This window comes from Octopus sinensis, unplaced genomic scaffold (assembly GCF_006345805.1).
Source record: "Octopus sinensis unplaced genomic scaffold, ASM634580v1 Contig10384, whole genome shotgun sequence".
Classification (NCBI taxonomy): Eukaryota; Metazoa; Mollusca; class Cephalopoda; order Octopoda; family Octopodidae; genus Octopus; species Octopus sinensis.
The window spans coordinates 47,097-119,185 of NW_021832124.1; the positions used below are offsets into that span (position 1 = coordinate 47,097).

The 72,089-nt window shown below is 35.6% G+C and overlaps 4 protein-coding genes and 1 pseudogene across 4 annotated transcripts in view; all 5 read left to right on the top strand.

Moving 5' to 3' along the window:
- Positions 1 to 715, top strand: part of LOC115228379 (hydrocephalus-inducing protein-like) — a 1,789-nt gene extending 1,074 nt beyond the window's left edge. Inside the window, exons 3-5 of the mRNA XM_029798976.2 lie at positions 1 to 18; positions 49 to 247; positions 279 to 715. The exon at positions 1 to 18 is cut by the window's left edge and continues 152 nt beyond it. Coding sequence (XP_029654836.2) covers positions 1 to 18; positions 49 to 247; positions 279 to 554 — 493 coding nt within the window. The 3' untranslated portion in view covers positions 555 to 715. The remainder of the gene's footprint in view (positions 19 to 48; positions 248 to 278) is intronic.
- A 7,388-nt stretch (positions 716 to 8,103) lies between these two features.
- Positions 8,104 to 8,753, top strand: LOC115228380 (ras-related protein Rab-5A-like). The gene is made up of 2 exons (XM_036498920.1): positions 8,104 to 8,571; positions 8,610 to 8,753. The coding sequence occupies exons 1-2, from the start codon at positions 8,128 to 8,130 to the stop codon at positions 8,751 to 8,753; spliced, it is 588 nt and encodes a 195-aa protein (XP_036354813.1). The 5' UTR covers positions 8,104 to 8,127.
- Positions 8,754 to 20,189: 11,436 nt separating this feature from the next.
- Positions 20,190 to 23,971, top strand: LOC115228381. Its single transcript, XM_029798978.2, has 4 exons — positions 20,190 to 20,336; positions 22,567 to 22,603; positions 23,027 to 23,853; positions 23,884 to 23,971. The coding sequence occupies exons 1-3, from the start codon at positions 20,190 to 20,192 to the stop codon at positions 23,665 to 23,667; spliced, it is 825 nt and encodes a 274-aa protein (XP_029654838.1). The 3' UTR covers positions 23,668 to 23,853; positions 23,884 to 23,971.
- A 20,091-nt stretch (positions 23,972 to 44,062) lies between these two features.
- On the top strand, positions 44,063 to 45,502 carry LOC115228399 (annotated as a pseudogene).
- A 12,198-nt stretch (positions 45,503 to 57,700) lies between these two features.
- LOC115228382 (glutaredoxin-3-like) lies at positions 57,701 to 64,187 on the top strand. The gene is made up of 5 exons (XM_029798979.1): positions 57,701 to 57,913; positions 61,884 to 62,111; positions 62,447 to 62,667; positions 62,706 to 62,838; positions 63,996 to 64,187. Exons 1-5 carry the CDS (start codon positions 57,701 to 57,703, stop codon positions 64,185 to 64,187), a joined length of 987 nt encoding a protein of 328 aa, XP_029654839.1.
- Positions 64,188 to 72,089: the final 7,902 nt, after the last annotated feature.

A 72,089-nucleotide genomic window follows, 5' to 3' on the forward strand; every position in this document is an offset into this window, starting at 1 on the left:
TGAAAAGACGAATATTAGGTTTTTTTATTAAAATATAATTTCTCACAGTGTCCGTGTGTTACCAACTCACGACTCCAGTTTTGATGTTCAATTTGAATCAGAATTGATTAATTCAGATCAGGAGGTCAAAGTACCTATTTACTTCCGTCCTAACAAATCTGGAAAATTCTCAGAATCTCTAATTTTCGAAATAAATGGCGTATATAAACGAACAATCGAATTAGTTGGCAAGGCTGTCGATTTAAAAGTCAGTTTATGCCATATAAAAAACTTAATAGATAGAAGCCTTAAACTTGTGTGACAAAACTCTAAAGTTTGGAGCCATACAAGTCGGTCAAGTCAAAAAGAAAAATGTAATGTTACTTAATAAAACGTGCAAACCCGTAAAAATGAAACTGAGTTTGATAACTTCGCGATCGACTGCGTTCCAGCGCGGAATTCTGGAGGTAAAACCATCGGAAGATATTGTAATGGATGCAAAGACAGGAAAAGTCAATGTATCTGTTCTCTTCTGTCCTAAAAACAGAGTTTCTGAGTTTGTTGACGAAGTATAAACATCTTTGCCCACAATTTAGGTGCTGGTGGAAGTAGAAAATATTGCTTTTGGAGTATTTTATGTGACAGGACGGGCTATTTCTTCGGAAGTTGTTCTCAATACTTACAATATTGCAATGGGTAAAATCACTCTTGGTAGTTTAATCGAAAAAAAATGTAAAATTATAAATAATGGAGATGTTGGTGTCAGGCATGTCTAAATAATGTAATATTAGATTTTTTTGGGAAAATAACAATTCTGAACTTGAATTATCTCCAATCAACGGATTTATAAAACCAGGAGACACATCCCCTATCGATGTGATTCTACGACCCGCCGCGGTCAACGCCGACATGAGATTTGAGGTAAAATTACAAAAGTAACAGTTAGAATATAAAATGTCTCTTGAGTGATATGACTAGCATGAATTTGGTTGTTACTGGTTCCTGTGAAGCAGCAATCCCATTTAAAGATATTGAACTATTTGTGACCCCTGTTCGACAAATAGACAGGCGTCAAATACCCTTAATTAACCGAACCAACCAGCTTTGGAAGATTGAACCAAAAATTGAAGGGAAATATTGGGTAGGAAGTGATCACATCATTGTCGAACCAAATCAGACAAAATTATATGATATTGTCTATCAACCACTGGCTATGACAACAGATTCGAATCGTCACTATGTTTAACATATAATAGCAATAAATCATAGGGTTCTATATTTTTCCCATTACCCGATGGAACCGCTCTTTATTACATTCTCCAGGGGATTTCAGAACAGCCAAAACCTTCAGGTAAACTCACATTCGAAGCACTTTCAAAACTCGAGCTAAAAGAAAGTCTGAAAGTAGAAAATTGGCTTAATATTCCTCAATGGTATGATAATTTGTTTTATATTTAAAGTTTAAAAATCGCAGTTGTGCACTTACGACCAGAAAAAGTGGATCAAACCTTAAAAATTGGAGGGTCATCGCATATTAATGTCGGAGCACTAGAAACCACAAATTACGATTTTACAGTGTTTTCATATAAAGAAGGGACGTTTAATTTTAAAGTTGTCTAATTTCAAGTATTTTAGATTACGTTTACAAATGAAACCACCGGAGAGTATCTTTTTTACGAAATTACCCTTAAATGTACCAAAACTCATAAATTCGGTCCTATCAACATAATTTCGACTGTACGGAAAAATATTTCTGTCGCAATTGATGTGGAAAACCCCCTTAATTCACCAATTGCTCTCCAAGTGAGTTGTAATGTTACAGAAATATTCCATCCCCCAATGCTTTCTATCGCAGCAAAATCAACGGTTTTTATTTTATTACTGATTTTAAAAGGCCTCTTTATCAATCGAGTATCAGCCTGTTAAAGTTACGGAAGGAAGCCCTGGAAAGTTGGAATTGTATAATTCTGAACTCGGGAATTTTATTTATGAACTTATTTTGACTGCGACTCCTCCAAATTTTGAAGAACCTATTCTTTTCTCTACGTATTTGGGAACCAGTAAAACACAAGTCGCAAAATTTTACAATCTGGCCAAACAAAAATGCGATTATACATTAAAAGTGTGATTTATAAGCCAATTTAGACTAATAATCCCGACTTTTTTGTCGAAAGAGTAGTCTCCACTGTACCAGGGGGAGCTGGTGGGAATTTAATTCCAATCGATGTAACTTTCGAACCTTCAAAAATCGGTTCTATCGAAGGAATACTGACAGTTTCCTCAAACATTGGAGGGGAATATGAATTTCCATTAAAAGGAATGTCTCTAGAACCCAAACCTCAAGGTCCACTGATAGCAAAGGCTGGAATGACAATATATGTCCCGTTCAAGAATCCCTTTCATACTATTGCCAGTTTAAGTGTACAAGTATATGATTACTTATAACAAACATAGGTTGACAATCATCAATTCTATGTAGCTAGACCAATAGAGACAGTTAAGCCTAGACGGGAAATTCGGATTGCTGTTGGATTTAGTGGAATTGATTTAACTGGAAAAGGAGGTGTTTCCGTAGGGAAACTTTCAATTATTTGCGCCAAGTCGCAAGCAGTTGACGAACGGATTCAGTGGGTTTATTATTTGAAGGGAATCGGAAACGATAAGTAGATTTAGTTAAGTAACAAAACTAACTTTAAGTTTCATTTGCTAACATTTTGGAATTATCGTGATCTTTAAATTGTTTACCAAAATTTTTATGTTAAAATCGAAAAATAAATTACTTTATATTCAAGAACGCGTTAAAGAATTTGTTAATAAATAATTATTTAATATTTTTTAAACTTAATTAAATATTAATAAAATTTTACCATGAAACAAATTTTTCTGTTAGCACGTGGTTTACCTATAATGAGTCAAAAACAATTATCAAATATTGATTATTCTACGACAAAACTATATGTTGTTCCCACTAGTATGCAAAATAGTAACATTGAATGGATAAAACTACGTTGTCCTCGTACAAGCGGTAATTTTAGAGAAATATAAATTAGAACAAATAAACTATGCTACCGACGGCAATACGTTTTTTCATCCAATAAGATTCTCAGAGAAAAACAGCAGCATTTTTGTAGACAATTTTATCCTCGAGGGTGACCATTTTACAACATGGCAGACCCGTCGATAGTATTCCTAACCCCAATCGATCCCCTCTTTGCCCTAATTCCATATTTGGAGGTATTTTTAAAATAATCAAGTTTTAAGTTAGGAATAAAAACCAAAGTGCCTCCAAATAGTTTAAATGATATTCACGTTTTTAAAAACATTCCTTCCTCCCAACTGAATCACTTGGGGGATGTGGCAGGTCACAAAGTCAGTTTTTTTAAGTTTAGTCGAAAATTCTGTTTTTTGTACTTTGGATGAGGAGAAGACTCTGATCTGGTTAGAGAAGAAGGTTAATCGATGTATGGGGACATTAGGAGAACATATGAAAGGTTTTTTTTGTTTTTTTATTATTTAAAGATTCCCCCGATTCGTTAAGGTCTGCAGTGGAGTTAATTTGTGAATATATTTCGGAGTATTTTGAAAATAAATTACGGAAAAGACTTGGAGTACCTGTTTTGATAACGAAAAAAGTCGAAAAAGAACTAAAAAAGTTTTTTTTATGTTTTTGAAATTATTAGAAGTGGGAAACGAAAGAAATCTGTAAATGATATAAAAATGAAACCTCTCACTGATTATTTTAAGAAAAAGTAGTCTAATTTTTGTATTGTCGGTAGTCAAATAATTAAAAAAGGTATTATTGAACCAGACCGTATGAAATGGCCTTTTTATTTTATTGAACCAGAGAATCACCGTCATAGCCAAAAAAATAACAAAATTAAGATGATCCCAGCCTCCCTCGCCGGTTCTTGCAACATTTTCCGATGTTCAGACGTAACTCTGTTGACATATTTGGTCTCAATGTATTGAGATTCCTCTAGCTCCATGATTTTTCTCAACATTTCCAAATACGACGAACCGCCATCGGAAATAGGCCCGACCCTCAGGGAGTGTTGTTGGATGCAATTTAAGATTGTATCTGACGCCAACTGAAACGGTAAACTACATGACGTGCGCTAATCTTAATAATCAAATGGTATAGTGTGTGTCCGCACCAATCTCAAATTAGCAAATACAGATAAATTGTCGAAATCCTTTCCCTTTATAATTCCCCAATAATGGGGAACAAGCCCAAAATGATGAGGTCCTCCAAAAAAACTAACATATCAAGAATATCCTTAATGATGAGATTCTTGAGACCTTCCCGACAAAAAAATCCTGTGGGAGAACTTGCATAAAAAACGGAAGCCTCCTTTCCGGTTGAAAAGCAGTTCAAAATGGAGTCCAAGGTCCCGCTTGATTTGAATTTTGACAAACTATAATTCGTTTCTTGATTTATAACTCAATTCTATAAATAAAATAAATTTATTTTACCGATTTATCGTCAGAAAAAAAACAATCCGATTTTTATAACTGAAGATTCCGTCCTGAAAATGTGAAAGAGTAGTTAGAAAAGAAGATTCGTTAATTTATACAAAAACACACAAACATGAAATATCAAATTACTTTAAACAAAAAATTCTTACATTTACGTCGATTTGTTGAAAAATAGAAGTTGATTTGTTAAAAAAATAGAACAAAAATATTTTAAAAAAATACTAAAAATTATTGAAGTGTTTATAAATCATTGTCAAATTTGAAATTGTGCAATTTTTTTGATTTGGTTCAGCTTTAACTAGTTGTACGTGAGGATCAGCTAACTCACGGAATTGAAAATCTTCACTGAAAAAATCCATTAAACCCGGTTCAGCGATTTTTTCACGATTCTAAATTAATTTTGATAATCAAAATATAAATTTTATTTACAATTGTTACTGAATTTGAGTTTTTGAAATTGAATTTATTTTGTTTTTCATTATCTAAAACTTCTAGAGAGGAGACTTCAATTTTAGTCAGGTTAGAGTAACGGGGACCTCTCAGGTTAAGACATGTGGATGCCTATTTTTAAAAAATAAAAATTACTTTCTGATCTATGAGCTGTTCAACTGATTTAGTAATTTCGATGTATTCTGAGTTGTTTTCGAGTTTATTAATCTCGTTTTTTATTAGAAGGGATATAGCATTGGACTGGGGATTGATCAAAAGATCTTCTGGAGGTAAATCTATTTCAGTTTTTGCAGTCGAATCAAAGCTTGTTGTAGAAAGAATAGTGGAATGGTCTTTTATCATTTCCAATTGTGGCTGTGGACTTGGTAAATGCTCAATGGGGATTTCTTCTGAAGAGAGAGCTGATGAAAGTTCAAGAAGAGTATCACTGCTTTCATTTTCAAACGATTCTTCAAAATATGGCGAATCTAGAAAGTGTGGAGTGGGAATAGATATATTTGGGAATGCGTCGTCATCAGACATTTATTCAATTACTGTAGAAACTAGAAATGTTTATAAAAAATAAAATTTTAAAAACTGATAGGAACATAAATTTATTGTTAATTAAAGAAAGGTATAAATGAGGATAGAAATATATTTACTATCAACGAAAATTTCCGAAAAATTGAAAATTAGGAACCTAAAAGTAAGTTTCATAAGGCTAAAAAATCTGCAGAATCTAAAATTACGTAATTCTTCTGCCTATTACAAATTTAAATACTCAAAACGGGCTTGATTAAAAATAAACATTTATTAAAGAATATGAATTTGCTAAAAAAATAACTATAACACAATATGCAAATTATTTGTTGAAAATCTATTTATTTGGCCTAAATAAAATAAATTTACTTAAATAATAAAATAATTTTGCGCGTCTTCCCTAGAAAATATCCTTCAAGGATTCTACCTCTAATCGAGGAACGGAACTCGTTGAAAGGTCGCTCGCATCTTACAAGAGATAATCGGCATCGGATTAGACTACTGAATAAAGTCATAGAACAATCTCCAAAAGACAAACGGTACGAAATGGCTGAAAAGTTCGCCAGAGGATTAAATGCGGATGTCCCACTAACAAAAGTATGGGCATCCCTAAGAAGATTCACAAACCCGGAGAGATTTAAATCGGGCGGCTCCCTTCACCAACAAACTGATAAAGTTCTACGCTGGGATCAGCAACATCCCCCACAGGAAATATGATGGACCATGCTTGAAGTCGTTGAAACTTCGAAGATGTCGAGACATGATTATCCTCACCCATGAGGAGGTGTCTCAGACTATCAGAAATTTAAAAAGCACTGGCTCTTGTGGACCTGACGGAATTCCTACTATTCTGGTGAAAAACCTAGGACAGGTGGCAATATCAGCTCTTTGTCTACAAATTATCTATAAACAACAACGCAATACCCACATTGTGGAAAATGGCACACATTCGTTCTATTCTGAAACCAGGGAGACCAAAAGACAACCCGGCGTCGTACAGGCCAATTTCTCTCCTCTGTGTCCTATCCAAAGTTCTGGAAAAGCTTATACTTAACCACATCAAACAATATCTCCTGGATTTGGATTTTCAACATGGATTTAAATGTGGTAAATCAACTACCTTGCATTTTGTCACTTCGGCGAACTTCATCTAGGCTGGACTATCTATCAAACCGTATAACCAAAAAACGGTTACGTGCTCAAAGGATATCCATAAGGCTTTTGACTCCGTTCCCAGGAAAATACTGACCAGGAAAATATACCTTAGTGAAATTACAAGATCAATGTCACGATATTTTCCAAACGGAGTCCCTCAAGGCTCACCATTTCGCCAGCTTTTTTTAACTTATTCTTATCGGACCTCCTGCTGCCAAACGACAAAGACTCAATCGTACTATCATACGCTGACGATATTGTGATTGCTACTCGGAGCCGTGAGGTTAACACGGCAAGTTCAAAACTGCAGAACTACCTCCACAATCTCGAAAGTTGGCTTTCGATAAATCGACTATCAACGAGTCCTGAAAAATCAGTCACTACGCTTCTGACTTGAGCAAGGAAGCTTGGGAAAATGATGGTGAAATTATATCTAAACAACATGGAAATCCCCTTTAAAAAATCTCAAAAAATCCTCGGCATAACTTACGATAGTCATATGTGTTTCTTTCAACAAGTTGAAAATATTACAACTAGCTGCATGAAGAAACTGAACATCTTAAAAGTGTTCCTCCGAAAATGCAAACAATGGATCAGCTTTCTCACACCCCAATCAATATACCGACAATACATCGAACCTTTCATTAGTTATGCTTGTAGGGCGTGGGGAGGGTTTTTCAGTGAAACGAACCGCGAAAAAATCGAAAAGACTCAAGAAAGATTTCGGAAAGCACTACAAGGACCGAATGAACATCTATCCATCGCCTCATTAAAAGAAATCTTGGGAAGGAACCATGCGCCTACAGGCCCTAAAACTCCACCACCGCGCCCTCATAGAAATTGTGTCGGGACTAGGGAGCAGTACCCGGGCAAAGATGAAAACCCTCCTCAGAGAAGCCGAACTACTAAAATAGTTAAAATTAAATTAGACTCAAAAGAATATGAGACCAAATTCAAAAAACTAATTCGACCAATTTTTACAAAATGATTACTAAATAAAATTAGAAGGAAACATTGTAGTTTTAATGTTTTGTTTAAATAGAATAACATTAAGAGAAGCGAAAAAATTTCTATCTTCAAAATTTTCAAATAGCAAAAAATAGAATGAATACAAATTTCATTTTTATTGATCCCAATATCGGAGATTGCGAAACGAATAAAAACTCGGCAAGACCCGAAGATTACAGGACTTATTTTTGATATTTTTGTTTGCTTATTGGTCTCAAAAAGTACAAATTTTCTATCATTTTTAAAATTCGAAAATGTGATATTCGAAACGAATTATAAAGATTTAGGTTTTATTTTTTTGATTTTTAATTATTATTAATAAATGTATAATATTAAAGAGTTAAATAGTGAATTAATTTTATAATAATATTCCAATTATTTTGGTGAGGATTGTAAATTAAAGGAAACAATTAATTAAGTCATTAAATAACCACTGAATTCTAATTTGCGGTACAATAATTGTTATTTTCTCGTTTTCGTTACGATTAGTATTTATCAGCGTTACATAACCTCACGTCGAACAAGTTCTTTGTCGCATAAATGTCAAAAAAAGATTCAAATACCAAAAAAATCGACTCATTTCGTCTCGTGTTGCTTGGAAACGCCGCTGTTGGAAAGTCCAGTATTGTCTTACGGTTCGTAAATGGAATTTTTCAGGAATTCAACGAACCTACAATTGGAGGTTTATTTATATTATCAAATCCAGCCGCATTTATTACTCAAAATGTAACATTTGACGATACAACTATTAAATATGAAATTTGGGACACTGCGGGACAGGAAAGATATCATTCTCTCACTCCGATGTATTACAGAGGGGCCCAGGCTGCCGTTGTCGTCTACGATCTTACAAACGAGGATTCATTTCACAAGGCTAAGAATTGGGTTTCGAATTTACGCTCGATGGCCGGAAGTAACATTATTATTGCATTGGTCGGAAATAAAGAAGATTTAGCGTTAGAAAAACGTTCAGTCGAGTATGAGGTGATTTTTTGGTTTTTATTTGATTTCAGATTGCGGAGGAATATTCAAGGGCGCAGGGTCTTTTATTTTTTGAATCTTCTGCAAAAACCTCAAAAAATATAAACGAGATTTTTATTCAGATTGGTTGTGTCTATATTTTAACTGATAGCCAAAAAACTGGTAAAGTCTCCCATTCTTTCTAACAAAGATGGAATAGATTTGAAAAATGAAAAACAGACTAAAAAATGTTGCTAAATGACTCACATTTTTCATATATATAACTATTTTTTGGTTTTAGATTTTTTAACAATTTATATTAAACATGTTCAGTTAGGCATGGATTTGTGAAATTAGAAATTTGTTGGACAATATAAAATATATAATAATTGATCGTCAAGTCGATATTTATTATTTAAACTAGAAACAGGTCAATGTGTGATCATATATTCGATGTTACTTCAAGTCGTTACACTGATTGCATGAATCAACAAAAAAGCATAATTTTTAGATTGAATATACAAGCGGAATACATTTTGTATTGGAATGAAACATTTAATAACGTTTTTTGACTTTAAATGTGTTAAATAATATATTTCTGGCATTATAAACCTTTCTCGATTTAAGAGTTGATTAGATTACATGAAGTCATCGATTGCCGTTGAAAGCAATTTAAAACATTATTGCTAATGCACATAAAATCAATGTTTAATATTTACATAATAACCTCCTTTTTATTGTAAATCAACCCAACCCAACTTGTACTTAAGGCTGTTCTGAATTATCTAATTCTAGGAAATTGATGACTAGTACAGTATAAGAAGGAGGATAATTGGTGATCGACCACAGGCATAAATTTAATATCAGCCACCATTTCAAAAAATATAAAACGGTAGTTTTCAGTGTTAAATTGTAAACCCGTGTAACTTTTGAAGTTATTTATTTAAATTAAGTGAATATCAAATTGTCTGTTTATTATTAATTTAATTATAAAATTGAATTTTTTTGAATTTCATAGCTTAATCTGCTGATAATTGTCAAAAATTTTTTACATGAGTGAAAAATCGATGCCCCGAAATAATCTTACTGACTATTATTTTAATATTGAGAGGAATTTAAAATTTGATGAGTCGGTGGAACAACAGGCCCCACGTGCAATAATCCACTCGCTTGCAAATGGTTAGAATTCAATTAATATTTAAATAGGTCTGGTTATTGAAGACAAGGAAATTCAAGGTCGATTTAAACTACTGCCTATTACTCTTTTACCCTCCCCTTTCCCCTCAGAACTATACCAGCAAGGACTACAGCTGGGAATGGACTATAACATTGTTTACTCGAGAGTTGCCAATAATCATCAATTTTTAAAAACCGCTCTATCAAAGTGAGGCTTGAATAATGATTTGTGTTTAGTCTTGTTGAAAAAGATTGTTTTTTTGCTCGTTTATGGAACATTTATGAGCAGACCCGACAGACTCAAAAACAAGTATGTATACATATAAATTATAATTAGACAATTCAACTAAATATAAACCGATCTGACTACATGATTTCCTGCATCGAATCTCCAAAACTCACTCAAATTGAAATAAATATGATTTCGGTTAGTTTTGGAGGATTAATGAAACAATGTGTGGATACTCACAAGTAATTTTAATAGTATATATACTTAGACTTGTTACCGACAAATTAGGCATTCCTCAGTCCTCAAAAAATATATCTCCCGGACTGAATATCGCAAAAGGCATCCTTGAGGCTCATAAAATGTACATTAAACAAAACAACTGCAAGTTTGTAAAATTTGCATAAAATACGAACTTAGGGCTGTTATACTGTTTGTTGTCACTGAAGTAAAGTGTAATCAGGTGGATCAGTACCTCGTAGAATTTGAACTTTCTCGTCTTTGTTCTCAACTCGAAGTAAAGCATGTCACTCTTAAGGAAATTTACTTTTCTGGATCACTGGGTTCATCGTTTGAACTATTAATGTTATGAATCGTGATTGTTTGATTTGATAGTGATGGAAATGAAGTTTCAGTTGCATATTTTCGTACAGGATATACGACAAGCGTAATGAACATGGAGGAGGTAGGTTGGAGGATTGAAATACGTTTTTTAGGAATGGGAGGGTCGACTTTTGATTGAAAAATCGAGATCAGTCAAATGTCCGTCTATAAACTACCAATTAGCTGGGACCAAGAGAATTCAACAATTTCTTTCTGATCGTTCAATTTTAGCCCAATTTACAAAAAATGAATCCATGACTGGTCGTCTTTTGGCATCAATGGCCTATCAATTCAGTTCTGATCATCCAGACTATCATCAATTGATACACAAAGTCGAGGAAAGTCCACAAAACTATGTCTTAAAGTCTCAGCTTGAAGGAGGTGGAAATAACATATTTGGACATGAAATTGTTAATAAACTAAAGTCCGGAGAGGATATTTCGACTTATACTTTTATGGAAAGAATAAACGGAGTTGCCAATCAGAATTTGATCTTGAGGGGTGCGGGGGAGTCTGTTAAGAGACAGGAAGTGTTGAGCGAATATTCATTTTTTGGTGTCATTATTACGGACGGCGACGTAGTTATGAGAAATGATTCGTTTGGTGATCTTGTTCGTTCGAAAGTGGCGACAGATAACGAGGGGGGTATTACTAGTGGAATGGGTTGTTTGTCTTCCATGTATCTACTTTAATAAATTATTTACTAAAACATTAACAAATTCTATTTTTGAGGTTTTTTGTGAATGATTTTGTATTAAATGCAATTAGTCTAAATACATCGGACAAATCCTTCATGGAGTAGAAGGATAAATATTGTGAACGACCGAGATTTATTTTCCAGGAAGTTTTGGAGAGGAATCTTAATTCTTTGGCAAAACCATACAAAACGGTGATGACCTGGATTCTCTACGGGCTCTTGTTTGTAACAGAGGAGGCTGGACTAGAATGATTCTGAAGATTGTCTGGCTTGTCAGACGTTTGGGATTATAACTTTGTTATGCTTCTATGAAATGTGTAACAAAAATCAATTAGTCTAAATACAAGTGAATAATGAAAGATTATTTTGCACTAAAAGTAGTGGATTCCGAGGTAAACTAAGAATCTCACTCCCAACTTGTTTAAAAGTAGATTACGCAAAAATAGGACCAAAATTGCTGTCGGTAAAGAATCTATACTATTTCCCATACTAAATGGGATTAACACCAAACTAAGTGGGATTAGCAGAAAACTAAGTGGGATCAATAAAGGATTACGTTAATTATAAATATTATATTTCGACACAGCAAATAAAAATGCCACGTAAATCATTGAAGAGAAAAATCAAATGCATAGAAATAAAATAATTTAATTTCAGCTGCAGAATCAGGTGGGGATTGAAAAAAACGGCAATTGAACTAAATATCTCGAAAGCAACATATCGTTGGATAAGGGATGAAGTTAAACCTGACACGAGAGGTGGAAATTATCGAAAAAAAATTGACAAAGAACATTTCGACTTTTTTAATATCATGCATTGAAGACGATATTACAATTACCCTTCATGGAATAAAACAAAAATTTGAATTAATTTTTCCGAAATTATCAATATCAAAATCAAGTATCGCTCGACATCTCGATTTTAGATTGTATACATTAAAGAAATTGAGATTCGAGCCTGAAAAAGCTAATTGTGAAATTAACAATATCAAGAGAAAGGAATTTGTTGAAAAATATTAATTCCATATTGTTTGGAATTAATCCTACTTAGTTTGATGTTAATCCCACTTAGTTTGACGCTGATCTCCTTTAGTTTTTTGCGAATCCCACTTAGTTTGGTATCGGAAATGGTATAGACGAGGTTCGAATGAGTGCCAGAAACAAGGAAGTGTGGGTGAAGATGGCAGGGAGAATGGCCAAAATCCATGTTTTGAGCGAAACCTTTTGTGGGCTACGCAAAAAAGCGGAAAATAATAATTCTAGTAATATCAAATTGTGAATCTTCAATATTTGTTTGTCGAGTGTGTGGACAACCTTTTCTATTAGAGCTATCCAAAGAGGACAGAATGGATTGCATGAGCGATTTGGAATTATCTTCCAGTGTTCTTGTCATCTGAATTGGTTTTTCTAATTCTAATTTTATTGCGTGTAAAACCCTCAGCTGTAATTTGCAAAAACAAAATCCACAATTGTGGTTATATTTGGTTTTCTTTTTTAATGACCTTTGAGATTTCTGACTTTTTAAAGCAGTGATTGGCGTTTGTTTAAGGTCTTCAAAAAACTTTGGGATTATTCCTTCATCTTTACTGTTTTTAGATTTGAGAATCCGACCAAGTTTATCCTTGGATAAATATAGCCTTTATTTGTCGGGTTTGCGGAAATATATTCGACTATCTGTTAAGATTTGGTGAGTCTTTTTGTCGATATATTTGAATATTTGTGACTCAGATATCAACAATTTTACAAGGATACAGCAAATTCGATGATTGCCTTAAACAGGTCCACTAATCTATACCATTTCCCATACTAAATGGGATTAGTACCAAACTAAGTGGGATTATCAAAAAACTAAATGGGATTAACATCAAACTAAATGGAATTATAGTCTTCTTATAGTTTCGTGGCTTATAGCTTTCTAATTCGATGTTTTTCCGAAAATTTTGCGATATATAATTAAAAAATAATTGAAATATATTTATTTCGTTTAATGTCATTTTATATATTTTAAGATGAAAGAATTAATTTGGTTATTGGCGGATATCCATTACCTACAATTATAGGAGATTCGCTCGCCCAGATACAGGTTCTTTATATATTAACGGATCCATTCAAAAAAATGAAGTATTATAATTAATGATATATATTTTAAAAAATTAATTAAGTGGTTTCCATATAAATTGGCCACCGATTAATTAATAAAAATATCATTGTTACGTGCAAACAAATCGAAACTAACATTTCATTAGAAATGAAATTTTTCCGGAAAAAGAAAAAGATTAAACCTTCATCAACCCCTTATATTTCCTCCAAGACCAATACCATACAAAGTTTCGAAAGGATCAGAACAAGGGAAGTCGACTCCTTAATAGACATTGTTTTCAACAGCAATGACCCCTGTACCGTGGATTATGGCTTAGATCCGACGCTGCTCTTTGTGGAATATCTTCCTCCACTTCCTGTCAGACAAATCACTTTGATAGAAGAAAACGGAGAGTACGGTTTCTTCCTTAAAAAGAAAGTTCTCCCAGAAATCACGAATTACAGCCGAAAACAGGTATTTTTAAAGATTTGAAGGCAGGCCATTTTTATCGACAGTTCTGACCAGTCTGCCATACTTGGAGACCGGTTAATCTCAGTGGAAAGGACTATCGTTGATGAAATGTCGTGTGAGGAGGTGGCGGCTCACATCATTATGTGTGGAAAGCGAGTGATGTGCCAAATACAGCAATTGAGGGAATTCTCTGAAATCTACAAATTCATTTTGGACTACGACCAAGTCAATTTATGGTCTAACTACACGGAAGACCGTAAAATCTCGGTAATTTACAAAAAAACCAAATTTAGACCCAACAAACCAACCATTGGCTTGTCCACCGCTACGGGTTTAGTGGTTGTGATACAAATCTGATCGAAGCTGAGGAAACAAGTGTTTTTGTCCCCCAATCAGAGATGAAGGCAATTACAGTCTCCACGGAAGCAGTTGAAAAGTCAAATCCACGTGATTTGGACTTTGTGGAGGATTGTTCGAATTTGTGGTACCTCAATGAGTGTGGACTAATCCACAACATCCGTTCTCGTTACCTCAATTCACTTTATAACACATTTATGGGGAGATCACTCATAATGGTCAATTCCTTCATGACTTCACTCAGTTTTTGTGATCGGGTAATGTCTTTGTGCTCAATAAGGATGTCGGAGATGTTCTATGGATTGATAAAGACAGACAGTCTTCCCCCACATTTGTTTTCTGTTGTCCAACGAGTTCACCATTCCATGCAATTCGAGAACAAGTCAGACCAAACTATTCTCTTTATGGGACACCGCGGATCCTCTAAATCAGAGGGATTCAAGAATTCTGTGATTCACCTTCTGAGGACTCCAAATAAACACCAACTTAACAAATTTACCAGTTTTTGTCATATTTTTTACATTTTAGTCGAAAAATGGAGTTGTCTATATAATTTGCTTCACTTACTGACCTCCCTTGTTTCCCAGGGGTCCCTCACTGGACTTGTTCTGAGGACTAGTCTCCACTATGACTCGATTGGGTCACTTTTAGGAGGGTCACTCCTTCTGGAATTGTTCGATCCATTTATTATTTTCAATTCGAGTCAATTTAATATTGTCCGCTCTATGGTGGCTGGAATTGATTCGATTGTTCGGTTTTTTTTAATTTTTCATAACATTTTTAGACGAAAATATTCGCTTCCTGAGGAGACTGGTATTCCAGTAAGTCCGTTCTGTCAGTTTTAGGAAAATAAACGATGGAATAAACTCACACAGGCGTTTTCCGAACTTGATTTTACTGAAAATGAACAAAACTCAATCACGGCAGTTCTCGCTGCAGTCTACCATTTGCACATTGCAATCAACAGCGACTTTTCTCTCGATTTTTTGAACAAGGTGGCTTCATGTTTTGAAACAAATACACAAGTCCTTATCGGCTTAGTCAGTCAGTTTGTTTTGTTGTTTTAACGTAGAAATAATAAACGGAATGTCCCAGAATCAGAGCTATGGAAGTCTCTACTGGCAGCTCTGTATCACAACCTTGTGGAGTCCGTGGTAAGTCTGATCAACAGGTGGGGTATCCGCGGTTATAAAAGGTCGATTTCACCTGTCGAGAATGTCTCCAGTTCTATCCACGTGCTCTACTCTCCTGGAATCAACACATTTGATGGGCCCGTCCAGAATCTTCATTCTTTATTCCTGGCTTATTTCCATGAGAAAATAAACCAAATTCACTACAATTTGGTCTTCAAGACACCTCTTGATGTATATGAAAAAGTATATACATATATATATATTTTTAGGAACAAATTGATGTGGACGGGTTCTATGTTCAGTCAACTGCTGAGGAGGCTGTGAGTACTTTCGAGAATAGAAGTAATTCAGAGGAAGGAGGTGGACAAAACGGGGAAAAGGGAATCCTTCAATTGTTAGATCAGAGTCTGAGAAATAAAAATTCGGGAGAAGATTTAGTAAAGGATATTCTAAATATTAATAAATGTAATGATATTTTGATTTTGTAGTCAATCCTGTCATAAGGAGCGGATCTGATTCTCAGTCCTTCATATTCCTCCATTCGAATGGGATGCTGCCAGTGGAGTATGACTGCTCCCAGTGGCCAAATCAAGTTGTAAGTCTTGCGTTATTCATCAAAGTCAAGACTCGTTTAATAAATTCAAATATGTGAGAATATTAATTGATTTTTTAGAGATTTATTTAATAAGAATTTATTCAAAAATTTGTCTCTTTTGATGAATACTCCCGGATATAGACTGGAGAGGACAGTCGTAAGGATATTCATATTATTGTGCAGAATAATACGATCGGGGGCATTCTGTTGACGGATGTCTCGTTTGTTTACACTGTGTGCCCTGTCATTGAATTGGATACCCCTTGGATTGCAGGACATAACCTGGCCGTATCCACATCCTCTGTGTCTTCGGGGACTAGTTTAAATGAGTTATTCGACGTTGCATTTGTCAGATTGCAGTTAAGAGCAATGTTAGTACTACAAGTGACACGATTATTCCGTTATGGTACGATTGGTATAATAATGGAAGGATATCCTGACTATGTGAGTGTAGGTGACTTTATTCAGTCATATTCCATCCTTTTGGGGATAGAGGGGACCAACATTGAGATCATCACTGGAATAATGGAGACAGGACATGTGGAGGCTCACGATTATGCAATCGGCATTGATCGGGTCTTTATGAAGGACGGTGTCCTTAGTCGACTAAATGAATTCCGTGATCGTCTAATAACGGATTATATGATATCATTTCAAAGCAAAGTTCGGTCATATATATCAAAAATGACATTTCGGAGAATGCAGGTGAAGTTGAGACAATTTTTAAGGACAGAATGTGTTTTCTTGTGTGCAGACAATCCAACACAACCTGAGGCTTTATCTGGGACTTAAACAGTGGCGGTGGTGGCAGCTGTATGTCGGACTGCTTCCTTTGGCTTCCGTTTCCGGCATTGACGCTCCAATTCGAGCACTTAAAGAAAAATTGGAACGAACTGAGCTGATTCTCTCAGAGAAGAATTTTGTTGTTGAACAAATGAAAGAAAAAGTTGTAAATGTGTCATATTCCCCAGATAGAAGCACTCACTAAGGAAATGATGGACGATAAAATAAATTTGAGCGAGGCGGGTGACGTAATTGAAAATGCAATTGAGGATAATGTGGCTCTAACAGAGAAACTGAGACTTTGTGAGGTTGTTTTTTGCAGGCATGTGCAGGAGAGGCTGGCGGCTGGGGGAGTGTTGGTAGAGGACGTTGACATGAGTGTGGAGATTGGGAGACTGCGGTCTCGGGTGGAAGAACTGGACAGAATGGTAGAACAGAAGAACGGGACAATCGAGTATTGGAAGAGGAAGACGAGTGCTCAGGGACTTGAAAAATTGGATTTAAAAAGACAGGCATCAATAAGGTCAGGTCCTTCAGAGTAAGGTCCCTTCTATTTATTTTGGAGTATTTCTGACCTTGTTTCTCTGAAGAATGAGCTACAAGAGTCCAAAACAGCGCGGGAAAGTCGGATTCGGGATTTAGAAGCACAATTGGAGGATTATTCTGAAATGAGTCAGAAAATGTTGGTTTTACAACAAGTAAGCGATAAAACTGATATAAAGCACTGCCATAACCTGGAGAGGGAGCTGTCTGAGTATAAAATGAGAGAAATGAGATTGAATGATGAAATGGAGGACAAATTGAGGGCCCTTAAGAAGGAAATGACACTCAAATGTGAGGACCTTGATTATAAGTTGGAATGCGAGCAGAAAAATAACCGAAAGTTGAGTCTATCTAACAGAGAATTAAAATCAGAGTTATCAAAAACAAATGTACATGCCAGTTCTTCCTCAAATGGTATGAAGTGCTCATAATGTGTCAAAGAGGTTGAAGAACTCAAAAGAAAGGTCTTTAAATTGCGAGTTTTGCTTAAAGAGGCACAAAAACAAAAGACGGTGACTGTCAGGGATGATTCTGCAGTTTACCGACTTGAACGTCAGGTGAAATGAAATGAGTAGATTGGCAGTTGGAGGATGTCGAGGTCACTTTGCGGGCCACTAATAGAGCAAAGGCAGATTTAGTTGGAGAACTGACAGAGTTGAGGATATTGGCGGACAACTACAAGAAAGGAAGGGAGGAGGTTGAAATGACAGAATGATGGTCTTAGATGGAAACAAGATTAAGACAATCACTTAGGACTGTCACAGAAAGTGAAATATTGGCTGAGGAAAGAGAAACTCAAATTGAAACTCTTCAACGTGCTGTTAAAAATGCTCAGTTTGAGGTAATGTGTTATTTTAGTATTAAAGGGGTCAATTTTGACAGAGACATTGGCTGTTCGAGAGACGGAGATATTGGACTGCAAAAAACAAGTCACAGAACTCAAAGAAAGGGTGACTAGAGGGGTCCCTTAGTCCACAGATCGCTCAAATGGAGACTGAGAATTCAAAGTTAGTGGAGACTCAAGTTGCTGATAATAAATCTGTGCTTCTCCAGGGAATGGAACTGAAATATGAGTTATGTGAGTCACAGAGAGCTCGTTTGCACGTTAGATGAATGTGTTATAATTCCAAGACACATTTAAAGACAGCACGTGAAGAATTGGCACGGATGAAGAAAGAATTTGAGGAGAATTCACTCGAGAATATTCAGTTTAGAGATGACCTTCATTCGACGAAACTTGTAGTCAAGGCTGGAGAGAAGGAGAGGGAAGCATTGCAGGATGAAGTGGAAATGTTGACCAGTAAAATGATAAGACTGGTTTTTAATTATTGGACTTATTTTTAGAAAAGAGAGAATGAGTCAATTGAGAGTATATGTAAGGATTTAAGGGAGGAGAATTATGTTTTGGGGACAAGGCTGGATGACTTGCAAAAGTCTATTATTAATGAGATTGAGGACGGTGAGTCTTATTCTGATAGTCACGTTTCCGACCAAGATATTGATGAATTATAATGTTTACTATTTATACTATTTCATTTTATATTTTACTGTTAATTTATACGAGAATCTTAAGTAGCGTTACTAGAGGTCTAACGATGGTAGAAGAGGTCAAGGACATGTAAATGGGTCAGAAAAAAGTTGATGTTAAAAAAGTTTTCAATACTGGTAGAGCAATTGCCGGTTACTTGAAGAATTTTTGACAGCCAGATTGCTTTTAGGAATCTCATTCTTAGACATATATTTTTATTTGCTGGAGCATGGCTATTGTGCTCTGACAAGTACACTGAGACAAACTCGGAAAATAAATATGCTACTAAAGTATAAGGCTCTTTTACTCACTACAATGAGGTAATACAGGAAAGTCGCCAGGTAAAAATGACCATCATTATTAATTAATAAAATTCATCATTCTTTTCAAAAATAGTTTAATAATCAAATTAATAAAGTAACCTGGATAACTTGGTTGTTATATCGAGTGATAATTTAAAAAACAGAAAATGAATGAAAAATTAAAAATCTGGCTCCGTCCCCAACTTTTTGAATTTGGAGTATTGAGGACTAGACCGAATTCTAGACTTTCAATAAACGTAATTTTGCACGTTTAAACTCACAGAACGTCAATAAAATAGCTAAATATTTACGAGATAAAGAGGAAGCATATCCCCTGATGAGGTACCCCTGTCACTTACAGACTAGTTACTCCACGTGGCGATATTTAGCTTGTAAAAAACTTTCGTTGGATCAGGATTATGCCTGGATGTGAATTTTGGGTAATCAATTTTAGGTTTTTTCGATTTTATCAACTATTTGGAGCTAAAAACCTAAAAAGAGTTCAACGCGAAGATCGACTATTCCAAAACAGTAAATTTTCAGTAAAATTTAGCCAGGAAATGAAAGTGGCAATTCGATCACAATAAACGGACTAAAATTCTGCATATTCTTATTCATTCAGAGCATCACTCTTCTCGAACACACACAAAGTATTACATTATACAATTTTTCAGATCTGAAGGTGCCGTTCAGAATGACTCAGTCAACGTCAAACGAGTTTTTTAAATGTTTTATTAAAAAAGAATTTGACAGAAGGGTCCCAGTTGAGGTTTATTTTGAATGAAATGGACGCTTTGTTAGATATCATCTCAAAAGGTATTTTTCTAAAAGACTATTCCAGGAACTGAAATAGATTGGGGAGGCATAGAGGCACTCTCATTTCTAATTGAAGGAGTGAATGGAAAGGAGTATATATTATATATATTTAATAGACATATAACTTTACTATCAAATATTCTGGAAAGGAATAGTGAATTCTCAGAAGAGGCCGGAAGGGAGTCAAATGGGAACTTTAATAAAAAAACATTCATCAAATTTTTGAAAAAATATTTAGTTAAATGTCCTTTTGGTTGGGGAAACTCATTTTTCAATGGTCTGGCTTCCCCCTTAAGTAAACTATACATTTCGGAAGGTTTGTTTTATTCAAAAATGACAGACACAGTCGGCGACAAAAAATATCCACGTATCGTGGAAAATGGAAATCTTTTACCTCCCGTTGACAAATTGTGTAATCGTGTGATTACTGATCATAAAGTGCTGGTTTTTTCATATTTGAAAGATGTGACCATTGCTGAGGTAAGTTTAGTTATTTAAAATGTAGGACACTGAGAATTATTTTAACATTAAAGTAATGAAATGTCAGAATTGTATCTTTTACTTATTGGGGCCTTTAAAGTATATTTTGTGTGTACTTTGAAGATCATTTCTTGTCGATTCTTGTCGAAATTGCACTTTTATAGTCGGACCAGTCGAACTTGTTGCGTCTTTATGGAAATGTGACAAGACAAGTCTATCTGGACTGTTCCGTCAACTTGTCGTGAGGTATTCCCTCAACTTATTCTCAGTCAGTGTAATAGGACTCATGTCTTTCTTGGAACACCTCAAAAACCTCTTCTCATTGACAGTCCTCAAACTACACTTGCTCCACTCAATATGTACTATCAAATGCTCCCAAAACAGACTAAACAAGTCCATCTTATAATTGACCATAATTTGTGGAACGTCCCACTTATTTATGGTCTTTAATCTTTTAATGAATATTAGATCCCTTTAATCGTACTCCTTCTCAAGAATTTGTGATTCTTCCTCCAACAGAATTTTACCAACATAAAATACCTTTTCTTGGATATAACACGACTAGTGTAATTGACTAGTTTGTGACTGTAGTTGCCACGAGAACTGATCCCTGAGGAATACCACCGAGAGTTGATTAGTCGGAAAAATCAAAATGAAAAGTTCAGAATGATGATAAGCGATTTTAACTTGACTACAGCACAGAACGAACGGTTCAATCAGCTCATGTCGTCTGAATTTGATGTTTTGTTATTAACGTCATGATTGGCAGGAATGGCTGGCTTTTTCATATAATGAACGACAGGTCACGCAATTAAAGCAAATCCCAGCAACTAATGTGTCTTAATAGTCCACATTAAGGCATTTGATTGCTTTTATTATGACTTTTTTAAAAATGTTAAAGTGCTAAATCAACAATGTATGAATGATCCATAGCCTGTGGTTTTATTGGCATTAATATATATACCAAGTCCTTTAAGATAATAGAGTGCTTTATGTCGACGTGAAACTATTTATCACCACACTTATCAATGTCAAGACCAAGTACGAATATACTATAAGACTATTCTTATCACTTACCTAGAACAATGCTTATAAATTAACCAGTCATTCTAAACAGTTCAGTTCCTAACAATATTAAGTACCTCTTAAGTACTTCTTTAATCAAAGTATTTATCGACAATATATTTTTAAACTACTTACACCGCGTTTATATGTTGAAACAAATCAAAAAATCATATTCCTAATGGACTCAAAAAGAATGTGATGGATCTGACTAATAGAGTGTCAGCTGGATTAATAATTGCCTCATTTTTCACAATTAAGAGTTGGCGCATGTGTTTATAATTTTACATAATTTTGAGAATTGGATAATATTTACTCAATAATTAAAATGAGTAAACAAATAGATCCTGTTGACATTGTTAGCGATAAATCGCGAAAGATAACGTTAATTAGATCAAGGGCCTGATAAATGCTCTAATTGCTTTAAATAAGCCCATTTATTGTAGACAGATGTAATTTTCAAGTTATGAAAATTATCATAATCTGAAGCAGTTGTAATAGCAGACATTTCGTGATAATCCGATTCAAATGAGAATTTTGTATCAAAGGAATTTTGCACTTTTATTATTCCATTACAATAAATGTACAGAATAATCTAATTAATTTAATTCGGCACACACTTCAAGGTTTCGAAATTTAGATTAATTATGGCAATTGAAAATTAAGCTTGCCAGATGGCTACTTTCAAGTTTTAATTGTTTGTACTAAAAATGTGTCCTTTGTGCTTATTTTCTATTTATTGAAAAGAGAAAAATTCCATACGACGTTATATTATTATTTCGTGGGAAAAATGTCAAGAATGTATGAGAAATGCGAATATTTAGTAACATTTAATTGAAGTAAATACAGTTAATTAGAAACGGACTAAAAATAGTTTTCATTGCTATTATTTGCTAATTAAAACTCTTGGATGTACAGTTAATTAAATTACGCTATTATATTGGTTTGTTAAGCCTCCCTAGTGAATGTAATGACCTCCGCAATGTCACAATTTTATAGGTTAATAATTTAATTATGGCATTCCGACACTCAGTCATAAGAATAAACAATAAATAAGCCGCCAAAGGCAAATTTTAGAGCAATACAAATTACGTGTTGCCGATCGCCCGCTGACACCTCTCAATATAATCATGATTTATATTGTCTGATCTAAATCTTGCATTAACAGGGCCTCATCAGCGAGAAAGAAACATATATAACATACTGTATTGCAGTTTTTAAATTCCATACAACAGCTGGTGCCTTGCTATGCTAGTGCTGCTGCAATTTGAATAGCATTCTTCAATTCACTTGACAATGCCGTCCATACGCGCTGTTTAATTTGCTTATTAACTCCTCCCCTCCGCAACGGAATGTTATTATTGTTGTAAGTGCTCTATCTTATCGCCTTTATCTACAATTTATATAAAGTATATGCCATTCTAATTTATATCCTATTCAATTTCAATGGCCAGACTTATTCATTCTGTGCTTTCCTGGTAGATAATTAAGTTCTCTTCACATAAGACGATAGTTAGTTAAAAATGAAAGTTGTGCGTGTGGTTGCTAAGTGCCAGCTGAGCATAAATGAATGGCATATTCTCTAGCGTATAATAATTGTATTATACTTTGGATTACATTTAATATAGGTTGTTTTATGTCCTGTCACACCACTTCTAATGACGACAAATTTGTCCCCCCTAATAGTCGTATAACTGTAACTCGGAGTCCAGAAAATAAATTCAAGTGCCAGAATATGTATGAACGGTATGACTATTCTCCAAATTCATACAATTACTATTATTGTGAACCTGGATTTGAAACCTTTTCAACCCATCCTGAGACACCTCACGTGACTCTTCCTCCCCTTACTTCATATCTACAACAAAAAAGCAACAAGGAGGTTGAAAATTGTTACAACAATCCCCTGAGCATAACTCAAGACTATGATTATGGAAACTATGTGTCATATCCAGATCTGAATCAGTTCAATAATGAAACATTTTTAAGTAGCTATCCTGCCACACAAGAGAATCATGTTTCTACATTTGTTCGTAGTCAACTTGGACTTAGCAAAGTTTGTAATGACGACTCAGGGTCACGGATAATCTCCCATGGTCCTCAAGGTCGTAGAGATCTAACAGTGAGGTCCCGATCTAAGCAATTTCCTTCTAATCGGAATATGGATAGTTCAAGTAGCCTGGACAAGTCATCTCCTTTGGACACTTTTGATAATTTAATAAACATGAAAATGAAGACTTTTAAGCATACAAGTAAGTTATGGCCATAATTTGTAGATAATAACTTTACTGGGGGACAATCAGCAGGTTCCCAGACCACTAAAGTCAGCTCAATACATTTAATCGAGCAATGGAAAAGAGAAAGAGAAATTTTACAAAAATTATTCCCTGAGAGCGATTCAAACATGTCCCTCAATCCAAATCTTGAAAATTTTGCACGAGAGATACGTGGAGATGTATTATATCATTATTACGTAATATAATAGGGCGGTGTAGATGTGAGTTCAAAGAAGCGGAGATTGGAATTTGACTATGACGATGCCAATTTATGATATTAATATTTGTAAACTTCTGCAATACTAATATTAATTCATTGTACTAAGTTTGCGTAATAAATTCATTATTTGCTTTATTTTTTGATTATTTTAAGTTTACTTGTTTTTGTTTTATCGTTCAATTCGTGTTCGGTTGTGCTGGAGTGACAGCTGTCAGTGAATAATTAATTGTATGTTGCGCACTAATAACAAAATTTTCGAGGTAATTGAATAAAAACTAATCCAAATGAAAGAACAGAAACTGAGTTTTGTATTTATGAAATTCATTAGAAGCAATTGGCATAATCCAATTAATTTTGTTTGTAATTAAATTTAAGGATTAATTAAATTCATAGATTAAAAGTTGTCAATAAGGTTTTTTAATATTCATTTTAAGATGGTTTAAAACATTATTATTTTAAATCTAAGGATTTTGAAAATTGTCTGAGTAATGACTTTGAACAAGATTAGACAAAAACAAAAATTTGTATTTTGAAGATTAGATTTGTTAATCCGATTTTTGTTTTCATACTTGTCTATGCTTATTATAAATTAGTCTACTCAAATTTGAATAATAATTTTTTTGTAACTGCAGGTTCCTTGGACTCGAAATATATTTTTTGATGCGTTGTTTGTTCTTAAAAATTTATTAATTCCTTTAATAAAATTATCATTTAAGGGCCCTAATGAGTAGTAAGTCAATGTTCTGGTTTGTACATTGAAAATATAATTATTATATGCTAATTATTTCTTAATTATTGTTTATTATTATTAAAACGAGTATTAACTAGCTTAACTATTATTAAAAGCACGTTCACCGAACCAAAGAATGTAAATTAACAAAGTTCCCTAAAAAAAACAAAGTTCCCTAATTAAAAAAATTAATTTAAATAAAAAAGCGGTATTAAGTAAAAAAAATTAATCAAAGCAAATAGAATAACTGAATATTAAGTACGAACATAAACTACAACACAACAAAGAATTTAAACGTATCTAAAAATTATTTAAAACAAAATTTAAAGATATCCTTTAATTCAGTTTTTTTCAATTCCAGAATTGACAATTCCGACATAATCTCAGTTTCAAATGAACTATCCATGACTCTCAAACGTTTAAAATCCTCCAAACAATCATCCACGTTACACAGCCGACAGTGAGCAGATCCCCGGTAAAACAGTGCAGTGGAGTCATCTCGATCAAAGCCCAATATTTCCGTACACCGTTTGACCACCAAGTGAAAATTTTGTTCTTCAAAACAGCAGCGAATCGAAATTTTCAGAAATTCAATTTTTTCTCTTTGTAGCTGACAATAATCGTAGGAATCCTTCATTTCTCTAAAATTAATAATCTTCGACACCTCAAAATTGCACTTTCAAGAGTATCGATTGAAAATTCACATTTTTCAGAAGCCTTCTTTAAATTGTTCGATAAAAGTAAATTTTTGACTTCTTTTTTGATTTCTGGAAGCAATTTAAGTCTTTCTTCAATAGAAGACAACAAAGACAGTTCAGCGAACCCGTCTTTATCATTCGGAATTATCAGATCAACGAAATCTACCCTTAAAATCACAATTTTTACCGAAAACAAAGATCAAAGATTGCGGTTCATCACGAATTCGATCAAGGTCGTCGAACCCCGTTGACTTGTGGAGAATACCAGAACAACATGTTTTTGATAAAATAGAATTTGAACTGATTTGTCGAATATTTACAGAAAAAAACGCATATTCGACAGAAATCTTTAAAAATTAGCATTTTTTGTGCATTACGGGAGAAGGGAATGTAAATTCTGCAATTTCACCAATTTTCATTGATTTGATGCACGTTTCCCAATGTTCAAAATTAAACTTGCGGTCAATTAAAAGTTCGAATGGTTGGTCGCTCATCTTTCTAAAGTCATCCACGACTTCTCTGTCCTCTGTAAGAGTCCTGAAATAAAATTTGGCCTGTGTAGACAGGATTTTGGGGTACTTTGCTATTTTTTGTAAAAGTTGGATGATCACCCCTACCAGGATGTATTATTCGTTTGATTATGTTATTTTTGGCCAATCTGATAATGTGTTCCATCCTCTGGCATTGATTTGTAATTAGTTTTTATATTGAAATTTAGTCGATTAATTAATTCATTCACTTGAGCGTAACGACCACAATTATTCTGAGAAAAATTTTTTCTTTAAGCATTTGATTGTATTTTATATTTTTGGTCGAGAATTTGTGTTATTTTTCCTTAAATATCAAGTAAATAATTTTCAAAAAGTCACAAATTAGCGACTTTCGAGAAATTTAACTTAATAAAACATTTTTATTTGATTTTTCTAAACTGGTGTACTGTCTCTTATATTATATATTCTAAATAAAATTTTGTCGAATTTAATACAAATCGATCATACGTATCGTCTTCAAATCAATAAGTACAATTCTTAGTTCATATATTAGCTTATACTTTAGTATTTCAATTAAATCGATTTTGATCAATTTTTACTGTCGAAAAAAGTAGTGCATTTCCATATTTAACAGTAAATATAAGAAAGATATTATTTTTCTTATTTTGTGTGTACTTTATCTAATTTATCAATCTGTGACAACGAAATATAATAAACTAAATATATCTGTATAGACAATCGTGGCAATCTATCCATATTTTTTTATTATATAATTTTTACTTGTGTTCAGGAATACGATAAAAATTTAAACAAAATTTTGGAATTTCTAAGAGCATAAATCTCACAAGATGTTGTATATAATGAATATATGAATCGACATTCTTTACTTTGTAAACTTATTTTTGAAAGTACATTAAATTTTTTTAATAGATTTTTTTTAATTTACTTAACTTTTGGGAAATGATAGGAAATCTGCAATGATTATTGAAATTGAGAATCATTAAATACATGAATAAATTTGATCTTATTTGTTAATATCATAATTAGTGAAAAATAATAATAAATTTTGTAACTTAATTTTTGTCGTGATGTCTTATGAACCTAATTCAAAACCGGTTATTCTAACGAAAAAAGCTCCAAACATGTCTCAACTAAAAAATAAAAATGTAGACCTTAATTAATTAACATATTTTAGAACATTCGTCTGGCAGAAATGCAAGGAATCCAAGTCTCGACGGCCCTTAAAAGTCTTTTATAATTTACAACATTTTAGAGGGCAGCTCAAAAAACAAACAACGAATAAACGACTCTGAAGCTTATAAAATAGAGAACAGCGAAACCGAGAAAATCGAAGTAATTTCCACAGAAATTGGCAGAGCAGTAAAAGATGCAAGAAATGCCCGAAATTGGACCCAAAAGGACCTCGCAATGGTATTTTTGTTGTATTCGTTTTAGAAAATTAACGAAAAGGTTCAGGTCATTGCCGAAGTGGAAATGTCCAAGGCAGTTAAAAACCAGCAGCTGATATCAAAGCTTGAACGTGCTTTTGGTGTTCTTTGATGTTTGAGGAATGTAGGAATTCATCTTCAAGGAGTTAAAGCTGGGAAGCCCTTTAAATAATTCTTTCATTTTTGATAGTTGTTTTAATAATTAATTTGATCTAACAAATGAAAGAGTTTTTTTTAGCCGATGGTAGGGCCAGCGTAGTACGGCGATTGAGAACTGCTAAAAAGGCCAGTTTACCTCTCGTGATTGGGCTTGGAGATTTTGACCCTGTGCTTGCGGAGGAGGTTTTCCGTCTTTGGACTAACAGCAAACGAAGTTTCTACCGCAATCGGCAGCACGAAAAACTTATGCGAAAGGCCGGAGTATTTTGACAGTTTTGTATCTTCGTTTTTCTTAGCGGAGGATTTAGCCTACAGAGCACACGAAGATAGGAGTAAGGCAAAAAATGTATATCAGCAGGTTGCGTCGTATACGAGTGCTTTTCCGCTCTCAAAAGGGAAAATGGTCATTCCGTCAGGGCGTTTTCCGTCACTGTGGAAATCGTCAGGCACTTGTACTGCACGATAAAGGATGGAGACCAAAAGAATCAACAGAGCAGCCACAACAATACGAGTGAGGAACACATTGCCTTAACCCGAGGCACAGGGAGATTTCAAATCTGACCGATTGAACATCGAGGAGGGTGCCAGATGAGGCGTTCAGGAATACGCAGAGCCAAGTTACACTTGCCTGGGATGATGGCGAAAGTAGGCATGCGTGGCGATGTTGGTTGGACGACTCGAGTAACAGTTTGAAAGTTTGCTTGCATCCTATTAGATCCCTGGCTCGTTGTGACATTCGATCCTCTGGTAAGTCAAGACCTTGTTCCCTCCAGAGTTATTTTAATTTAGTTCAAATGGTCAAAATAAAATTATTTTTCTTTGGCTTTTAACTGTTCAAGAAATGAGGGGTGTGGCCATTCCTGTCAATACGCTCTCTTTCCGTAAGGCAAAATACATTTTCAAAACACCCCATTCTCTAGTGGAATGAATTAACTTTACTGATTTTGATCATATTTTTTGTGGTTTATTGTTTCCAGCAATATTTTATTATTCAAAAATGGTAGATTTTGTCGTGTTTGAGATTATTTATATTGTGTTGGTCTCTCAAAAATTGGGTCTTCCTGTCTTTCGTTTTGGAAATGTTCTTTCTGTTTATCCCCTATCCCTCTTTCTACTTACCCCCGACCTAATGTTGTTATGCCCACAGTCGAAATTTTCTTTTTCACTACTTTTTGATGCAATTTGTTCTCATTTTCTTTATTTTACCATCGGTTTCTCTTCGTTGCTTCCTTATCATCCAAAACAAGCCAGGCAATTAGACCACATAATCCAAAGTCATTAAACTATCACACCTTAGAGGGGATTATCTGTAATAAACTTTCTCACAGCGACATTAGGAGGGCTGTGGGCTTCATCTCTTCTTATACTCCATTCCAAAAATATCTTTCTTAAAGTAAAAACAAACATCCAGACGGTTTTCCCGATTTGACTTTAAGCTCTATTGCATTCTCAGACAAATTATTGACTTCCTCTTTCAATGTTTTTTTCGTTTTAAACTCTTTTCCTCTCAGCAACAGTGAGGAGATTGACTGGCTCAGACCAATCCATCTCAGATGACCAAACTTCCTTGGGTGAATGCTGAATATCCAATTGCCTTGAACACTGCCTGTTACTACCATTTTGACGATTGGCTTGGTGCTGTCCTTTTGACCTCTTACGGTAATTTCACCTTATTTCTTCAAAATTGAGTGCGGATAGATTTCCTAGGCACTTTGCGTAAAACAACATTGTCGGAAAAGTTATGTACTTAGCAGGCCTTCATTCTGTCCTAGAATATGTGCAGGATCCAAGTAGCTAAATCCTTGGCTCTAGCTATTGAGCGTGCACTAGCCATTTCTCCCCAAGCTGAAGAAAGACAGCCTCGCTCAAATTTGAACATTCAGAACATCACCCGAATGGTTAGCAAAAAACTAAAGCAAGGCAACGTACGCAATGCTGTGTGTGCTATCTCCTTAAACTCAACAATCTCCTTCTGACAAATTTCTCAGCCAACTGCGCACGAAACAACCTCCTTCACCGATTGATTTATCCGAAACTTCAGAATTGATCACTGGATCCGATTATAACGCATATTCCGTATTTCAGCCGAAGTAAATAGCGCCCTCAGTTCTTTTCCCCTCAGTGGCAGCGGGGGTTATGAAACACACCCACCTGAAAAATTTGCTTTTTACGGTAACTGCTAAGGAAGGAAGGCACCGTATGGTGGCCATAACATGCATATGTACAATGGGGCTGAAGACTATGCTATGAATATTGGAATACGAATGTCGTGGGTTCAATTTCGAAGGAAGCAAGTTTGCAGTTGAGGCCAAGTCTTGTCATCGTTCCCTCCCGTGAGGCGACAAGTCTATCTGGCACGACATAGATGTAGAAAGGGGATCTCCTACCTTCCCTTGATCACATTACCAATGAAAAATCTCCATTATGTAAAACCTTTCTGAAATAGTTAGCAATGACTGTTTGTGCTGGGTTTGCTATGCAAGCTTGGGGGTTAATAAATAAAATTAAAAAATGTACAGTGGGCAAAAAAAATCATGAAACGCTTTCATATTTTGACTAAATTTAATAATTCTCCTAGAAAATAATATTAAATACTGTAGTTCAAAAAAATTAGAAATATAAGACATTTTAGCTTAATTGTTCAAAAAACTATACTAACTCAAGTTATTTGTACTGTAATAATTAAAGAGGATTATCTCGGGTGCAATTCCACTTTTCGCCTGAGATTTACTTTTTCTGCAAACGTGACGGCTTTAAAAAAATGTGATGGTGGAATACGCCAATTTTAGACGTTTTTAGACGCCCGTTGTTCCCGAAGCGAGTTTATTTTTTAATGCGGACCCAACTGGGTGTGAATGGAGTCTACAAAGGAGCCGCTCTTTCAGCCGCTCTTACTATTTCCCTTCGGCCTTAAACTTGATGTTAAAAACGCAATCAATTATATTCGACGAGACAATGTGAGTTATCGGAATATGTTAGGTACCAATAAATGGCTTTCTCGTGGGCTTAAAATCCAAGAAATTCTTTTAGTTCAATGAAATTGGATTAATATTTATTGCTCACACATACTTGAAATTATTCGCTCACACTCCAAACAGTCTCAGTTGGCTTTATCAACTGGCTCAATGCGTTACCGATTTTGTCAGGCGGTATGTTCCTGGACAACGAATCAGTCCGAATTGGCATCTGTATAGGCCTTTATATCGAGATTTGTCTGCCACATCGCTGCAGTTGTGGCAAACTCATCAAAAAAAGAAGATTACCGCTTCAGTGCTGACAAGTTCCCAAGGCACACTTCCCTAACTGATGTTGTAAGGCTGAATTTCCTTCAGTACTGGAACCAGTTAGGCTAGACAGTGGTGACGGAAACCGTGGTGACAGGTCTATATTGACTTGCCCTCGTATGAGGTGTAATCTGTGTCGACTCATCGTTCATAGACTCTGTTTTTTGCCTTGGATCTGCCTTCTTGGTGGACACTTGTTGCTTCATTCCCCTAGCTATCGAAATCAGAGGGGTAATTAGTCTAAAAAATCCTCAGAGATTAATTTAATCATCTCTTTTTTTCATATTTAAAAAAATTATATTTTAAAAAAGTTGATAATTAACACTAAAATAATACTTCCGATTTTACTAAAAATTATTTCCACTGTATTTCCTAATTATTCGATACTATCAGCCATGCAAGAATCAATATTATTACATTTAATATGATAATTAAAAAATTATGTAATATAAAGATATACATGATTAAATAAATAAAAATAAAATACATTTTTCTAATATAGTGTAATATTTTTTCAAAAAATACGTATTTATAAATCAAAGAATTTAATTATTATTTATTATATTTATATTAAAAAATAAATATCACATAAATTATTAATTATAAATAAATATACACGTGAGTTACTATCGTCTTGTTATGTCGTTCAATCAACTTGTTGGTCTATTTGAAGTCGAAGTAGCCATCCAGCCCAACATTTGGGTCAAGGGATATGTCAAAAGCATCACTAAGGATACCATTGTAGCCTCATTCGACAAGTAATACCGCTTCTATACCCAAATAGCGGATTATCCACCTCCAAATACAATTATTCAAGCTGCCGTATTCCAGATGAGAACACAGAGCCACCCACAATAGAAACAGGAGCAGAAATCGAGGTTACTAACCACAAACACCCCTCAGATATTGGTCGACATGACCGAAGAAAAAGTCAAAGGATGGGCCAAGACAACCGTGGAGGACATCCGCGGAGAGTTCTTCACCGTCCGTAGAATAGGCAGAGGAATCGACATGAAGCCCTCATATGTCAGAGAAGAGGCCAGAAGACCCTGTTCAAAGTAAATGTCCTTTTCTAACACCCAGTGGTCCAATGAGCCGAGAAGAGGAACCCCGATATCATTTTTTCAATACAAAAGTGCCCGAGTCACTGAGAGAGAGGTTTATGTGTGAATGATAGGAGTAGTGTAAAGAAGGATGAGTGTATGGCAGTACTGAAGGAAGGATGTACTAGTCCTGTCAGTCTCCACTACAATGATGCTGACGGATATATAAATATGATTACAAGAAATGTGGGGGATATCAATAGAATGATATTTATAATACAAATTCATTTCCGATTTGTGCAGAAGGAGATGAGATTGGACGATCAAATTAAATCATTTCAGTCCCGTTTGTTGAAGGCTGATGAAGAAATGAGTGGAGTGGTGGTCGACAAGTTTACAGTCGATTCTCAACTACTTCGATATGTTATTGGACAGAATGGAAAGAATATTAAGAAAGTTCGATCCCTGACTGGGATTGTTGATGTGAGAGTGGAGGATGAGACTAACACTGTCTATATTTATGCTAAGGATGAGACTTTGGCCAAACAAGCAAGAGGAATGCTCGAGTTTGAGAAGACAGAGTTCAAATTTGATAGAAAATTTGCACGTGAGTGTTTGAGTGGTTATTGTGTTAGCGAGAGTGTTTGGGACTGAAAATTCGAATATAAGGAAGGTCGTGGATCGCAGCAATGTGGTTCAGTTGAACGTTTCTGGAGGAGGAAATGTAGTTTTGTGGTGTTATTGTAGGAGCAAGTCGTGTTGACTATTATTGGAGTTAAGCAATCGGTCGATATGTCGATAGTTATGCTTAATTTTATATTGAAATCTGTTAAGGTTTTGTGTTGTGGGATGAGGCTTAGTCTATTGAGAGTCAGTTGGAAGAAATTCGATCTGCTAAAAAATTGATGTCGAACGGGAATGGACAAGCTCAGACTAATGGTCTGACAGATGATTCGAATTAGTTAGTCTTATTCATTGGCTTCGTTGATTTTCTTATTTTTGTTTATTTCATATTTGTGGGTTTGTTATCTTTCTAATGCTAGTCATTTATACTGCTTTAAATGAATATTTTTTTCGAGTCTTTTTGGCTTTCTAATAACTGTGTAAGATAGAAATCGTTTATTTAAGTGGTTAATTCGGATGTAAATTGGTTTATTAAGTTACAATTGACAAGTTGTTTGTCCTTTGTCGACACTCTCTGCCCGTCCAACATTGCCGGGAGCGTAGTTGACCACTGTATTCCGCGGAGAAAACGACGAGGGCAGAGGAGAGAAAATATGAAGCGTTGCGAGACCGATTCTCGTTCTGTCCGATTGTGGTTGAGACAACTGGAGGAATAAGTGGGAAATCGCTTTGCTTCCTAAAGAAGCTTGTACGCTTAGCCACACTAAAAAGCCACGACACACGTGAGACCCGGTGGCCTAAAAGTGCTAATGATTGAGAAAACGTTGCCCCCCATGAAGATTCTTGAATAAAGATTCTTTAAAACAGCTATTGCTTCTTCCGAGACTCTCGTCGTCTTCTGACGATAAGTTGTTCAATTCTCCTAACGAATTCCAGAGATTTGTTGGTCATTGCTCCAGACTTTTCTAAAGAGACTGGGGAAATGAACACGTTCTTTGTAAGTTAAAGTATTTCGAGGTTTTAAGTTCTTCAGCCTTTATAGCGGCTGACTCTGGGCTGATTGCCGAGTCGAGCAGATTCGTTTTCGACAAGGCGTCCGTAGACTCCCACATTGACTCCATCAGGGCGTTCTCGTCTCCACGGTCAAGCTCCACACGTTCCAGTTCGGTAGGGAATCCAGCAGGTTATAACGCAGCCGAAATGATCTCGTTGATGGAGGAGTGTTTGGATCCACGTTTAGCACTTCTGAATGAAAGGGGGTATAATCATTTGAATCGACTTTACTGCCACATCGGAATTGGCCTCCCGATTAACCGGTCCTCTTCCAATCCGCGAGAGTCACGTAGGATTTTGGTGATGAAGGCGTGGGAATTGGCGCGTGAGGCGAGAAAGACGGGGAGTGCCATGTCCAGCGCCGAAAATAGTCCAACTCCACCAAGGCGCTGAGATAATTTGCAAAAAGTCCATCCATCTGCATATGTTTAGAATTTTGTGTTTGAAGTTACAATTTGTTTGATTTCTAAGAGTTTTTGTCGGTTTTGTATATCTTAATCATTTTTTAGCTTATTTGGTTAATTATAGGTTTCCGAATGTCCGTAAACGTATTAAAAAGTAGAAAAATCATTCAATAAAATCGTGCATTTAACCCCGAATGCGAAAAAAAAATTTTCGCTCTGATGAAAATAGCAACTCACATTTCCTGATTTGTTATTTATTATGTATAAAACGTGCGTTTAAATTTACAGCTAATTAATGATACAATTTCTATGAGAATTGAAAACACATCTGAAGATCTGTATCTGTTCTACTATACAACTCGTCAACATGGGGGATCTCGGACACTGAACTGAAGACTTTAGACTCTTTTCACCGTAAACAACTACGTCTCTTACACGGAATACACTGGCCATCAAAAATTAACAATCTATCTCTGTATAAACATTACGATGCTACGCAGTTGTCTCAAGAAATCGTTGGAGGCCGGTGGAAATTATTTTGCCACATTTTGCGAATAAACCCCAAAGCTCCGGCCAATCGGCTGGAAAGAGATCTCAAACTTCATGGCAAAAGTTTCAAAAACTGGGACGACCTAGAATCTTTGCGGAATCTCGCCCGCAACAGAGGGGCATGGACGAGGATGGTCCAGAAGATTGTTTCGCTTCTGACACGTGTGGGGTTATAACTTTGTTTATGTTCCTACGGAATGTGTTATAATAATATCTGAAGATCTGGAATGTTAGCTATTCACTGATTCCAATTTTTTTTGTACACTATTTCATTGCTCTTGACAAAGCTACAGATATTACTGATATAGAGAAAATAGTTGTGTTTATTAGGAGTGTCATCCTGACTTTAACCAAGAAGATGAATCATATGAAAAAATACCTGCGCACTAGTACATTAATCGGTGAATTAGAAACATGTTTTAATGATTTTTAAAAAGCTCTACCTATTAAGAAAATATTTTTGACACCGATGGAAACATACGGTGCAATTGTTTCATACGTATATTAAAACAGAGCTACTTGAAATGCAATCAGATTCACAAATTACCGCAGTATTTAAATCGATTGATTTTTAAATCGAATTTCACAATGGAAATATTGCAACTTGGTCGTGAATGCTCCAAAAATGCATCACTCTTAAGATCAACGAAGCGCTTTTCAACAAACCTATCCGAATAAAAAGTATTAATTGACTGATGAAATACTTTTACTCACATCGGCTTGAAAATTTACTATTTTTTCGACAAAATAATAGACGCCGAGCAAAATCAAGTCTCACATTTATTCTCCTTCTTTTCTTGAATGACATAAAATATTTTTTTGCAGCCTCCAAATAAACACTTGATTATCGATCTGGGGCTTAAAGTAACAAATTGATCAAGCCTGTTATATTTTATTGATCACGTGCTAGACATGCAAGAATAGATAATATTAATTTTCTCAAAAAACTTGTGAATTATCTCACAAAACGAAACATTTCAATATGCCTGACAAAATCACACTTATAATTTTTATATTAAGGATATCAGTCTAATGTGCCTATATACGATTATAGACAAATATTCAACTGATTTATCTACAGCAGCGGTTCTCAACCGTGGTCCCCAGAAAATTTTTAGTGGTCCCCAGGAATTTTCGAAAAATAAAAATATATTAAAGTTAAAACTAATTGTACAATCTTTAAAGCTTTTAAAATATTCTGCCCTCTCGGAGAAGTTTTCCGTGGTGCCGATCGCGGCTGAGACGTCGGGTGCTCTCGGTCCAAAAACTGAAAAGTTCCTTCGCAAGCTCGGAGCCAAAATCTCAATGCGCACCCATGATCCTCGGGAGGCGAACTGGCTAATGCAACGGCTCTCGATTGCCATTATCCGGGGAAACAGTTTGGCAATCCGCCAGGCTACATATCCACCATAAACATAATTCTATCTTTTCATTGATTATTATTGATTAAATTGTACAATTAAGTATAAATCAAAAACATTGAAATTAATCAAGCGGTTCTCAATCGTGGTCCCCAGAAAATTTTTAGTGGTCCCCAGGAATTTTCGAAAAATAACAATATATTAAATTTAAAACTAATTGTACAATTAAGTATAAATCAAAAACATTGAAATTAATCTGATTTGATTAGCGTGGTTTATCATTCTAGTTATGGTTAACAAGAATCGTCGTCTTTGGTCGGATTCTTACGTACAATTTGGATTCACTAAATTCATTGCCCCAAATAATGAAATAAAGGCAAAATGCATGATTTGCCATAAAATTTTGGGAAACAATTCACTGAAACCTTCTCAAACAAGAACAAACAAGATCAGAAATCTTACTAAATTACTATTAAATTTTCTGTTATTTTCATAATGTTCATGTTATTTTTATAATAAATATTCGAACATGTCTAAACCTGGCCCTGACGAGGCCAAAAATTGTGCGCTAATACCAAAAAATGTTTATTTTATTTAGGGTGGTCCTCACAAAATTTTATAGTGCAAAAGTGGTCCCCAGTCTAAAAAAGGTTGAGAACCGCTGATCTACAGCATGATCTTAAATTATTTATGATAATAAATAAGAATCTAGTTAATTAAGTAAATTTTATTTTAAACGTTAAATATTTTATTGAAGTGAATGGTACTTATTTTTGTGGTAACATATTTTTTAGTCAGTCAGAAAAGAGTTATCTGGAACTTCCTCTCTACGCGAAATGTATAAACTTAAAACTAAAATTAGAATACTCCGAGAATGTTCAAAATCTCCAGAAGGAGTAAGTCACACACTATTTGAGCAAATTGTGGGGACAAAAGACTTAACCTCATTTGTAAACGAAATAAACAAACTCACGATGGAAAACAAAATTGAAATTTCCATGAACGATGGAGTAATTATATATAAAACACCAAAAACCGATTCAAAATTGTATTCCACCCTCTAAACCCATCAGAACTCCCGGAATGTCAGAAACCGACTACAAACTGCTCGATTTGCTCACAAAAGCCGAATCTGCTGGTTTTTGATAAAAATAACTTCAGGCCTGACCCTACGAGAGATCAAGTCTCAGGCAAGAAGTTGTCGTCCACGGGAGATTCAGGCCTCCCTCAGGAACCTGACAGGCAAAAGTTTAATAAAAGCAGTTTTTTCCAACTTGGTTTGTATATTTTTGTTATTTTAAGAAAAGGGAAAAGATTTTTGTTTTGGAGGAATACGCGGATTCTCATCTCGCTGGAGGAGACTATTTTCGGAGTTCGGAAGATTGGAGTATCAATCAGGCATTGCTTGATACTGTAAAAAACCATTGCCTTGATTTTTGTGTAAGCAAAAAAGAAAATGCGGTAATTTTGGGTTTTCAAATTTCCAAGAAAAATGAAGAAAGTTTGTTTTTTGATGCACAGGAATTGACTTTGTGGATTAACCGTCGGCATTTTATGGTTAAAAAGGGGGTTTATTGGTTAGAATATTTCCTCATTGGATGTTGCGAGGGTTTTGAACACTCTGTGCTATGAGAAGAAGGTCGGGATACGCGGATCTCTTAAAGACAGGGATATCAAGTACTGTCCTGTTGAGGAAGGGATTCGTTTTTCTGCTGAGAATTTGCCTTACTGTGAGTGCAAGGTTGGGATGCAGTGATCGACAGTAGAATTGTTTGAGAATTGAAACAGAGAGAGATGAAACGTGCTTGCTTGCTCGGATATTTCTTTAATGATTTTTTATTTATCACTTTTGTAAGAATTTCATTTTGGTTATCGATTTTATCACTGTCGAAAACATATAAAAGTCAATTAAGGTTTCCTTTGCACTAATCGTATTCAAAAGCCTCTCCGTTTTGCAAGATCTTTTAGTTCATTGTTTTCAGCTGGCTGCTTGTTGCTTTTAGGTCCTCATTTAGCGTGATAGGTAAGGTATTTCTAGGCTTTTTTCGGAATGATTTTGTTTTTTCACAAAATATGCATTTATTATGCGATTTGTTGGGACCGAACAGTCACCATCTAGATCTTCTGATATTGGATCTGTTTTGCTCAACTTATATAATTGTTTGATTTTGATTTTGTAGTGAATATCAAGGCCTTCCTAAGCATACTGCGGTCGAAACTGTCAATAAACTCCATTGCCCGTTCAGACAAACCCCATGTCCTACAGTTATACAGTGGGGCAAAAAAGTCATGGCACCTTTGCAAATTTTGACTAAATTTAACAATTCTTTGCAAAAAAATTATTAAATACATTACTTTAAAAAATAAATTAGTAATATAGAACTTTTTAGATAAATTATTTAAAAAACTATCTTAAAGGGAATTATTAATATTGCACTAATTAACGATTTATTTTTAAAAGTCAATTTTTGAGGGAAAAAAGTAATGCCACAAAATCCAATTAATATTTAGTTGCATTCCCTTTTGCTAGCAGAACTGCTTCCAATCGTTTTTTGTAAGAAAAAATTCGTTTTTGACATTCTACTTTAGAAATATTTTTCTATTCTTCGTAGCAAATTGTTTTTAATTCCTGGATATTTTTTGGTTTTCTTAAGCCAACTTTTATTTTTAATATTTTCCATAAGTTTTCGATGGGATTCAGGTCTGGCGATTGACTTGGCCATTCCAAAACATTTATTTTGTTTTTTTCTAACCATTAACGGTTACTTTTGACTTGTGCTTAGGATCGTTGTCATGCTGGAATGTCCAATGTTGTGTCAAATTTAAGTTCGCGACCGAAGGTAAAAGACATTTTTTCAAAATTTCGCAATATTTAAGAGAATTCATCATTCCATCAATTACAAAAGTTCACCAACACCTGTTGATGAAAAACAACCCCACAACATGATACTACCTCCCCCGTGCTTTACGGTAGGTATGGTGCATTTTGGGATATACGCCTGATTTGATTTGCGCCAAATTGAAAGCGTGTAGTTCAGTCCGAAAAGTTGTATTTTTGATTCGTCCGACCACAAAATATTGTTTATGAATTCATTTTCTTTGTTCAAAAGATTTTTTGCATATTGGATTCGCGCTGAAAGGTGTATTTTCTTTAATAACGGAACTCGACGGGGCCTTCGCTTATTGATACCTTCTTTGCGTAGTGTAGAAGTGATTGTACGAAGGGACACTCTCGTTCCTGTGATTTTTAAATTATCGGCCAATTCTTTTCGAGTTATTTTTTGGTTTGAAGTAACTAATCTTTTCATTAATGAAGAAGAACGCAGAGATATTTTTTTTGGAGCACCCGATCTTGGTTTATTAATAACAGTTCCGCGTTGCTTCCATCGAGTAATAATATTTCGAACAGTACTTTTTGGTAATATCAACAATTTAGAATCTCTCCATAACTTTTACCGTTTTGGTGGGCAGTTACAACTCGTTGTTTTGGTCCAAAAAATGCTCTTTCCTCATCGACGAGATAATTTTAATAAAAGGCGAAAAATAAAAGTATATTTATACTAATCGGAATCTACTAATCAATTATATTAATAGAACTAAGAATCAATTATTTCAAAGAAAAAACAAGGCACCAAAAGATAATCATTTGTATCTTATTGTCAAAAAAATCCATATTTTTTGATAGTGTCATCACTTTTTTACACATCAAATTGACGTTTTTCTAAATATGAAGCAAAAACAATTATATTTATTTGAAATTCATGAATATAATTAGCGCGAAATGGGTTCAAAAGAATGCAAGATTTTATTGTGTAGCATGATGAACTAAATCGAAAAAGTTATCATTGTAAAAATATATTGAATTAAAAAAAATGATAGGTGTGCCATGACTTATTTGCCCCACTGTATATCCGGATGGGCACAAAAAAGTATTTGATATTGCTATAAAAATAGTCAAAATTGGTTTACTTGAATTGTGTTGAGTTTTGAGTAGTCTTGTGAACTTATTGTAAAATATAATAAATGTCGAGTCATTTTGTCAATTTTTTTATTTGACAGAGTAAATTATCGAATTAGTTTTCAGAGCAGTACTCGGCTTCAACAACGCGTTAAAAAGAACTATTGGAGAAAGCCCGTTTGTCTGCGGATTACCAGTCTTTATACATGAGGACAAATTTAGCTAGGCCAGAGCTTGTGTGACTTAATAATCTCTGGAATTGGAAATATGATGATTTTTTTCAAATAAACTAATCAATTTAGTAAAGTTGACTGTGTCAAGCTCATGCGATGCGATGGCGCTGAATGCATCAAAAAAAACCGTCAGACTCTCTACCTTCCGGGGTGGCCTGACAATTTTCCCATCTTCTTTTTATAACTTATAGTTGACAATATTGAACCTTGACTCTGAACTAATTATTTTAAAACTAAATGTCAACTGAATCGGCATTAAAGTGCCAGAACTATGCTTTCTTAAACAAAGAACTGAATATTATCAAAAACGATATTATAATCACAAATGTTTCAGTATATGTATCTACTTCAGGTTTTCTCAACCGGGGACGAAAATTTTGTACAGGGAGGCGATAATTAGGTCAAAGGGAGGCGATGATATATTTAATATTCGAATTTAAATATAATACAAGTATTTATACATGTTAATTTTAATAATGTTTCAGATTTATTAATATTTCTTGTATAGTGTTTATCCTTAAATTTTATATTCAAAATAGCATTTGTTTTTACATTCTTGTTTTTTTAACATATTACTCTTTTTATTAAAAGACAGTTAGAAAAGGGAGAAGGATTGTTTAAGACTACGTAAATTAGGGCGCCCTCCCGGCCTCACGGATTGCGAACCGGTTGCCGCGGATTACTGTAATGGAGAGGCGTCGAAGAAGCCAAAAGGATTCTCTCGGGTCGCCCCTCCTTTTGGCGATTCTTCTCCCCAAACCGCATAGGAAACAAAGCGACTTGCAGCCGAAGACCACAGAGGGTCCAACGGCGATGGGCGTGAAAACGAAGCTGGAGAGGTGACCGTATTTTAGGATTTTGAGATTTTCGACACGATTGGAAGCAAAGCCTGGGTCGACGGCCGATATGGCTAGGTTCCCATTGGAGAATGTGTCACAGCAGGTAGAATCCCATATAAAGGATTTTCCCTGCTTAAAGGAGAATTTAGTAGTCAGGGCGTTTTCCGTCATTTCTGTCCAAATCGACAGGTTCGAGGGAACACTTCACGATGTCGTACAGTTAACTGTGGCGGCCTGCACTGCGGGCGCAGGAGAGGGGATGTAACCCGAACTCGTCTACAGTTCCGCCACAGCGACATTTGTGGGCCTGACATATTTTGAGCCCGAAACGTAAGGAGATGAGGATTCTTAGGCACTCAGAGTCCAGGAGGTTCCCAGTTAAAAGGGAGGGGGAAGGCATCAATCCAAGCACCGCTGCCTGGGTGACAGCCTGCACGAAGGCAGGCGAGCCTGTGTTGATTAAGTTTCGGAGTGAGTTCTTCGTACAAAGACCGACATACAATCTCGTCCCACTGCCGCTGGTTGTCCTCGGACTCAGGCCGCCTCAAATCAAACCAAGCCTTACATAAGAGACCTGCCGCGACGAAATCTGGAGACACTTTTAACATTTATTTGTAGTTGTGGGTGCGCAGATCGCTTCTTATAAAATTGTTGAAATTATTGCGAAAACTTCCAGTTCTCATATTATCGCAGAAAATGTAATAATTTCATTACTGGAAGTTATAATATCGGATGTAATCCATCAAGATGCTTCTAAAATTATTCAAAGTCTACCTCTTGGCAATGATTCGATTCGTCGAAGAATTGATGAATTGATGAAATGGATGATATTGAAAGACTGAAGCGAAGTAAATTTTCTTTACAAATTGATGAAAGCGTCATTGTAGATAGTAAAGGTGTTTTAATTGGATTTGTGAGGTTATTTTCGAATTTTTAATACAATTTAGATATTTTGAAAATGAATGTGTATTAAATGAGAATTTATGTTTGTCGAATTATTGGAAACCTTTACAACTGGAATGTCAATATATTCCGTAGTCCAAGAAGAGATAATTGAAATATAATGAAGAATATATTCACAGATTTCAACAGGATGGTATCTCTAAATTTTGGTAATCAAAAGATCTACAAATTAAATTTCCAAATTTATGGAAGAAAATGAGAAATGTACTATTGGCATTCCATACCACTTATTTAGTTGATCATAATTTTTAATAAAAATTCAATTTTTACATTTGATTTATTGTTTTATATTTTGATTTTTGAGTTATATACAAAAAAAACAACCAATTAAGATGCACAAAAATTTTTAAATTGTATGTGAACAAGGGGGCGATAAAATATCTAAGGGGGCAAAGTGAATTTTACTTTGTGGGAGGAAGATTCTTTTTTGAAACAAATTTTTAATTAATTACGTTATATGAAACGTTTTGATTTATACATTCTTCGTTTTGATTTATGTAAAGTATATTTGATGGTTGACATGGCCCACATTTCCGGACTGGTGGCTGCCAATGTCATTCCCAGTCCATTCCCACACGAAAATGTCACTACGTCCACCACTCGCAAGACTCTTTGCGGTCCTCAATTGTGCTTAAATGTTTCATGACAGATCCGGCATTATTTTTACCCGCAAAAATAAGCCATTTTTAGCCCAAATTTAGTAAAGTTGACTGTGGCGAGCTCATGCGAATTACCCTTTGATGCGATGGCGCCGAATACATCAAAAAGAACCGTCAAACTCTCTACCTTCAGGGGTGGCCTGCTAATTTTCCCATCTTCTCTTTGTTACTTATAGTTGACAATATTGAACCTTGATTCTGAACTAATTATTTTAAAACTAAATGTCGACTGAATCGGCATTAAAGTGGCAGAACTATCAAAAACGCAGAGGAGGGGTTACTGAATATTATCAAAAACGATGTTATAATCACAAATGTTTCAGCATATGTATCTACTTTGTGGGAGGAAGATTCCTTTTTTATTTAATTACCTTTTATGAAACGTTTTGCTTTATGTAAAGTATACATTCTTCGTTTTGATTTATGTAAAGTATCTTTAATGGTCGACATGCCCACATTTCCAGACTGGTGCCTGCCAATGTCATTCCCAGTCCATTCTCCCACGTCCACCACTCACAAGACTCTCCTTCTTCCTCGGTTGTGCTTGAATAGTTCATGACAGATCCGGCATTACTTTCACCCGCAAGAATAAGAATTTGCCATTCCAAGTCGACTCCTCTGTGTTCCACTTTTCCAAGGGTCAGGGCTCCATATTGACTGGGGGGATCGACAACCACCTCATGTGTCTGGAAAGATTCCGTCGTTTTCCCCCGAGAGTGTGCTTTGACAAGACCTGTCTGTCTATTCCATGTGATTAATAAACACTCCTTTTGTTGGGAAAAGAATTAGAGAGAACAATTAATAACCCGACTGAGTTTTTGTATTCGACTGAGCAATTTATTGTCAAGTCGGATAATATTTTGATATTGGACACTCCGGTCGTCCTTCCTGGTGGTCTCGACTATTCCCTTCACTTTATTGATACTGCATTGGAGTTTGCCACACCCCACATACATGGTCAGTTCTCTGTCAATGTACTCCTCGGTCATCTCATACAAGTCGGCCATGTACTTGATGGACAGACTGGAGTATGCCTCCAACAACTGTTTGTACGCCCTCAACATGACGTGATTCTCCGTCTCCGCCAACAACACAAAAAACTGTTTATAGTGGCACTGGTAGAAGGAATTGAACAACTCCCGCGGCAAAGGCAGTTCGAACAGGGCTTCCTGGATATCCGAGGACTTGATCACCTCCTTCTTCATTTCCCGACGGTCGTAGGCAAACACGTACGAGAATATTGTGTATGTCGCAAACTCCCCATAGTCCATCAACTCCGTGCTCGTGTATGTCGATACTCCGTCACGGAATGAGTCAGCAGCTCCACGGAAATCGCAGATTGTGAGTAAATAAATTCCGTGGTAAATCTTGAGACGATTTCTCTGTTCCCAGTCCTCCACAAACCTACAAATGAAGACATCGAAGTATATTCGCATCATCAGGAAGTGGTACTACAAGTTCTGTCCCTCCAAACAGCTCGACTGGATTAATTAAGTTGCAGGTAACTCTCTCCAAACAGCTCGACTGGATTAATTGAAATACACTCTAAAATCGACTTGAGTAAAATATTTCATATAATAATTATCAGTTTCTTATCATATTTATACATTAATCAATCATGGTTAACCCAAATAAATAAAATACCGCACAGATTAACTCGAATGTTCTCAGCATGCGTGAGGTTGTACACATTCAAGCTGGTCAGTGCGGAAACCAGATTGGATCTAAAGTAAAACTACAAATCTAATCCACAACAGTTCTGGGAGGTAATCTCAGACGAACACGGAATAGACCCCACAGGCTCATACCACGGAGATTCTGACCTTCAATTAGAGAGAATCAACGTATACTACAATGAGGCCTCTGGTATCAAATGTTGATGTGGATTATATAGGCGGGAAGTATGTCCCTCGTGCTATTATGGTTGACTTGGAACCAGGTACGATGGATGCAGTGAGATCTGGTCCATTCGGTCAGATTTTCCGTCCAGATAATTTCGTATTTGGACAGTCAGGGGCAGGGAACAATTGGGCGAAAGGACATTACACTGAAGGGGCAGAGTTGGTGGATTCAGTCATGGATGTGGTGAGAAAAGAAGCGGAGAGTTCTGACTGTCTGCAAGGATTTCAACTGACTCACTCATTGGGGGGAGGAACTGGGTCAGGAATGGGGTCACTGATAATCCACCGAGTGAGAGAGGAGTACCCCGATCGAATAATGAGTACATTCTCTGTCGTCCCTTCTCCTAAGGTGGTGATCTCTGTCTGATCTGATTAGGTGAGTGACACTGTTGTAGAGCCATACAATGCCACTCTCTCAGTCCACCAACTGGTCGAATATACTGACCAGACATACTGCATTGATAATGAGGCACTCTACGATATCTGCTTCAGGACATTGAAATTGACCACTCCTACTTATGGAGATCTCAATCATTTGGTTTCGGCCACTATGTCTGGTGTGACTACCTGTTTGCGTTTTCCTGGACAGTTAAATGCTGATCTTCGTAAATTGGCTGTCAATATGGTCCCCTTTCCTCGGCTCCACTTTTTTATACCTGGGTTTGCTCCACTGACATCTCGTGGTTCACAGCAGTACCGATCACTGACTGTGCCTGAGTTGACTCAGCAGATGTTTGATGCTAAGAATATGATGGCTGCCTGTGATCCTCGACATGGGCGATATCTGACCGTGGCTGCCATATTCCGCGGAAGAATGTCAATGAAGGAAGTGGATGAGCAAATGCTGAACATTCAAACAAAAAACAGCAGTTACTTCGTGGAGTGGATTCCCAATAATGTCAAGACTGCGGTTTGTGATATTCCGCCTCGTGGACTGAAAATGTCTGGAACATTTGTGGGCAATTCTACGGCTATTCAAGAGTTGTTTAAGAGAGTGTCCGAGCAGTTTATCGCCATGTTCCGTCGGAAGGCTTTCCTTCATTGGTATACTGGGGAGGGAATGGACGAAATGGAGTTCACTGAGGCCGAGTCGAACATGCACGACCTTGTCGTTGAGTATCAGCAGTATCAGGACGCTGCTGCTGATGAGGAAGGCGAATTTGACGATGAACATGACGAGGAGATTGCCTAGTTTTTTTTCATTACTTTTTTGGTTTGGTTTTTTTATAAAAATTCAATAAGTTATGCGTGTTTTTTTATTGTTGAATTTATTACTCAATCACATAATGGTTATCAATTTTTTTTTATTCTATAAGTTAAGACTTTTTATTGTTTAAATTACAAAGGTTATACATTTTTATTGTTTCGTTTCTTGAATCGATCATATTATTACACTCAATCCTCTCAAATTGGCCACAAATTTTGATGTTTTTAATAAATTTGAATTTTATTAATAAAATTTGTCCCACATGTCTTGTCGTAATAATTATACTCGTCTAAATTTTAATCAGAAAATGGTAATTTTATCTTATAAAGAGGAGAATCCTCATTTTTCTCGTCAACATTTGGTCGAAAGATTTTCTTTTTTGATTAATAAAAAAATTTCTCGAAAAACAATCAACAACATTGGTATACTGGGGAGGGAATGGACGAAAGTTCGGCAAGATTAGATTTGTAGTTTTACTTTAGATCCAATCTGGTTTCCGCAATCTGGTTTCCAATCTGGTTTCCGCACCGTTTGAGTTCGGCAAGTCTCTGTTATGGGATGCGACGTGTTCAGACACTTTCTCGGAGCTCAACCTTCCTTCTTCAGCTGTCGAGCCTGGCTCAGTCTCTCGCAAAACCGAGAAGATGAAGATTGGAAAGTACAAGGAGCTCTCTGAACGGTATCTGTTCACTCCCATCGCCGTCGAGACTTCCGGCGTCATCGGCGAAAAGTCTCTTTCCTTTCTAAAAAAGCTTGGCCGCATGATCTCCCATAAACGGGGAGACCCACGCGAGTCCAAGTGGCTTTTCGAAAGGATTTCCTTGGCCATAGTACGTGGAAACTGTGTTTCCATTTACGATGCCGGGAATTTAGTTAGTTAATAACTATTTGTTAATTACATATAAAAAAAAAATAAAAATAAAAAAAAAAAAAAAAAAAAAAAAAATCAACAACATTCTTTTGAAAAAAATTCTCCTCTCAAAGATAGCAAAATACAAAATCTAGCCTCAAAAAAGTATCTAATCTTAAGTTTCCTGAACTTGATGCAAAATTGGTTGAATGGATAAATTTGATTGAGTCTAGAGGTATCTTATTTAGGGAAGAGATGGAAAAATGCGGAAACATTGAAGATGAAAATGATGAAAATATAAATGTTGGGGAAGAAATTAACAAAAATGACATTGTGGTCAGGTTAACGACAATTGAAAAAGATTTATTAAAAACATTTAAAACGAGCATGATGTCTTACTAATCTCATCTATAAGACGTTACAAAAAATATACCGATAGCTAAAAAAACAAATGGGAATTGAATTTTACTTTAGTTTCTTTGAAACATTATCGATTTTATTATCTAATTGGCCATTTCTCAAATTGGCTAACAAAATTGAAGGAACCAAAAATGGCCAATTTGAGAGGGTTAAGTGTACTTAACATTTGTAACTAATTTAGATCAATAAACCTCTGGACTAAAAAAAATTCCTGATGACCTTGATTTTGTGACTTTCGTCTGAAACGATTTAAGTCGGTAGTATCTCTTCCCGTCAGCCGACTAGTATTAACAATGCCTATGAAATTTTTCTTATGAAAGTAGATGTATTGCTTATTTGAGTCTAGTCATTTATGTTGAAATGTCAATTTATGTGGCCTTTGTTATATGTGTTGCTAGCATACTTGCTAGGACGTTTACTAGCATATAGCACTCATTTTTTTGATGTGGAGTTGGCATGTAGCAGAATACACACGGATGGCATTATAATTTTTTACTGCTAACGCGAAAAGTGGCTTGTCTCTTGAATGCGAGAGAAAAACATAAACTTTATGAAAAGTTCATTTTTGTAGAAACCAGGAAAACGAAAACTTTGACTTTTATTTATTCCAAAAGTTTATGAAAAAGTGAGAAGCAATCCCCTTGTGGGTGGTGTCCTCAATTCTTAGTTTTTATAAATAAATACAAATTTAAAATTCAACGAATGAAACAAAATGGAATTAAAATACAATTTTATTAATTTTTTATCAAAAAAATGAAACCAGAAACTTGAACACAAAATATGAGTATAAATAACAAAATAATAATTATTATAAAATATTTTTTTATGACTTTACTCTAAAATAACATAGTCGTAAAAAACTTGATTTTATTATAATTGAAGCTCTATAAATAAATCCATCTATTGAAAGGGCACTGAATGTATACTTTCCATAATTTTCTTCACTTGCATTTAAGATTGAAGCCACCGCCAAATTATTAGAAATAGACTTTGCATGTATAAATGATTTTGAGTTGTAATGCTCGATTATTAGTTCACTAACGTGTATTTCTGGAGATATTTTGCAATACACATAAAGACTGTTGTCGTTATTATTATATGACTCCTCCTCGTATGATAAAAAACAACTTGAATTAGACTTACATTTCCTTATATGTAAACTTGATGTGCTACTTATTATGAAGAAAAGAATCCACTTAATAATTAGATAAAGCGTACGGTAATTGCCATTCTTCTCAATTGACAAATTGGTAACCATCAATCAGTACAAAATAGTATTTTACAGTTAATATCTATATTTAATTAGATTTTTGTCTCTACACGGTGTTTTAGATTTGTATTTGAAAGACAAGAAACAGAGCTTCGACGGGTTTCTAGATCTTTGTTGCCTTTTTAGTGGAGATATTGTAATCAACATAACATTAATTCCAGTACATAAAAACTTGTTAAGTAAAATACTTAACAACTCATTTGATGGATTGGATGACTTATACAGAATGTAAATTTGAATATTTTAAATCATTAGATGTCATTGTGGCTGTAGTAACTTTCGTTAAGTGAATACGGACGCATTTGCAAGTTTAAGATATTTTTTACAATCTAAATTTATCATTACAGTTCCATCTCAAAAAATACGATTTTTCAGTTCGCAAAGGTCAGCCGTAAGTTACCTATTATGTATTTTAAATTACTTACTGTATAGGTTTTTTTCAAAACAGAAATGTCCAGATTTACTAACAGGTCCCAGTCAATAATGTATACTTAGATATTCTCATAGTAAGCTTGAAAATAAAGGACTTGAGTGTTTAAAAAAATTCCCCATTTTGACAAAAGGATGGAAATAGACACAATTTGAAATAATACTGCAATATTAGAAACGAATAAGCATACTGTACGTTAGTTTACTTACAGTAGGTTGCAATCTCTGTCAGTGTCCAGCATCAATCAATATGATATGCAAAGAGCATTCCGGCTAATCAAATATTCGACGTCGCTAATTTAATAACATGATATTCATTTTAATATTTCCTTGTTTTGCTTTTTATCTTGACTTAGTTTCAATTGCTACATACAGTAGTTACAATGAAATATATGATCACTAACAAAACATGTAATTGACTCTATAAAATGATTGTTAATTCCATAAATGGTGTTAGTTTAGTTTTCTTGTATTTAAATAACTTAATTTAATAACTTTTAAAGAACAGTTTAGTATTGAATCTACGTAGCATTCATTGTATAAGTAACATCCCAATGAATACAGTTTTTATGCTAATTAATATCATTCAACTAAACCAATATTTCTCAACTATTATTGTATACAAATGTATTCTCATAGAAAATCTAGATGAGAGCAAAATTCCAATTTTTAATCATAAAAAATATGTATCAACATTCGGACATGTAATATTAAAAACATTGAAAGCATTTGGTATGTGATCAATTACTTATCATAAAAAACCAATAATTTGGTGAGTGATTGAAATCGCAATTAATTAAATATTTAGATACTACTAATTAATTAACATGGTTATTGATAAAATACTTTATCCACTTTGACGGATTCTGTTATTTCAGCTTTTCTAGGCATAGGAATGATTGGAGGAAGGCTTTGATTGTGGTAGAACATTAGTCACTTCAGTTTTCTCAGTCCGAATGCTACTACTGGGATATATGTTTATCGATTCCGACTTTGATGGAGAAAGAGACAACAAATTGTCTAATAGCCATTCACAGGTACGATTGATGTTTGACTAAACCCTCAACGAAAGAAGATCCTATAATAATTAATTATTTTCTAAAAATTTCGAAGTTATGAAAACAAGACTTTTTATAATCTCAAGAAAACCTTCAAATTATTTTCATCAGATTTTTTTACTATTTTTTTAATAAACAGTCGTTAATTCTTTGATTAAGAGGACGAGCGAAAACAGGCCAGCTAAGCTCACGTCTCTCGTGACTCTTCCTCGAGATCATCAAACCAATCTCCGAAAGGAACTCCACTCGTCTCGAAAGCCAGAGGGATGAAAAGGCAGGTGTTCTCCAATGAGAAATGTTTCGATCTGAAGTTTATGATCATCTTCTACTTTAAAAATGAAAGGATTTACAATCCAATCAGGAACAGAATTTTGTGCATAAAAATAATTTTAAAATTTCTCAACAAAATTTTCGAGATGTTCATCGAATAATTTTCAATAACGAATTATCGTGATTTGTATTTCGATAAAACGTTTCAACGAGAGGAAACTATATTTAATTTCAAGATTATTTTTTCAAAAATATAATTTATTTTTGAATTCAAAGATTTTTTCATTTAATTTAATTGAAGAAATGTATTTTCCTAAAAATTCATAAATATAGTTAACTTTGCAAAGATAAATTAAAATCAATTCAAAATAGAAAAAATGTCAGAAAGATAAAATATTTTTTTTGAATTCAATGGATTCTATCAATTCAAATAAATCAAAAAGATTGAAATAGCATCAGACAACTCAAAAACTCTTGTCAAAGCCCGTCCCCTGGTAATTATTTGTATTATTTGATCGAGGACAATCGTCATCTCTGATGGTAAAGCTTTTGATGCAAGAGAATATTTTTGTATTGGACAATGGAATGATAGGATATTTAGATTCTTTTTTTACATTTGCAATAAATCCTGACCGTCAGTGAAAATTGATCCGACTTAATTCCAGTCAATAAAATTAAGTTCCATAAATTTGTCAACAACAACAAAAATAGCCTGATCTTGTTTTCTTTCATCAAGTTCGATACAAAAAAGAAAATCCTCAACGATCTTGTTTGCATCGACAATACGTACAAAAGAAACCAACTGATAAATCAAAGTTATATCAGTCGATTCATCGATCTGGATGCTTATCGGTAAAGAACTACAGTTAATACGATGAACAAGATATCACCAGACATATCTTGAATTCTTCGAGAAATTGTATTATTTGACAAAGGAACCTCTTTGAATCTGGATACAGAATCGCAGCCAAGTAAAATTTCGGCCATTGAAATAATAGAAGTTTTATTAAAAGTTCGTCAGAAGAATGAGGTGCCTTATTTTTTGCAATAATATAAGCTACTAAAAAAGAAAAAACCTCGTATGATGCGCGAAAAGTAGATTAGGTTTAAAAAAGAGGAAAAAGGTTATTTTTAGCGTGAAATAATAACTTTTTGGCTTAGCGGAGAACTTCTCAAAGCTAAGTTTTGAATATGGATGAACAGACTACAGATGTCTTTTTAACTTTGCTGGTTTATGTGATTATTGTTAAGAATGGTATAGCAAATCATGCATGCATTGAGCCATTGAAATTGTTATCAGAAGATAGATATTTTGAGAATCCATATTGAATATAAGATTCACGCCAGAATCGTTTCTTATTCAACATTAAAAACGTGATTACAGTGTACAGAAAATTTAAAATAAAGAATAGAATAGTGTTTATTGAGCGAAAAGAAAAAGAAAAACAAGAAAGAAAATCATCAGCGGGGAGATAAAAACAAGGCACCGAAGTGTCTCTTTCCATGCATATCCCCAATACTAGTCATGTTTGACGACAATTCTCCAAGACCATCCGGATCGTGGGCACAGAGAATTCTTGTGAGTCTTTTAACCTTCCGTCAAGTTGTACTCCGTAAGCCAATTTCATAGCGAAACGTCTTGTCTTTTCCAACTGTTCGATCAGGTAGTCACTCTCCTCCGTACCGTACCAGCCCTCGTAGCCATATGTGAGGACTGGCTGCACACACGTTTTGTATACGTAGATGTACGTTTTCGGATCCAGATGAAACCTGGTTAAGCTTTTGAGGATCCTCACACTCCTCTTTCTCGGATTTGCTATATGATCTGCGTACGAGCCACGACATTTGATGGTTTGCTCCCAGGTAATAAAGATTTTTGCTTTTCGAGAGATCCATCACATAACTACTCATCGCATATGCACACGACTCCGCATAGCGACTCCCTCTCCGCAACCATGAAGTGGTGCTCTTCTCCGGTGCTAGGGTCAAACCCTTAAAATAAAGAATATTCAATTTTGACAATGCGATAAGCAATATCGACATTTTTGAATCAATTATGTCAATGCTATATTCAATTTTGACATTTTTTATGTTAATTTTGACTTTTGACGATTCGTAATTTATTTTATATTTTCCGATTCGCCGTTCTTGTACAAATTTTATGTCAAGAAAAAATTCAAGAATATCAGAAGCTACGAGAAGAGCACTTATAAACAAAAATGAAGAGGGTGGCGATTATATACAGCTTGCTCGGGATCTTGGTGTCAAGAGGACAACAGCTATAGCCATTGTGAAAAGTGGAAATCCGTATGTTTGTAAACGTGGAGGTAGAAGAGATGCTACGATTAAACTTACGGATGATGATATGAAGTTGATATTTGAAAAAATTGCGAATAATCCATCGATAACATTAAAAGAAATACGAACATTGTTAAATAATAAAGTTTGTATTGCGACGATATATAAACGACTTGGTGGTCCCCTGTGGAATGTTCTGAAGACGATTTTGATTACCAACAAAATGCTGCAAAGAAAACCAATTTCCAGCAATAGTCTGGAAAATTAGAAAAAAGATTCCATTGACTTAATTAATAAAATTATCTTTTTGAACTCTCATCTTGATATAGACGATTAGAAAAAATTCCTTATGTGTGTCTGTTATAAAAATATTTGTCAAAATATTCACAGTAAAATAATTATAATATTTTACATATGAAATGAGACAAAGTCTCTAATTAATCGAACATCAGATAAATTCCCTGGGAACTTTGGAACGAAGGGTCTGCAAACGGCCAATTGATATAAGAATGTCAAAATTGAATATGTTTCGATCCATTGATGGACATTCATTTTTTTATTCACCCATTTAAAATACGATGAATTTAAATTCGGAGGATTAAAATTTAATACCAAATCAGTATCATCCAAGTTTTCTAGCATACTTTATCTAGCATACTTTATACAAAATGTACCTGAAACATCCAAAATATTTTTTACATCCAAATCCTGGGGCTGGCAGGCTCAGTTCAAGGAAGCTAGCTGCATCTGATTGGCTTGCGAGCGAAGACTCTCCAATAAATGTGAACATCTGATGACATTCCAACTCTTCTGCATAATAGGATTCTCTGGAAGGTAAGTCCGAGCGATCTCCAGGCATGAACAGCAACATAATATTTCGCAAACTTGCCGAATTTGGGTGAATTTATAAGAACAGAGGGAATAAAATTTCTAGAAAGGACAACGAGGAAAGATGGGAAGGCAAAATCGGCACAAAACAAACCCCAATACCCCCAAAGCGGAGTGGGGGCGCAGCACGAGAACGTCCCACCTTAGAAAACAAGGTGTTCAAAGGAAGTGTAACGACAAAGCAACAGAGTCATGCAAGGGGAGGCAATAACCCTCAAGAATCACAAGATCTTCATGGGCAGTTAAGCGGAGACCGTCAATCCTCTCAAAAGGACCATAAAAGCATTACTCTGATATGTTACTGACTCCGAAAGTCTTATTACTTGACATTTATCACCGTTTAACAAAAGCCCAATTTTTGAAATTCAAATTTTATCGTCGCGAAGTCTTCCATAATCACTTCTAAAGGACCACCGAGAGTGACGTCGTCTAAATACCAAAAATTGACCTACGAGAATGTGCTGCGTGGCATATGATCAACATAAGAGCGAATAACAGAGGGCTGAGGGGATCACCTTGTTGGATTCCACATTCCGACCTGATGACTTTCCCGGAAAACAACAAGCTGCTTAGCATAGAATATGCAAAAAAACTATTGGAAATAACTCGGATAGGGTTCGGTGACTGCCTCGAGCACATGGTTTGTGACGCTATTGACACCGACGCCGAATTGATAAATCAAAAACTTCTTTCTCAATTGCGGGACAAAACGATGAGATATTATTTTGGAATCCAGGCGTCTTAATAGGTTCCCATCACACTTGCGGAGAGCCGTAAGATTGCAGAAAAGAGGAGATTCCTTGCTACAGCAGGTAAAGAGCCAGTAATGATCCAAGTACAAAACCGATTGATTGAACATAATAGAACACGGTCTAAATCGGCCGTCAGAGGAGACATGAGGTCCCTCAAATCGATTGGCTTAATCCCATCAATCCTACCACTGCTGCTGAGTGTGAAGGATGCCAAGGCAGCCGCGACCTCAGTATAAATCAGAATGAACAAAACAGGCACAGACGTCTTTAATCCGCTGGGCAGGAGGAACTGTTTGGGCATCAAATGATCGGACAGGACTGGACCCAAATAATAGGAAGCAAAATAGAAAAGCTTAAACCTAGCCTCGCCAGAATCGAACGACAGAGCCTGGTCAATAATAAAGGAAAGGGACTTTGTGACTAATAGTCACCCTGATAATGATTTGGTCTTTCATAAATATGTTTGATTTTGTTTTTAAGGCATAAAGAATCAAGATAAATATTATTAAACTCCGTTTCATTATCTGTTTGTAGAATCTCGAAAAGGTCAATTTCAAAACAAATTTCTTCAAATGCAATATAAGATTTAAAAATACTCATTGCAGATTTATTTTTAACTTCTTTACAGATAACATACTTACTGTAAATTTATATTTTATATGCTTTAAGGATATTTGTAGAAGTTCGCCGTCTAAGATAGTCACTATTGATCAATATTCTGCAATATTTTTCACAAAACATATTATATATAGAAAGAAACCTGCTAAGATACATTTCCTGTCTCACACATAATTTCGTGTGCTCTGGAAGCTAAATCCGCCGCTAAGAATGCTGAAAATACAAAACTGACAAAATATTCCGGCCTTTCGCATAAGTTCTTCGTGCTGCTGATTGCGGTGGAGATGTCGGGTGCTCATTGTCTGAAGACGGAAAACTTTCTCCGCAAGCTCTGGGTCAAAATCTCAATGCGCATTCACAAGAGGTGGACTGGTTTTTCCAGTGGTTCTCGATCGCCGTTCTCAGGAGGAACAGGCTGCTGGCGGCTAAAAAAACACAAATTTTAATAAATATTGTCAAAACTGAATAGTGCTTTGTAAAATTTGATATAAAAAATGTTAAAATAGAATATCACAGTCAAAATAGTTATAAAAATTTTCAGAATTGAACTGAAAATGGCATATATTTCACCAACATACATATCTAAGAATTTTGTAATCACCTCCATTCTCAAGCCCGGAAAACCAAAAGGTGATTTTTTTCCTACAGACCAGTATTTATATTCTAGGTCTTGTCAAAAGTACGTAAAAAACTGGTATCTGTTCTAAAATTGTCGGATTTCCACATGGCTTTAGGTTCGGCCGTTCTACAACGACACATTTTGGATCTATCCCGAGAACACGTACTGTCTTGATGTCTATTGATATACATAAAGCCTTTAATTCTTTTTTTAGAAAACTCTTAACAGGCAAGATTTTTCAGATTTTTATGAAAATGTCTTAACTGGTAGTCGTGGAAAATTTCGGATAGGAAGAACTCCGTAAAAATAAAGACTGCTTTCGAACAGAGTCCCCTAATCTATTTAAAAAAATCATCTAATTTGTCGGCTGTATATCCATCAAAATCCCAGCTTACTTTATATTTAAAAAAAACTTGAAATATTTATTGGAGACATCCCTATTCCATATACAACACCTAGAAAAATTTTCAAGTCATTTTCGACTACGTTCTTCAGTTATGTAAAAAAAGTACTAACCAAGAGACTGTGGATGTTCTGAAGATGATTTTCATACTATTGTTATTATTATTATTAGAACCATCATTTTATCATACGCTGACGATATCGTAATTGCTACCCGGAGCCGTGAGGTGAACACGGCGAGTACAAAACTGCAGAACCACCTTAACAATCTCGAAAGTTGGCTCTCGCTAAACCGACTATCAACGAGTCCGGAAAAATCGGTCACCACGCTTATGACCTCAGCAAGGAAGCTTGGTAAAACGGTGATGAACCTGTACCTAAATAACATGGAAATCCCGTTTCAAAAATCTCAGAAAATCCTCGGGGTGACTTACGACAGTCATATGTGTTTCTCTCAACAAGTCGATAATATTACTACGAGGTGCATGAAGAAACTGAACATCTTGAAAGTGTTTCTTCGTAAATGCAGACAGTGTATCAGCTTCCCCGCACGACAAGCCTTATACCGGCAATTCATCGAACCCTCCCTTAGCTATGCTTGTGAGGCGTGGGGAGGGTTTATCAGTGGAACGAACCGCACTAAAATCGAGAAAACTCAAGATCGCTTCCGAAAAGCACTGCAGGGACCGAACGAACATCTACTCATCGCCCCATTTAATGAAATCTTGAGAAGAAACCTCGGGGCTACAGGGCCTAAAACACCACCACCGCGCCCTCACAGAAATTGTGCCGGGACAAGGGAGGAGCACCGGGCATAGCTGAGGACCCTCCTCAGAGAAGCCGGGATCACCTGATTAATTAGTTTTATGTTTTGGACGGTGATCTTGGTTCTAATAATAATACTATTGTTATGTAGGTAACCAGTTAAAAATGCTTAATTAATTAAAATATAAATTATTAAAATAATAAAACAAAAAAATTAGGTGATAATTAAAGAATTATTAATTCGTTCGTTCTGTCTTCCATTGCCAACTTTTAAATGTAGTTCCACAAATCATTATTTAATAAAAAAATTAATTATATTTAAAATTCAAATAAATTTACGTGCAATGTGAGTCATTTTTTATAACAAATTTTAAACATTGATTTAATAAATAAATTTAAAGTGATTTTATGAAAAATGCATACTCCTTCGCTCTCCGACCTGATTCGGTTTATATTCCCCAATCTGACCCCCAGGATACCATCGAACGCCTAAAACTACTCCCCGACTTCCCACTAGACACCAACCTCAAAATAGCCGACGTCCTCCAGGAAGAATTCCTCAACCAAATGATCGAACAAAATAACCAATTCCTCCAAAATTACTCCACAGTAGTCCAAGTAAACCACAAATAACACCAAAGAATGTAAACTACTGCTATTCTGTCATCTCCCACATGACAGAGCAGTGCAGTCACGTGCAATCACACATCCAAGTCTGCAAAGACAGCACCCACGAAATGATCAGCAAAGATAAATATCTTCACAACAGAAGGTGTGTTTTCTAGTTATTTCAGATCATCAATTCTAACACAATCCGCCGACATTGCTCAGGCACTCACTCTGTATTTGTTGTCCGCGGAAGAAGAGGCTCATATTTATTCCACCAGTCTGGAAAGTCACGTTTTTTCCGTGGTTGAGAAATTGGAGACTATTCTTGGGAAGGTTACGGAATTGGACTCCTCTTCTTTAAAAACAGAATTGGAGGACCTGGCCAAGTCCCAACTGAAGACTGTGTGTGGAGGAATCAACCAAGGAGTGGAAGGTTTGGAGGATTTGATCACACAGATGTTCTACGACTCCCCCAACTGAGTGAAGAGACTGGCCTGAGGACTGCTTTGAATATTCTGAGACGAAATGGAGAGGAAAGGAATTGTGAGAAAATAGTCCAAATAAGAAGAGAACAAGTTCTGGCAGACTTTGTGAGGACATCCGAGAGGGGAATCGAGGACCTTCTCCACTGGGTGGTGACTATGGTGAAGAACGAGGTCTCCTTGGCTGGAATATATGCCAAATGTTGTCCGGATGTGCTCAATCGAGTGGTGGAGAGTGTAGTCCAGCCAGTCAAGGTGGCTGAGTTGGATATTTGTAGGATAAAGTCGAACAAGTCATTTTTTCGGCTGATATGACTCGATTGAGGGGAATGTACTCTCGTTTGAAGGATGTGGTGACTCAAATTGACGTTGATTTGTCCGCGGAGAACGGTCGGGTTTTTATATTCGTCCTCGTTTTCCGTGAATTGGTGGAAACAACGAGAAACGTAGTCTACAATTGTCTGATTCACAAATGCAACATGTTTATGACCTCCGTGTAGTTAAATTGGTCATATTCAGTCCACGGGAACCAGTTCTTCCTCCAGAACTTGAAAATATTGTCGCGGTTTTCCGTGAAATTACCGACGGGGAGGTTTGTGGTGGTGGGGAGTCTCCAATGTCGCGGAAATTGTTGGAGACTGCCCTCAATGTGTGTTCCGTGATCAGTTCTCGACAGAATGAAGTGGTGAGTGCTGTTTATTCCGTTAATTTCCACTCCGCGATATTACCAGTGTCGCGGAATTGTCCTTCCATGACGGAGAAAATGTCAGAATTGGTATAATTGGTTGGTTAACCCTCTGATTGCACGTGGGGTGGATAAATTGGCTGCCATTCAGGCAGTTCTGGTCTTGGATTCGTCTAAACTGAACATTTTGCGGAGAATTATGCAGGGAGAGAGTTCGGATTGGTCAGAGAATGTTATTTCTGACTGTTATGTATTGTCTTCTGTTGATTTGGGTAGAAAAACATGCAAAATATACTCAAAAAATACTCCAATTTTACTCATCCTGAGTTTTGCTTGATAAATGACAGAGGAATATGGTTGGGTAGAAGACATGCAGTTTGTAGGTTAAAATGTATGAGACTATCGTTGGAGATTGTTTGGGGAGTGTATGACGAGGTTTATCGCGGTCTTTCTTCCGTTGAACATTCTACCGCGGAATTTCTTCCCCTCACTCTCACAGAAATGGAGAAAATGGCTGGCTATTTTGTTGATGTTTAATAAAATTATGTTTTCTTGACTAAGTATAGTTTTCAATATTTTAGTTTTGTTAGTTTTATTATTTTAATAAATATAATAGGATAAAAATTCAGATCGTTGTTGTGTGGATTATGTCTTCTAGTACTCAGAGATGTAGTTTTGTGTGTAGTAATCATAGTTGTGCAGTTTATTAAGAATGGTCTGTATGACTACCCTGTACTAGGACTGACTGCTTTTCTAACATTAAGTGGTAGTTATGCTTGTTAGGACAACATTTGTAGGCCTTACTGGACTGCTGGCTGACCAATATAGATTGAACAGTCGTCCAGGCAGGAAAGGTCGTTACAGCAATCGCTACAGAGGTCTTTGATCATATTCATTCTTCAGTCATCAGAGAGGAGGATCTACCTCCAAACTACGACCCACATGACTATAACTAACATTTAATTTATATAAATAAAATCACGTTCAACACTCGTATGACAATTTTGTTTTTGAGGTTAGTCAGGTAATGTGGCATGCCGAGTCAATAAAATTGTCATATTATTCGAAAGGGGTTTAAAGAAGAGTGTTCTTTTGGACTTTTGATTTAAATATTGGTGTTCAATTTATAAAAATATTTTTTTAGAAAAGATCCAAATAAAAGCTATTAGTAAAAATAGTAAATAGAAAGTGGCTGGCTAGCTGATGGTTTGAGACGCTGTGAATTGAGTTTGCGATGTTTCGGACTGACGGCAGGCTGGCCCTGCCCGTAGGGTTTTATACCCGCTTCAAATAAGGAAAATGGGGAGGGCGGATTTTTTTAATAAACTATTCAAATTAAACTCGCTTATCTGGGACGCAACTTGCATGCACACATTCTCCGCGGGAAACATCTTTACGTCAGCCGCAAAGTCAATAAATATCATTATATCTTTGTCCCGATCGGAGTGAGACGTCGTGACTCCTCGGTCCCAGAACTAAAAAATTCCTTATTAAATTTGGGAACCTGGCAAGCAGAAGGAGAAACGATCATCGAGAACGGACATGACTTTTCCACGCATATCAATAGCCATCTTGCGTGGGAATTCCGATTAAATTCCTTACGAAAACTGTTCCCCGTCCGTTCCGAGCTTGCGTTGGGTCCAAAGTCCAACATCGTGAAAAGCTGAGAAAAATTTTGAGGATTGTTGGAATCGCCTAATTAATTACTCTAATTAACTGTTGGTGATTCTTGGGTTAAATCAAAAAAATTGCCACTCTGCTGCTAATTAAATATTTATCAACACTTTTTGATTAACCAACATTAAGTAACACCCTAGCAGTAAATTAAATAACTTGTATGTCTGAATAAAAATAAGACGCAAAGTAAAAAATCATTTGATAGACTTATCGAGAGCATCACTGCAGAACGAATCACCCGCCCATGATTTTTTTTTGGAGTAAGGCCCACGTCTTTTAGGAATCGGAACATCAGTCTCCCCCGGAATAAGAAAAGGCCTCGGCGGATTCCCCGAAATAGAACAAGTCATCTTTCTCCGTTTACACAAAACCTGTCTTTTAGGCGAAGGCGTGCATTTCGACAAAGCCACTCGCCTAGGAGTCACCGGCGACGACCTCGGAGACGAAAATGGAGGCTCACTAACAACATCCTCCACGGAATCTACCCCTAACCACACCACACTACCCTTGTCCCTTATTCCAAGAATATCGTTGAGGATCCTCTCGTTCCCAATAGCATCCATTATATCCTGCATGCAGTAGTCCGGACGAAAACTCTCATCCACCACCGTGGTAAAACGGGAATTCGACAACTCCTCTCCGCGGACCACCGATTTCCGAGGTCGTAGATTCCTGTCACTCACTTATATGTAAAATCACTTTCTTCTAGACTCAACAACCTTCGGCTGTACATCAAATGTGTCCGTGTCGACGAAAAACGGAGAAGACTGATTTAAACTGACTTTTTCCCGTTGTTTAAAAATCCTTCCGTCAATTCCAAACCCAAACCCGAATGGAGTCGGACTGACAGGCTTTTCTGGTTTATCTTCAGTCTTCTTTATAGGAATATCAGTTTGTATTTTTCTCGAAATGACTTCCATTCCATCTGTCTGTACTTCCCGTGAAAAAACACGAAGATTCTCGCCATTTTGTGTTTCTCGGGATATTTTCTGTGGCTGAGAAATATTGCTGTCGTCTGTGTTTAGTCGGGCTGGGTTTATGTGGAGTATTACTTATATGATGTTGGCAATATGTGTCCATCACTTGACGTAGTGTTAGTCCCAGCATTTGTGAGCCTGATTGTCTTCGGGAACTTCCATAAAGACGGTATTCTGAGAGGGAGGCTGATTCGTGTAGGAGAGAATCTGCGGTCTCCAACAGGCCGTGGTCGTAGAGGTAGCCTGGTGGTGACATTTGGGGGATACCCAGGATTAGTCGGGCTTCTTCTGAGGGTAAGAAGTGGATTTGGGATTCGTCGTTGGACATTATTTATATTCGCCCACAAGAAAGTAAGAATTCGTTGGGTAAATTTATATAAAATTGACTTAATTTATTTATAATTTAATTGATGTAAATTTAATTAAAAATAATTGAATAAATATGATTTATAAAAGCGGGAAATATATATTGTTATAGTGTGGACACAATAAAATGATTTCAAACAAGCAAAAATACTGTTTTTCATCTCCAAAGAAGGAGATACCAGCAAATCCCCAGCCTTCCGTGGACATCTTCCACCCATCAACAGTCCCACCCAACAATTCTTCCTTCAAAGTGAAACGAAGCCCTTATCCTCCCAGATTTATAAATTAGAACAAATTTTGAATCAAAGGAAAATAGAATTGGCCAATCTGATATCCTCCAATAACATTTTAGAAGAAGAACTAAACATTCTAGCCAGATCACATCATATTCTCGACCAAAGTGAATCACATCCATCCCATTTTAGAGTTAGAACGACTAACCAAGCAAAAAATAGACACAAAAATCAATTTAGAGAACGAAAAAGCAAATTTCAATTTAATAAAACAGTCTATTTAATCATAAACTCTCAGACAAGCCAATTATACCCCACAAAACACAGAAAAACTCAAAAAACAAGCCAAAATAAGTCAAAAAAATGACCAAAACAAGCTGAGGATAGCAGTCCAAGAATCTGAGAGAGAACTACAGCAATCCAGACAGAGAGTAATGCCTCTAATCTCACTGGCAGTTGAGGATAGCCAGAGAAATGTTAAGAAAAGAACAAATTGGGTTGGAAATTGATAAGGTTTTTTTATTTCTATTTTTTGGCAGTGTGCTGTTGTTTCAGTTATGTTTAAATAATGTTTAAAAATATAAAAGTTGTTATAAAAATATTTATTTTATTAATAAAAATTATTTTTATTAATAATTCAAATAACAGAACGTGGTGGTGTCATAATGACAATAATAAACATTTCCTCCGAGTCTGAATTGGATAAAATAATAAACGACAACTGCATGTATTCCACCAATCAACCTCAATCCCAGTCATTTAACCCTCCTCTATTTCTCCTCCCCAATAACTCCACAATGCCAGCAAATGCGAGAAATTCTCGTAGAACTCAGTTCAGACCCTGTTATGTACAACCGGGCAATTGTGGAGATCCCCTCAGAAAAACTGCTTTCTCTGTCCCTTAAATACAAAATCCGAGTGGTCCCCACTATTATTTTCACCACGGTGATTTTCCGTGATTATTCCGTAGAGCGGAGTGGTTATTCACCGCATTGAGGGCTTCGAGACGTTCAAATTGGCACAGAAATTGGCAGATTTGACTAGTGTTGCTGATATTGACCTACATGTGGAAAAATCCGTAAAAAACGTACTCAATCAAACGGAAATTGTCATCGTCCTTGATTCCGGTGAAATGGAAGGTAAATTTCTCCGTGAATTCGCCATAGAAGTCCTTCGCGGAGAACTATCCCGACTAGAATTGCCGTGTTCCCAGTCGATAGTGGAATTGACCCCATTTCAGATCGCCTGTACTAAATTCCGTGATTTTGCCAGTATTTCAGACCAAAGGCCACCTCAGGGGGACATTTCCGCAAATATTCCGCGGAGGAGTCCGTCTTTGTTCTTTGGAAGGTGAAGGACTGAGAGATCAGCTGAGAAAGGCGTTGGTCCTCAGTATTGACGAACGTCTGGAGTTGTTGGTTGGAAGGGCAAAGGTCATGCTCTTCATGAAGGGGACCCCGGATGTTCCGCGGTGTGGGTTTTCGCGGAAAACCGTGGAGTTGTTGAGATCACGGAAGTTAGATGTGTGTTGTATTGGAGGATTGATTTTGATTATTTTGATATTTTGAGTGATGAGGAAGTGAGACAGGAGTTGAAGAGATACTCCAATTGGATGACCTACCCACAGTTGTATGTGCAGTCTAAACTGGTGGGAGGACTTGACGTTATTCAGGTTGTTGGTTTTGTCCGTTATTTTTAGGAGTTGATTGACAACGACGAGTTTTTGGTTGATTGATTTGCTTTTTTTGTTTCTTTTCCCTGAGAGGGCCTGTTTTAAGACACACTGGTCTTTAAGGGCAGGCACATTTCTTTTTTCTTTTTAGGGTCTTTTTATAAGATGTTATAAAAGTGTTTATTTATTGGCTAAAAAGTACTTAAAAGAACGTATTGTTACTTAAACGAAGGACCCGTCGTGTTCCGTTAATGAAGAAAATACACATTTCTGGATAAACTAGATGTGTTATTTAAATAAAGAAAATGAATCTATAAAAAATATTTTATGGTTGGAATAGAAGAGATCCGATATATTGAAGATTAATTAGCAATGATAGTCTATTAGATGAATCGGGACCAGAAGTTTAGTCCGGTTTCAAAGGAATTCCTGTATAGCGAATAGTCGATTTAAAGGGATTTGACTGTATGTGGTAAAAACCACAGATATGTTTTACATTTGAATTAAAGACTACTTTAAAACATTCTCAATTTTGACCTACGTGTGATCATCCCACTATGTATGTCGATCATAATAGAAATAGTCCGGGAATTCTTCTAATATACATTTTTATTACTAATTCAAATCTCATCAATGTTTTTAATAAGACTTTCAAATTTAGTCCAGCAGTCGTCTCCGGGAGGGAATTTGCGAAAATGTCGGGGTATTTAAGATCCCATACAAAAGACCTGCCTCCATGGAAAAAAATGTAGTCATTCCATCTTGGTGTTGATGGAAAACAGAGAGACCTTTAAGAGACATCGTTAAAGGACAAGTGTCGAGGCATTCTGTCGTTGTTCACCGAATAGAAAATTAATTCGGAATGTCAGATAGATCGGAAAAATCAGGATTAACTCGCGAATCTTTTGAGAAAGTAAATCCATGAAACAAAAATTCAGGAAAAACAAAAATTCAACTGTAAAAAAGCCCACGAACTCCTCGAATGGATCAAGAATTTAATAGACGGTCAATTCTCTACTTGGAAAAAGTCCATTTAATCTGACAACTGGCGAACAATTTCAAATTGTAGATGTCTTCGAGCAACAAGGACTTTGAAGTGTTTTGAATACCATAAAAACCATTGGGAGAAAAGTCAGTCCAAATAAATTATGTTTCAGGCTCATGCAGTCAATAAAGGATTTGGTCCCAAAGAATCGCGCAAAAATACTCGAAATTTCACAGAGCAGCAGCTGAAGGAGGCCGAAAATACCCCTGGCTTGATGAGTGGTCATTATAATACTCCCTGCACACCTCAAACCCATAAAAGACGTGATATTGGAACATATACCCAAAAACCAGGAAATAATTGACATTAATTTGATTTTAACTAATTGAAGTGGATTTATTTAATAATTGAATCCCGTATAATCATCATCAATGTGGCTGAAGAATGAAAATAACTCTCCTTGAAAAGAAGGGCTATTCTATATTTGCAGGATATAAATTTTTTAATGGTCAACGAAAAAAGTGTAACCACTGTAAAAATAAGGGGATGACCGTTGACTATTTAGCGACTAAGTGCAAAAATATGATGTACCATGATTACACATGGAGACACAGGTGCCACCATTTTCTGCTCTGCAATAAATATGCTTTGAGGCGGTCCAGAAAGTTGCGAACTTGTCGAGTTCAATCTGTGTGTGAGAACTCGAATGTGTGGATTAAGGTAGATAATGAGTTTTTGAAGCTCTTCAGGGGCATATTTTATGAGCTCTGCATTAACATTATCTGGATCTGGAGCTTTTGACTTGTTTAGTCTGGTCACAGATTTTTTAACTTCCGTTAAAGTAATTTCTTGTGATAACTTTCTGGGCGCTCCATTGAAAAGATAAAGCGTTTCTTCGTTTTCAAAATTAAAATATTTTTCAAAGTGGTCGGCTATAGTGTCTGTGCGTTCCTGGTTGTTGTAAATGGTTCTTTCGAGTTCATCATCAACTGTTAGGTTTTCAGATTTCTTCTATCGCGCTAGCATCTTTACAGATGCATACATTTGCGCTTTGTGTTTGTACTTTCTCAATTCATTTACAAGGTTTTGTAACTCTGTTTCCTAATTTTTCGGTTTTCGGTAAGCATTAAGTGCCTCCTGAACGTTTCCATATCCGATTCTTAGTTTGAGTTTCTGTTTTTCGAATTTTATATCCGATGTTTCTACATCAACCCATTCAATATCATTTTTTTGTATCCAAAGAAAGCATTCTCCTCCGCTATAATTTTTTTCCCACAATTCCAAATACAACACACAGGGGTAATAAAAAGCATTAAAATTTCTTTTCAACAATTCGCGTTGAAATTTATTTTTTCATATTATTGAGTTTTGTTTTTGCTTTTAATGGAATGAAAAACTATCTTATTGTTACTGAATATAGTAAGCTGACCTTGAACGAACAAACGAACAATTTTTATAATTCTATAGTTGATCACAATCCTACATAATTCACACAAATGACACGTCCACTTACCTAACGCGGAGAATAATTTATTATAATTATCAATCCACATTAGACTTAATTAATTTGTGATATTTATTCATTTAAAAAAGGGAGATTGTTCCCAATCCATTTAATTCCCTATCAGGGTCAGTCACCATACCTCCCTTAGTTGTCTTTATAGCATGGTCAGTAGCAGATGGTAGTACAGAGCAGGGGTCGGCAAATACTTTTGGAGAAGAGCCAATTTTGAACATTTTTGGAAATTTCGAAAAATTGAAGAGCCACTTTTTACCACTTGTCAAAAATTTAAATTCATAAAATTAAATGTCACCGTCCAGACCGGCCGGGGCGCCAGATCGGTCAGGTCAATTATCTAAATACAAAACAAATATTTTTCCTACAAAACATTTCATTGCAAAAAAATATTGATAATAAAAAAATAAAATCTTATTAATAAAAAAGTTCTAAAAAGTTGAAAAGATTATCATTAATCAATGGTTTTAGTTGAATTAACTCGAGACACCCTCGAAAAAATTAGGGAGTATTTGGAATCAGGTCACCTTGATGATTCCTTGAGTTCGGAAGAAAGGGCACGAATACGGAGATATGCCAAAAAATTTAGTTTCAAGGAGAACAACACCTACATTTCTAAAAATGGCTCAAAATTGCGTTTTTTTGTATTGAAGACACTGAACTTAAGTTAAAATTTATTGAAGTAGTGTATTTGTTTATTTAAATTAGGCTCCACGAGTGCATCAAATGGAAATTTTGGATGCTATGCGTGAAGAAAATAGCAATGACGAAGTTGAAAATGGCGATGAAATTTTAATACGCCATGATGGGATGCAAACCCGGGTTATAGAAAATACCCATTATACGACGAGATATCTGCCACAAAAAATATATTGTGAAAAATAGGGATCGAGAACTCGTAACGATAATTAATGAAGAGGATGAAAAAGATCAAAGGATACATATTAACAGAGTAAAATAACTTTAACTGCAAATATTCATGGGATTCGTTCTGTTTTTTTTCTCGTGTCATATTTACTTAATTGTGAAATAATTGTGCCATTGTTACACAATTCGACGCGGCCGAAGGCCGCATAGGGAAAAATATTCACATTGAATCATCCGGCCGTAGGCCGGATTGTATTTTAGAGTTTTAATGATAAAATAGAAATTTACAACATTTGTAAAAATTAAAAATGGATTTTTCTAATAAACTTTATTGTTGAGAATTGTTTGGCTAACCTTGGTTAAAGCGTTTTTAAATAAAATGCAAAATCAATACGGTAATTATCCGGAAATGACTGGATGTTGGTTTTTTATGAACTCAGTAACTTCAATATTTTGACAAAAATAATAAAATCAACAAAAGAATGAACAGAAAAAGAAAATAACTTCCGAAAGGTAGTTTTTATTAAAAATTTTATACATAACCGATCTGGCGCCCCGACCTATCTGGACGGTTATTATTATTATTATTATTTAAAGACCAATACGGGCAAGCCAGTTAATTATAGTTAATCCCGTGATCGCCGATCCAAACGAGGGAGATCCTTCTGAAAGGTTCAAATCCTCCCGCAAGATCGGCCTGAGACGACGATGTCCCAGGGTCTGAGAAGCTAAGGTTGCCAAGGTTCCATATCCGGTAGGCATTAAGTGCCTCTGAGCGTTGCCATATCCGAAGGAATTTAACTGACATGACCCGTCGCTCGTAAGAGGCCACGCGTGCGAGTAACTGAAAGTGACCCCGTTAAGCCACGCTATGCCCGAAGTATAGGCACAGAGCAGTGCCGGCTGAAATCGGCCAGGGTTGTCACGGAGGGGACGATCGAAATTGCCCCAGGATGAAAAACGGCCTCCTTCGGAATCGAACTCACGACCGTCCAAATCCATTATCCATAGCTTAGTCTTCAGCCAAGGGTGACATTAAATAAACATTAATTTAAAAAATAATTAAGAATTCATTTTAAAAAATTAAATTAATTAACGCATTAATGAGAAATGTGATTCCTCATTTCTTTGGAGACTTCTTATGCAATTTTTTTAATTCATAATAAGAATCTGGAAGAGAATTCCAAGTTTCGAGAATCACATCTTCAAGTTTCTTTTGTATAACATTAATATCATTTTTAATTTTACCAGACAATGTTTCTGTTTCAAGGTTTCAAGTAATTCTGAAAGACGAATAAATTTTGATGCCCATAATTCCTTACATGTCAAGTCCAATAGCTGCATTTCGAACTCAGCTGCGTTGATTTCAAATGGCAATAAATTTAAATTGCTGACTTTAGCACGTAGAGGGTTATAACGAACCATAGTTTGCTTTTTCTTTCCTAAAATCCTTAAACCTTTTTATATTTAAACATTCATTTTTAACCTGTCATTGAAAGATTCCTTCATATACAAAAGAGCATTTTTAAAATAAGTTTTATTTATAGTTCGATCATTTTCTTTCAAATATTGGCGTAATTTAGGAAGATGTAAAATATTTTGTTCTATATCCTCTTTAAACAGAATTAATTTTTTTCAAATAATATCACTTCCTCATACATGAAAAATGCAATATTTCCACTCCTTTGCAATTTTGAATTAAGTTTGTTTAATTCTGATGTTATGTCAACCATAAAATAGAATTTCTGCAGCCATTGGTCATCACTTAATTCGTCATAATGAATTTTTTTCTCATAGTTAAAAATTGAAATCATTTATTAAAAAAATAGTTAAAAATTGAAAGAGCCTACCGTAAGAGTTAAAGAGCCTTCAAAGGCTCGCGAGCCTGCTTTTGCCGACCCCTGGTACAGAGGACAGTATAATGCTTGGAGGAGTACAGAATGTTGTGATTTACAATTATTTTGCAAATAGTTCTTTTTAATGTTCTCTGTCTAGAATTGCTATTTAGAGGCAACACATCTGCGATTTTAATGCCACTTGTTCTTTATTATACACCGTATCCCCAACCTCCATAAACATTCGGCCAACTGCTTTCCAACCTTTTGAAAGTTAGTTAGTAAGTGCCTAAGGTTTCGCTCATGCCGTACTCTCAACTATCCTTCCAGTCAGTCTTTTCCATCCAGCCTTGTTTGGAAATGTCCTCAAGATCGTCATCAGTTTTAAGTCGGTCGTCAATTCTCGCGTAATCATCCCTCAGGCAGAGGGAAGCGTGCGTCTTTGCCGACCAAGAAATCCAATTCCGTGATTAAAGAAGTATTCTTCCATAATTTGATTACAAATAATCATATCGTTCATTCTCAGGACATTTCCGAAAAGTCTCCAACGTGAAAAGTAACTTCCTTGCTAATCGGCTTGCATTTACATAATTTGTAGAGAGTGTTGTTTTTGATAGTTCAACCAGCAGAAAAAGCACAATCCTCAAGGAGTCTTCTTTACAATATCCTCGAGAACCCGCAGTAGTTTATCTCAAAGATACTGTCGAACGCTTTTGATAGGTCAACTCCCAAAATGTGCATTGCTTTCCTGTACTTCTGACATAGAATGAGTAAATAATAAGCCACGATTACTCCATACTATATCAGCGGTTGATCTTCCCGGTCTGAATCCGCTTTGATTTGGCGACAAGTATTGATCAATTGATTTTGATATACGATTCAATGTTGTAATCGACAGAGTTTTTTGCAACGTGGTCAAAATTGGACTGATTGCTAAAGTTTCGGGCTATGAGTTCAGCCGAGCGTCTGGCGTCCAATACAAAATGACCAAACTTGTTTTAAAATTAACTAAGAAATTCGATTATTAACTAAGAAATTGTATTTCTAAATAAACCTCATCTAGAAACTTTGACTATTTTTGATTGTTTCAAAAAATAAATGCACGGCATGTCAATGTTCAATTTACAACATGAATGACCGGATTCAATTTACAACTTGATTTGCAGACTTACTTGTCTGTAGATGTACGCTCCAATGAACCAATCCTACTCTATAACGCGGAGATCTGGTCTGACTGCCAAAGCTCAACTCTTTCCACAGAAAGAAATTAAGACTAAGAATTTGCTGGCAGCAATGAAGAACTATACAGAATTACTCATACATCGAGATTGCAAAAACAGGCTCTCCAGGAAGTGACTCCTTTTTGGACATGTCTTAGGAGCCTCCCAAAACTTATTCATTAATATTTATTAACTGGAGAGCACTCAAACCAAGGAATCGTACTTCTGCCTATCAAACAAAACAACATATCGGGGTCGACAAAGAATAACATTACCGACCACGCTCAACCATGAACTCAAGTCGATTTGAAGAAAACTGAAGCCGATAGATGATCGGAACTTAGATGAGACTCGTCAGAGTCAACTGCCATGCCAGACTTTACTTAAATGCAGATATTTGGTAAGCATTTCTATGTGATCAAAACATGTCTCCGGACGCACTGACATATGACAGAACAATAATCCGAACAGTTAATAGAGAATACATGTCTGATAATTAGTTTTACACTGCAATAACTTACTTGATTTCTAAAAAAGATGATAGTGCGACCTTGAAGGATTTACATCTTGTAACGTGTATGCCAACATTTATGGACTTGTCACCTAGAATACTCCAAGGGAATAAATTGTCTCGTTTGCTATTTATGATGGCGATAGATCTTCTAAACAGGATACTTAACTTAACTTTCTCGTGCCAGAAGGACTCGTTGCCTCGCGGGCAGGGGAACGATAACGAGAATTAACCCAGCTGAAAACTGGCCTCCTTCAGATTCGAACCCAGGACTGTCCAGATCCATTATCCTTCGTAGAGTAAAATGAGTGTTCTCCAGTTAATAAATATTAATTAATAATTTAATTTTATAGCATAAAAAATGTTAATGTAAACCAACTGATTAATTCTTTTAAATTATTAGGAGATGACTATTTTACTGTTTTTAATCGTATTTATATACCAATCTCAAGTAATATAATTTTCTACTTTCAGAGTACATACGAATCTCGATGTCACTGCGTTTGCAAAGTCAGGAAAGCCGACCGTATGTCCTTAGTCTATTTTACAGACTCGGAAAGCACCTTCAGTGAGTGGTGAGCACATTTGCGGTTATTGGTTAGTTATTGCAAAAATGTACTTAAATATACAACTGATGAATTTTGTTCGAATTGTCGATGTACTTTTCAAATTCGTAACAAACGATTCGTCCAAGTGACTTTATTTTAATAATTTGTAGACTGCAAGTCTTATTCTTCTGATCGGACTGAGCTTGATTGGATTCTACATGATCTTTCTCTATATTCGTATGAAATATATGACTGGACACGGCTTGATTGAGACTGAGGAGTCCATCGAAGTATGAATGTTGATTTTAAGGGCTTTTACAGAGAACGTGTTCAAAAATTAGTCTTCCGGCTGTGATTGATGCTCTTGGAAAACAAGAACGAATTTGGCGGGATAAATTGGGTCACCAACAAAAAACAATTTATAACAATTAAAACTGTTTTTCTACTAATAAATTATTAGTTATATTTTTGTAAAATTCAATATTATTGAATGATACCGATTATTGGTTATCCTCTTCAATTAATGATGAGCCAAGATGAAGAGGATTATTTATTATTTTTTAGTTTTAATAAATATTGATAACTTTAATTTATTTGATGGTAGACCACATTAAATAAAAATCATTTGCTAAGATACACTTTAAATGACGGATAAACAAATCCTTTCACTTTTCAGAACATGGGACGAAGGCAGTGCAATAAAGAGAACAACTATTCTTAAAAAATTTATTTTGGAATGTTTCGACAAGAACGGCTCTGAGTTAGAAAACTATTTTAAAATGGGCGATTTACTTTTTTTCAACCGCATCACTTCCTGGTTGCGACTAAAGTGACTTTTATATTCTAATAGTAGTTATATAATCGGGTCCGATTTGAGGACTCAACTTGAAGCCCTAAAAATATTCATAACTGCGTCATGTGGGTTGCTTTTCTCAAATTAGATCCAGACATAAATATATGTCAGAATTCGTCCAAGTTGGCGGAATTCCGATTCTCCTGGAAATCCTGTCTTTGAATCATCTTCCGGAATTAGTCAAAACAATCTCACTGCAAATATTGGAGGGCATTGGACTGTACGGAAATGAATACAAAAACATGATTTGTGAATCACACGGTGAGTCCCCCGACTTATACAGGAATCCGAATCATCTCCGAATGTCTCAATTGGGCAAACAGAACTAAATCCTGTCATACGTGTGCTCGTCTTCTCCTCAGTCTTTCAAACACAAACGAACAAAACCTTATCAATGTCTACAAGTCACTCATCGCTCTTCTCAACTCATCCCACGCCCTCACAGTTCAGTTATCAGCAAATGCACTACAACAACTTGTGGTTGGTCCCCTGTTGTGTCCCAGCCTTCTATATTTTTTATTCCCAGTCAGATTGTCTCCAATGCGATCGCTGCTCTCAAATCTCTTCATTTGGAGATTCAATTTGAAGGTTTTTTACGACGGAATTTTGGCAGTGTCACAACTGTTGAAACAGTTGGCAGATTACGAAAATTACAGAAACGAGATTTTCGATTCGATTATCGAATTGTTGGTCAAAGAAAGCAACATAAAAAAGATTTTCCAAACCGGTATTCCACAAAAAAGTCATCATCGTAGAACACGTGTCAGAAAACGAGTCGGTCCCTGTCTACATTCAAATGTCTGCCATTTGCAAGTTGCTGAGGTGATTAGTCGTTTTGAGACTTGAGGGCATTTATGGAACAAGACCCAAACAGAGTGGATTTGTTTGTAAAGGTTGATATGAAATATTGAGTTGA

Bases quoted from the DNA above. Each gene is read 5' to 3' on its own strand.
- LOC115228382 (XM_029798979.1), top strand. From the start codon at position 57,701: ATGCAACATGTTTATGACCTCCGTGTAGTTAAATTGGTCATATTCAGT. The intron at 62,112-62,446 runs GTGATTTTCCGT...CCAGTATTTCAG, and splicing joins CCACTATTATTTTCACCACG to ACCAAAGGCCACCTCAGGGG. The intron at 62,668-62,705 runs GTTGAGATCACG...GTTGTATTGGAG, and splicing joins TCGCGGAAAACCGTGGAGTT to GATTGATTTTGATTATTTTG.
- LOC115228380 (XM_036498920.1), top strand. From the start codon at position 8,128: ATGTCAAAAAAAGATTCAAATACCAAAAAAATCGACTCATTTCGTCTC. The intron at 8,572-8,609 runs GTGATTTTTTGG...CAGATTGCGGAG, and splicing joins AACGTTCAGTCGAGTATGAG to GAATATTCAAGGGCGCAGGG.
- LOC115228381 (XM_029798978.2), top strand. From the start codon at position 20,190: ATGACAGACACAGTCGGCGACAAAAAATATCCACGTATCGTGGAAAAT. The intron at 20,337-22,566 runs GTAAGTTTAGTT...TTGCATTAACAG, and splicing joins AAGATGTGACCATTGCTGAG to GGCCTCATCAGCGAGAAAGA. The intron at 22,604-23,026 runs GTATTGCAGTTT...CATTTAATATAG, and splicing joins AGAAACATATATAACATACT to GTTGTTTTATGTCCTGTCAC.